Genomic DNA, 61,867 nt, shown 5'->3' on the forward strand with positions numbered 1-61,867 from the left:
CGTGTATTACCTCATCTCATCTAGCTCTCACAGCGGTGCTTGGAGATAGAAACTATTATCTCAATTCTTTCCCATTATCATCTCCATTTGATTTCAGCCAAAAGACGGAGAACTGATTGTTATCTCCATTCCTCAGGTGAGAAATCTGAGAGCCGAGGAGGTTAGGGACACTGCACAGGATTCCAGAACTAGTAAGCTCTAGAGCCAGAATGTAACCCGTGACTATCTGATCCTACAGCCCCTGCTCCTGACCACTCTGCTGCTCAGCTGCTGGCTCCCACGTGATTGTGAGACATGAGGGAAGGTGAGTGAGGTAAGGACCCATTGCTTCATCAGCAGATGAATGGACAGACAGAATGTGGCATGTCCCCCAGTGGAGGATTACTCAACCATAATGAGAATTGCAGTCCTGGGCCTTGCTACAAAGTTGGCACAGATAAACGCTTTGCTGAATGAAATAAGTCAGGGACAAAAGGGCAAATATTGGATGAACCCCTTCATGTGAAATAGCTAGAATAGGCAAATGCATAGAGACCAAAGTCGATGAGTTACCAGGGCGGAGGGACAGGGAAAGGAGGAGTCATTTGCTTCAGGGCCCTGAGTGTCTGCTGAGGGTGATGAAACATTTGGAAACAGACAGTAGTGATGGTTGCACAACACTGTGAATGTCATTAATGTCACTGAATAGTGTAGGTGAAAAAGATTGAAATGGCAAATGTTTTGAGATATGTATATGTTACATATATATTTTTATATATATGTATATATACGTATTTTTAAGGAGTCCTGGTGGTGCAATGGTTAAGCACTTGGCTGCTAACCAAAGGGTCGGTGGTTCAAATCCACCAGACCCTCTGCAGGAGAAAAGACCTGGTGATCTGCACCTGTAAAGATTAAAGCCTAGGAAACTCTACAGGGCAGTTCTTCTCTGTCCTATAGGGTCGCCACCACAATTAAAAAAAAAAAGGGAAGCACGTTGCCCTTGTCCCTGGGTTAGAAACCCCACAGCAGGGGCTTCTCAGGCAGAGGATGCCAACGAGGGGGAAAGGAGAGGTGAGAGTACTGCTCCTGAGCCCAGAGGATTCACCCAGGGGGCTCCGAGCTGTCGGTGGGGCTGTGGGTCAGTGAGGGGGACTCGCTTGAACAGTGGGTGAGGCAGGAGTCAGTGAACAGAGGTCATGTGGTTAAAGCAGCCCGGCTGTGGCCATGGGCTGGTGGGGCTGAGGGAAACCTGAACTCGAGGACAAATATATACCGAGCTGCTGACAGCACTTTCCTCTGGGGAGGGGAGACATTGAGAGACAGCATTTTTACCCTCGATGCTCCTACATTGTTTGCATATATATTTGCACTTTTTACAATGACTGTGCGTTGTTTGACTATCTTTTAAAAGGAAGAATAGAGACTGGAAGGACATGTATCAAATGCTAGTAGTGAGGACTACCCGTGAGGTGAGTTTCCTTGTTGTTTTCTGCAATAACCAAAACCAAAACCAAACCCGTTGGCATCAAGTCGGTTCTGACTCATAATGACACTGTAGGACAGAGCAGAGCTTCCCCATAGGGTTTCTGAAGAGCAGCTGGCGGGTTCCAACTGCTGACCTTTTGGTTAGCAGTGGAACTCTTCAGCACTGCGCCACCAGGGCTCCTTCCTACAATAAACATGTATTAATGATACTCAGAAAAATATGTTTAAAATGAGATTACATCTGTAAAGTATGGAGAAAAGGGCTGTCCAATCGCGCATTCTGTGACAAGGGAAATGCTCTCTCCCTGTGCTGTCCCGTACGGCAGACACTAGCCACACATGGCCATTGAGTACCTGATGGTGTAACTGAGGAAGGAAATTTTCTATTTTACTTAATTTAAATGGCCCTGCCCGTGAGAGTCCAGTAAGACAGACAGTGAGTGACGATGCTGGGTCTCAGGAGTGAGTTTCCTGCCTTGTCACCCTGAGTCGCTCCTGTTGGGTGCTTTCTCCCATACCCTTTCCTCCTCCCTGGCTTCAGAGTTTCTCCATTCATGGCCCCCTCTCCCTCCCTACATATCACCTTACATCCAACCACACACAGAGCATAGGGATGCGTGGATCAAACCCCTCCAGATGTGTGTGTGTTGTGAAGGGAGTGTATCCTGTAGGTTAAGGCCCCAGAAGCCAGGGGCTGGGCACTACCTTGCTGTGTGATCTTGAACAAGTCACCTCCAGGGTCCCTGGGTGGTGCAAATATTTTGCGCTTGGCTGGTAACCGAAGAGTTGGTGGTTTGAACCCACCTAGCAGTTCCATGGAAGAAAAGACCTTGCAATCTGCTTCTGTGAAGATTACAGCCAAGAAAACCCTACGGAGCAGTTCTACTCTGTAACACATGGGGTGTCCTAAAGTCACAAATCAACAACAAAAACAAAATCCACAACAAGTCACCTTCTCTTTCTGGCCTCAGGTGACTCATCTGTACCGTGGGGGTATAGGCCAGAGAGTCCAGAAGGGCCCTGCAGCCCTCTACCTGGTTGTTGAGGTCACAAGGTAGGGTCAGTGGACACGGCCACGTTGTACTGGACACTGTTGGACAAGAGGGAACTCAGTGAGGTCACAAAAAGGACTTTCTGCTGGAAGGCTCATGAGACGCTGGGATGAGTAGAAAGTATGTGACAAAGAATGTATCATCTAGGGAAGAGAATGTTGCCAATGCAGCCCCCCTCGGGCACAGTTGCTCTGAGCTCTTCCTTAGACTCTAACTCCATTTTAGCAGTTACCAAGCGATATCGTCATTTGTCTATTTTTATTGCTGTCTTTAGGGCTTGATTTCAAGAGAGTCAAAGACAAAGAGTTTGTCTAGTTCGCTCTGTGTTCTCCATCTCTTAATGAAGTAGGTGTTTGGATGGGTTTGATGAACACCTTCCCCCTCTGGGGAGCCGTGGTGGCACAGTGGTAAAGAGCTACAGTCGCTAACCAAAAGGTCAGCAGTTCAAATCCACCAGCTGCTCCTTGGAAACCTATGGAGCAGTTCTACTCTGTCCTATAGGGTCGCTATGAGTTGGAATCGACTTGACGGCGCTGTGTTTGGTTTTTTTGGTTTTCCCTTCCGGGGTTGCAGTTAAGCATTGTGGCTAAAGGACCCAGCCAGGAGAAAACACAGAAAGTCAACGGAATTTGTAGAAGCTTTGTCTTCTCTTTCTGACTCTCCTGAAGTGTTTGTTCCTCAACTTTCCATGCCCCTCCTCTCTCTCTCCAGCAGGGCAGGGAAAAGATTCAGTGTGAGAAATTTATCTGCGCTAAGATGCCCCCTATTAGGAGCATCTGCAAGGAGCCCTGGTGGCACAATGGTTAAACACTTGGCTGCTAACTGAAAGGTTGGCGGTTCGAACCCACCAGCCAATCCATGAGAGAAAGATGCGACAATCTGCTTCCGTAAAGATTACAGCCTTGAAATCCCTATGGGGCAGTTCTACTCCATCCTATAGGGTCACTATGAGTTGGAATCAACTCAACAGCAATGGGTGGGGCACCTGCTGGAGTCTCTGAGTTGTGCAAACAGTTAGTGTGCTTGGCTGTTAACTAAAAGGTTGGCGGTTTGAGTCCACCAGGAGGTGCCTCGGAAGAAAGGCCTGGCAATCTACTTCTGAAAAATCAGCCATTGAAAGCCCTATGGTGCACATCTCTACTCTGACACACATGGAGTCACCACGAGTTGGAATTGACTCTTTTTTGGGGGGGCACCTGCATTTGTACTTAAAGAAGTAATGCCTAACCTAACTGTGGGCTGTCAGGCTTCAGTTATGACTCGTGGCATTGTTAGCAAACCTGAGTTTGTCCTGAGTCTGCCGTCCCCCAGCTGTGTGTCTATAAGTTCCCCTAAGCTTTCTGAGACTCAGCTTGCTCATCGGTAAAATGGAGTCGAAGGGCTCCTCTCTAGCCACCCTTCAGGGTTGTTGTGAGGATAAAATGAGTTGGTGCACACAGAAAGCATCTGTAAGCTGTGAGGTCCTGGACAGAGAAAAGGATTCCTACTGCCATGACTTCGGGCAGGGTGGGGCCAGAGTAGACCGGTGGCAATGCGTGGAAGCCATCTCCTTTTTAATCTCACAACTGCCAAGCAGAGAAGGGAGCCCGGGTAGCTCCTTCATCTTCAGCCCCACCTTCAGGGGGAGGGTGAGAGGGAGACCAGGAGAGGCCAGTGGAGCCCGAGTCTCTCTCCTCTCACTCACTCCCAGAGGGTCTGGACATGCAGTTAGTGTGCTCTGGTGGTGAGGACATGGGTTCCAGATGCCTTGTTGCCCTCCACCCCTGACTCTACAGACTTTGGTCAAATCTCCACCTCCATAATGCTGACAGCCTCTCTTGAGTTAGCTCCATTCAGGGACTCCTTCTTGGATGTTAGCCACATCAATCTCTCTACCTGAATTTTCCCATTTATCTGGACATGGGGACACTGGGGCCCAGAGGGATCACATGCCCTGCTCAGTTTCACACTGAGCATCGGCCCCCCGCCCAAGTCCCTAGAATTCCAGATTGTCCCAGCTCTGCCGGAGAGGAATGCCTTTCCTTTCTCAGCTCCCCCAAAGCTCCCTTCGCCTTCCCTCTTGCTTTCAAGCAACCTCTCAGAAGCCCTCAAGCCTCAGAGGTTCTAGGTGGGGGGGTCTCCTTATCTCTCCGAAAGGTGTCCTAATTCCTGCTCCTTCTCATTGTAATGGACTCAGAAGCCCCTTCCCCACATATGCTGCCCTCTGAAGTGTGGGCTGGGCAGTTCTGGTTTTGAAACAACTGCATACCCTCTCACGCCATGGAATGATCCTCTATCCCACCTCCAACCCCAGGACCTGGCCAAAACCACTCTGCTATAGGACCTCTTACCCAACCTCCAAAGCCCCAAGAAGCCTGCCCAGAGCTCCCCATCAGAATGAAGCCCTCCCCCCATGGACCGCCTTCCTCGGCCTCTAGTGCAACATTTATCCCTGCCCGCCTCTACATCAGAGTCCCTGGGTGGTGCAAATGGTTAACACATTTGACTTGCTAACTGAAAGGTTGGAGGTTGAAGTCCACCCAGAGGCACCTTGGAAGAAAGGACTGGTGATCCACTTCCAAAAAATCAACCATTGAAAACTCTATGGAGCATAGCTCTACTCTGACACACATGGGGTCACCATGAGTTGGAGTCACTCCACATCAACTGGTTTGATTTTGGTTTTGGCCTCTGCATCAGAGGCGTGTGTGTGTGTGTGTGTGTGTGTGTGTGTGTGTGTCCCTAACCATCCATGAGCTTGGTGAGGACAGAGACCATGGCGTGCTCTTCTCTATGTCTCCAGCACCTATCCCAGCGCCTGGCACAGAGTAGGTGCTCAAAACTGTGTTTCTTGAATTTAATTGAACCTAAAGCTGAGCGGTTTGGGGGTCCCACACCTGGACTCCAGGCTGCCAAACAACGAGAGGATCTCTAAGGCCCGCAGTGGAAGCCATGGAGAGAAGGAATGGGACCAGGCTCCCTTCCTTGACCTCCTCCTCCTTCCTCAGCAGACCATCTGCCTCTCAGGTCTTCCCATCCTTGGCCGGGCCTGGCCCACCTGGCTGAGAAGGCGAGGAGGGGACGAAGCAGAGACATAGCAGGTCTGTGTGGTGACTTGCCAGTTGTGTGAGTTCATTTAATGCCCCAATTATGGGGCATCCTCCCCACCCCACCCTACCCTGACTCTGAGCATTTGGGACTGACTTCAACTAGAAAAGGAACAAGGAGGTCAACTCCAGTCACAGCCCAGAGACAGCTCCAGCGAAAAGTCGGTGGTTTCTTACTAGAGCTGGGGACCCAGGAAGGTGTTTCTGAGAGGACTCAGCCTTCTGGAAGGAAACCAGAGAACAGAGCCTCCACACCAGAAAGACCCATAGCTTTCTCAAGCTTTTACTTTAGGCTTATCCCCAAGTGAAAAAAAAAAACCCACCAAAAACCCATAGCTGAGGAGTCCAAATTATGGCGACTCCATCCCAGTGAACCAAAATGGCAGCAACAGGAACCAAAGCAACGCAGAAAAGGAGCCTTTTGGCTGGGAGGTTGGCCAGGCAGGAGAGCCAGGTGTCTACGAGCTTGTAAGATCTCCTTCTCTGGGTGCTTTTGGAAGCAGAGGCGACTTGGGTAAGTGGCTGCCTGAAGGCTGGGGCATGGCTGAGGTGGCCTGTCCCACACTGCTGGGCCTAGGAGACCTCATTTGGACAGTCAGCCTTGGGGTGTGACCAGGGCAGGGACGGGCTGTCCAAGGAGGGCGAGCTCTCCTGGGAGGCCCTGTGTGGGAGGAGGTACTGCTGCCCCCACCCTGGCCTACTCCCTGGCTGGCTGACTCAGGCCCTGCCATCAGGTCAGGATGTGCTGCGGCAAGTCCCAGCCTCCCCTCTCCACACGCCGTCCCAGCAGGCCTGGTGTGGCCTGAGCTTCTTCCTCCCATCTCCATTCGGAGGTTGGCGGCAAGCCTTTTGCCTGAGGGGTCACTGCTGGCCACTTTCCCAAGTCCTGCCCCAGACAGGTCAGAACCCTCCCTGGGGACCCAAGATGGGGAGCAGCATAATGACAGGTGGTTCCCATCGGGGAAACCTTGGGGTGATGTGGGGGCAGACACCTACGCCTGACATCTGTGAGCCTCATGATGGCCCTGCTGGTTGGGTAGCACAGGTATCTTTACCCCCATGTTTCAGATAGGGAAACTGAGGCCTATGACCTTACAGCCCACAGGCGGCTGAGTGTCAACTCAAACCGGAACCCTTGATGCTAATTCCAGTTCTTTCCTAGACCCAATGCACAGGACCATGTTCTAGAGGACGGCCCACACCCTGACACACTGGCAAGGCCTCTATCCAGTGCTCTCTCAAGCTGGGGCTTGACAGAGTGCCACTAGACCAGCTTCACTTACAAGACTTAGGGAAGAGGCTTCTGGGAATAAAGCAGACTCTCAGCTCTTGGGAAGAGGAGTTGCGAGGGCCTCTACTGGGCTAACAGCTTCTCCTTCAGCACATCCGGGGCTGGAGGCCAGACTTACTCAAGTGGCCTCAGCCTTGCTGGTTCCCATGGGGTCTGCCTCGGACTTCTCTGAGCAGTTTTGTCTGCACCTGAACATCCCTGGGGGCTCAGGTCTGAGGTGTAATAACTGTCTTGGGTTAATCCCTCATTATATACTAGGCACCGTGCTAAGGTCCTGACAAGCAGTCTTTCAGGTCTCCTGTGGGCGCAGACGCCATTTCTATTCCTATTGGCTGGTGAGTAGTCCTGTCTGAGAACCCTGGCACCTGGTCTAAGGTGAGCGGCTGTGCTGGGATCCAAGCCCACGTCTCCAAAGCGTGTACTTTTAATATTAGGATTTGACTTCACTGAAGGGGCTGACACTGAAGGGGAAACTGAGGCTGCCAGGAAAACCCTTCTTCCCTCCCCACCTCAGAATCACCCTGGAGTAACCTAGGGTTGTTGTCGATGTTAGCTGCTGACAAGTCAGCTCCTGACTCGTGGGGATCCCATGCACAGTAGAACAAAATGCTGCCTGGCCTTGCATCATCCCCATGATCAGTTGAGGCTTAGACCGTTGTGATCCACGGGGTTTTCACTGGCTGATTTTCAGAAGCAGATCACCACACCTTTCTTCCTGGTCCATCTTAGTCTGGAAGCTCCGCTGATACCTATTCAGCATCACAGCAACACGCAAGTCTCCACTGACAGACTGGTTGGTAGTGGCTGTGCATGAGGTGCATTGGCCAGGAATCAAACACAGGCCTCCCACTGTGGAAGGCGAGAATTCTACCCCTGAACCACCTGGGGTGGAGGGGGTTAAATCGCCTCTTAAGGCTGCACCTGCCACAGCACCACCGTTTCCACAAGGCCAGCAGGGAGTGCCAGCTCTGCACGAGCACAGGAGACCTGCCCGCTCCAGGCCAGCCCTGCCTGCCAAGTGCTGCTGGAGCAGTGAAGCGCCAACTCCGCCCACTCCGGCAGAGAGAGTCTCAGCTGCCCCACTCTGGGCGGGCAAAGGCTGGGGAGTGGGCCTGCCTGGCTGAGCCTCTGGCCCCCAAGGTGTGGGGCTGGGGTCTGCAGGGCAGGTGCTCCGGAGGCACCTGCTCATTGGTCCTACTGTCTGAGGGAGGATGGCTCAAGGCAGAGTAGGCAACCCTGGCTGACTTGTCACCTATGAACCTGGGGGGAGAATTCATCCCTTTTTACAGAGGGAGCAGAGACAAACAAGGAAGTGTTAGTGGCTAGCAGAGGAACAAAACCCAGTTCCCAGACAGAGCACGCGGCTCCGGAGACGAGAGGGCACTGTCGTCACAGTGATGAGACAAACACAGCCGCATTGCTTCTGCACCTTTGCAGAAGATGAGCCTCCTCCCTCAGGATCAGCTGAGGAGAATGACCTCCACCCTCCCTTATCCCTCCTCCCTTTCACTGTGGACTCTGGCTGGCAGTGACATTTAAGAGCCCATGTGGAGAAGGCACCTGACCTTGGGGAGGAATGTCTGCAGCCCAGAGCAGCCACCCCCCGCCTGGTGCCCAGGAATGTGGCTCCTGCTGCCTGGCCCCCCAGGGGCGCTGAGTGTGCTGGGCGTCCAGCAGAGCTGGGGTGCCAGCACAGGCACGGCCCTGTGGGAGGGCGCCGTGGGGGTGACCTGATGAAACTCCTGCATCCACCGTAAGAAGGTGAAGACAAAACTGCCCATGCCTCGCTCCCCACAGTGCCCTCTCTCCCCTTGGGGCCCCTGTCTCCTGGAATCCCCTCAAGCCAGAGGCCATGGATACAGTTGTAACTTTTGATTTCTTGGGTCCACAGAACCTCAGAACGTCAGAGCCCTTTGAAATTAGGAGCTCCAGTATCTGTCCCATACTACAGATGTGGAAACTGAGGCCCAGAAAGGGGATGTGAGTTGGTCACAGGTGCACTATTGTGGGCTAGGACCCAGGTCTCCAGACTCTGGGGTAGGTGCTTTTCCCACAACCCCTCTTGCTCCCATGATGCTGGAGGCCAGCATCTCCCTCTCCTCCCAGTACAGAGACTCAGCTGGCCTCTCCCAAGCTCCCACAGGGTTCCTGCTGGGAAGCTGGGGCTTTCTATGGGTGCCCATAGGGAACTGCCAGGGATGGGCGCTATAGCCACAGAGAGCAGACCCTGAGAGTCTGGCTTGTGGACCTCTGTGCTCAAGGCCATGCTCCAGCTCCTGGTGAGCAGGGATCTGAGTTCTGGCTGGCCTGCCTTGATGAGGCCAAACTAACTCCAGTTAAGGCCCTTCTTTAGGGCTGAGCCCGAGAGAGAGGGTTTAAAAGCAGGGATTCTGCTGCCCTCTTGAGGCCATACCTGGGCATGACTGCTGTCATCTAGGCCTCCCGGTGCTTATCTTCCCCAAACTATGGAAATCTCTCTCCCATATTCCCTCCCCTTGGAGGGCGCTCCAGGAGGGCTGGATGGGGTGAGTGTCACCCCATTTCCCTACCACTTAGGCCAGAGTTTTGGCTGCACAAAGAAAGGTGGGAAAGGTAGAAGAGACGATGACTTGCTCACTGTCTGATCCTGCAGGGAGGAGGCCTCAGGCCAGTAGGTGAGGCCCAGCGTGTTATCCAGGACCCTTGGGTGTGGGGAGAGACATGGTGGTTTCCATGGAAACAATGTAACCAATCAACACGAGACAGGATGGCTTGAAAATTGAGAGGATATTTATTTCTCGGGAAGGTCCGCAACAGCTGGCAGGCACTGCCCTCCCCTGCTCTGTCAGCTTCCACTCTCCTTGTCCAAGAAATCCCCTCTCTTCTTGGAAGTGGCCACAGGAAGGCTGGGATGTGAAGAGAAACCATACACAACACTCCAGAGCCTTAAAAAAATGAAATGACAAACAGCCTTCTCCACACAAACACACATGTACAAAATAAATAGATGTAGAAAAGAGGCGCGCTCCTCCCATCCTGGCTGAGGTGCCGCTTCCGGAGGGTGGGCGGGGCAGCTTTGCCCACCTCTCCCAGCTGGCATTATCCAGAGGCCACACGGTAAGGACCGCCCTGGTGAGCCCAGAATAAGCCCTGGCTGCAGGGAGGGGGATGGTACAAAGGAACAAATAAATAAATAGAACCCAATGTACTCCCAGGGGCCAAAGGGCATAGGCTGAGGCTCGGGGCCCCTGGGGCCTGTTTCCCTGAAATGGCAGATCCAGTGACAGGCAAAGAAAAGCAGGGGAAACACAAGTGCAAAGCCACACCCCCGCGGCCTCCAGAGCCTGCATCCTTCACATCGCTGGAGCAGGTCCAACTCCAGAACCCGGCCTCTGACTGGCTGGCAAGGGAAAGGGCAGCTGGGCCTCCCAGGTGCTGCTCTGAGCCTCCTTTCTGGCCTCCCTGCTCTCTCTGGGCCAATCGCGCCTCCTCCCTCGCTCTCTTGCCTTCATCCTGGCCTTCTCCGAGGGGAGGGAATAGTAGCTGCCTCCAAGGTGGGCTCCTCCCCAGGGAAGGGGAGGCAGAGCCCTCCTTCCGCTCCTCTCTGTGGCCTTCCTGACCAAGGCACCCCGAGGTCAACTGGAAGAAGTCCTGGTGTGACTGTAAATAATCAAAACAACCCCCCCCACCGTGTCCTCCTCTGCTCCCGGACACACGTGTCACCTCCGTCTCCACCAGGGCTGCACCCTAGGCTCCCCTCAGGCCCACGCGGAGGTGTCAGACAGAAGCAGGGCAGAGAAGGGGCGGGAGCTGCTGGAATGGACAGTTTGGACACACAAAGAAGTCCAAGGGACTCGGCTGTCCAGGTCCCTCCTGGAGAAGCATGGCCAGCGGGGCCGGGAGAACACGGGGCAGGGGCGGGCTGGCCCCTCAGCTGGGCAGCAGCACGTGCTCCAGGAGGTAGGTGATGGAGTCCCAGTGCTTCCAAAGGAGGAAGAGGACGAGGACCAGGAGGGCGGTGCTGGTGATGCGCAGGCGTGTCTTCATGAGGGGTGTGATGAAGTTGGCAATGGTGGACACGAACACCAGCAGCACGGCCATGAGGGCCAGGATCACGTTGATGAACTTGCCCAGCAGCGCCCTGGCGTTGGCATTCTCCACACCCTCCAGCTGCACCACTTGCTGCTGTTGCTGCTGCAGCTCCAGCTTGGTGACCCGGGTCAGGCAGGACTCCACGGCCTCCTGCAGCGGGGCAGAGGGGTCAGCACGCGGGAGCTCGGGGCAGGCGGGGCCGACCCGCGGGCTGAGCCCTACCTGCCTGCCCCACCAACAAGGTGACAACGCAGGGGGTCCTCTCCAAAGGGGTGTAGGCTACAGTTGGGGGGCTGGGTCCTTTATGACTGTTTGGGGAGGACGGCCCAATCCCAGCTGCCTCTTGAAGCAGGCTAACCAACCAGATGCCATCAAGTTGATTCCGACTCATGGCGACCCCATGTGTGCAGAGTAGAACTGTGCTCCATAGGGTATTCATGGCTGTGATCTTTCAGAAGCAGATTGCTGGGCCTGTCTTCCAAGGCACCTCTGGGTGAGCTTGAACTGCTAACCTTTGGTTAGTAGCCCAGTGCTTAACCATTTGCGCCACCCAGCATCTCCTAAACCAGTTGTCATTGAGTTGGGAATTTCCAAATATTCATTTCCAAGGCTGCTGTGGAAGAGGTAGGGGTGTAGGTGGCCTCAGCAGTCAGCTTTCCTTTGTACTCTGCTCTCTTGCCCTGCCTCTCATCTCTACCCACCCTCTGTATCCACGTGCCTATCTGCCGTAACCAGTGGAAGAGCCTAGGTGCCCAGCCCCCACTTGGTAACCACCCGTGCCCCCTGGCTGCCACCAGGGGCCTCCCCAGGGACAGTCCCTGGCCGCACCTGGATGTCCCGAGCCCTTTCGTAGGACTGGTAGGCCACCTTCTCCTCCATGCTGGCCAGCTCCTGCTTCAGGTTGGTCATCTCGTTCTGGTGCAGCTCAGTCAGGTCATTGAGCTGCTCCTCCAGCCGCTCGTACCTGGCAGAGGGAGAAGATGTGACACCAGGCCTGGCTCCCCGTACCTCCCTTCATCCCCAGGATTGATTTCATCCATTCTATCAACAAACAATGACTCAACCCACCCCACTGTTCGACCTTGTTCTAATTTTAGCAGCCACAACAATAATAGCTACTATTGACCCAGCACTTACTACATGCAGGCACTGTGCTAAGCACTTAACCCACGTATCTCCTGCGATCCTCACCACATAGTAGGCACTAGGGTCATCCCATTTTACAGATGGGAAGACTGAAGCTCAGAGAGGTTAAGAACTTGCCTAGGATCGCAAGGCTTGTGAATGGGGGAGTTGGGATTGAATGACTTCAACCCGGGCTCTTACACCCTGGGCTAGGATGCTTTCCTGGGTAACAGGGACACCCAGGTGTAGAGGACACGGTCCCTTCTCTAAAGGTATGAGAGATCACAAGATGACTCTCATGTAGTGTGGTGGATTTTGGTGAGCCCTCCCCTCAACTTTCCAAACTTTCTTCGTATGTGTAGAGATAAAACAGAAAAAGCCCTGACAACTGAAAAGACCCCCAAGAGTTCCAGGGAGCAAGCGTCAAGCGCCATGTGAGAGGTACAGGGCGAAAGAGGAGAGGCCAGCAGAGGAGAAGAGGGACCAGAGACTCTGGCTTGTCCAGGCTGACCTCAGGCGTTTCAACTGCAAGTTTGAGCTCACCATGTATATATCTATACACTCTGACTTTATGTGTTTGGATTTGCTCCATCTTCACAACAACCCTGTGGGGTAGGTATCCATATTTCCCCATTTCACAGATACGAAAACCAGGTCCAGAGAGGTTAAGTACTTTCCTCAAGGTAAATGGTAAGTAGCAGGGCTGAGATTTGAACCCAGGCAGTTCTACTCTGTCCTACAGGGTCACTATGAGTCGGAATCGACCTGACAACAAGGGGTTGAAATCTGGTTCGGGAGCTGATGCTCTTCACCAGTATCTCCGGATGAGAGGCTTCGGAGCTGGTCCCTGCCTCAGCTAGTCCCGTTCTATCCATCGACCACATAATGCTCTAGGTAGGATGCTCAAAGCATCCTGAGATAGGCAGGGCCTTTCTTCCACAGGTCCCAGGATCCATGTCTCCTGTCTTCTAGCTGCCCTGACAAGTCTGGAGAAAGGCTTTTCAGGGCCTCCTCCTGGCCCTTCCCAGCAGCCCAGGGCTTGTCTCAAGCCTCCTTCATTGGTGTCTAGATCCCCAAGTCTGCAGCTGGTGGCCATCTCCTATGCACAGGGGTCTTTGGGTTCCTGGGTCCCCGAGCAGGCACCTACCTATAACGCTCCTCCTGCAGGCACTGGGTCATGTAGGTGTAGTCCCTCTGCAGCTGGGCCTTCAGGTCCTCCATGGAGTCTTCCAGGTGCGACTGCCCCTCCTTGATCTCCCGCAGCTCCTCCAGCAGCGTGTCCAGGTTCCCAGGGGCACCGTACAGCGTGTTCGACTTGGGGCTCCCCAGCGCACCAGCGGGCCCCGCCCCGGAGTTGCTGCCCGCCCCAGCCGAGCTGGCACTGGCGCTGGAGCACTCGTCATCGCTGCCGTACTTGGGGCTGGACACCAGCGTGGCACTGCCACTCAGGGCCCGGGCTGCCTCCTCGGGGGGCCCGTCCTCCAGAGGGTCCTTCAGGTGGGCGATGTTGTCGGCACTGCCGAATTTGTTACGGATGAGGCTGGCGAACTCCCGGGGCTTGGACACTACGGCAGTGTGGGTGGCCTGCGAGAGGCCTGAGAGGCTGCCCTTGACACCCTCCACCACGCCACCCCCGAAGCCGCTGATGCCGGCACGCATGTTGGCGCCCACGTCCTTCAGGCCCTGCTGCATGTCCCGCAGCACGTCCTTGGGCTGCCGCGAGGGCCCGTTCTGTTCGATCTCCTTCAGGCGCCGGCGGTAGTGCTCCAGCTTCTTGTGCAGCTGGGCGATGGTCTGGGCCGACTTCTGGTTCTTCTTCTCGAACACCTGCTTGATGCGCGACACCTGCTGTCTGTCCGCGTTGTTGGCCAGTTTCAGGTACTCAGCCACGTTGTCGTCCCGCGCCTCCTGCTCGATCTTGATCTGCTCCGTGATCTTCAGGATCTTCTGGTGCAGGTGGTCGATGGCAGCCTTGGTCCGCTGGGGGTCTGGTGCCCCGTCTGGCACGTCCAGGCTGATGGGGCCATCGGTGTCACCATGGCCGGGGCCGCCAGGGAGGCTCAGGGCCACGGGGTCCCCCTTGTCGACCTGGGGAGGAAGGCAAGCAGCGGAAACATGGATAAATCAGAAAAACATGGGCAGGGAGATGGGCAGAATTCTCTCATGTACTCCTGGACACCTCTGGCCCAGGTTTCTCCAGATGTGGTTTCTCTACCTGTAAAACGGATGCAGGATGAAGAGCAATCTTCAGGGAAAGAGTCCAGGAGAATAACAACAGTATTCCCTCACAGGGAATACTGCCATTTATAAAGGGCTCTCACCTCTGCTACCTACCTAATCCCACAACATGCCAAAAATGCAGTCTGGGCAGATCTGTTCCTCTTTGTCTTACAGATCAGGAAATTGGCCCAGATATGTCAAGCAAGTTGCTCGCGGATACACAGCTACAAAAAGACAGACCTTCAGCCCAGAACTCCTGTTGCTCCATCATGCAGGCTAAGCAGGTCCAAGGCTTCACAGGAGAGTCCCAGGGTTGACTCTCAGCGGAGACAAAACTGTCCCTCTGGCCTCACAGGCCCCTTAAGACTCATGTCTTGAGCAGGCCTTTCCCTCAGAGCTGACCACAGCCTACATTTTGGTCCCATGCAGGCACAGGATGCCTCCCTGCTCTCCCCACTCCGTCCTCACTAATGCACCCAGCAGCTCTCCTGCCTCTGCTGACACCTCTCCTGGCCCCCCATTACCTTCCAGTTCTCTGCGGTTGTCAGCAACCTCTTCCGCTTCATGGTGGTGGGAGCACTCAGCCCTGCCTGGTCCTCCAGACCTGGGCAAGGTGCACACACCTACCTGCCCTGCTAGCCAGGTTGCCAGGGCTTGAAGTCTGAGAGGTAACTCACAGGCTGAGGGAATCGGGGACCAGCTTTGGGGGTCTGAGGGGGCCAGATGCCCAGCTCAGGGGGTAAACACACAGGAAGGGAATGACAGGCTCCTTTTCCACACCAGCCCGAAAGCTTCCCGAGCACATCAGGGCAACATGAGCAACGCAAAATTCCAAGAGCCAAAGGCAGAGGAGGGACAGAGAGAGGGAAAGGGGGAGAGGAAGGAAAGGTCACAGAAGATAGGTAACGGAAAACGCAAGGTCGGGTGAGAGAGGGCAGGCTGGGGGCCTCTACCTCAGGGGCCTGGCGTCCCTTGGCCCACGGGGAAGCTCTCTCTGCCCACAGCCGAGTCCATGGTGTCTTATCACCATGCAACAACGGAAGCAGCAGGAAATGGCTCAACCCCATATATTTTTACACACAGCACACCCCAAGAACAGCCGGGTCAGCTCATTCGTTCTTTGTATGTATGGGGGTGGCAGGGCAGGGGTGCAGGGAGGTGCACGTGGGGGAAGGGGTTAAATACAAAGAAAGTGGCCCAGTCACAGGCACTGGAACTGTAAACAGCCCGGGCCAATTAAAGGCAGAAGTCATCAGCTCCACTTCTGTGAGGGGCAAAGTTACTGGAAAACAATAACCCTGCCAGCCTTGGGAGCTGGGGGGGCTACTCCTCTCTGGGCTGCCCCCGGGCCTTTCCAGGTGTTGGTTCTGCTGGGGATGCCCTTCCCCATTCCCTTGAATTGCTCTTCTGAATGCCCTGGAGGAAGGATAAAGCTATAACAGCAATTCCTGTTACTAACACTTACTGACACGGGCCAGGCATGCACGAAGTGCTGTATTATATGGATTCATTTACAACAGAGCAACAGCCCCACGAGGTCAGTATCATCATTACTCCCATTTTACAGAAGAGGAGACCAAGGCCCCCAGATGGTAAGTCACTTGCCCAGGACTACAAACCAGTAAGTGAAAGACCTAGAATTCGAACCTGTTTGGTTCCAACACTCAGGCCCTGACCCCACCTTGGAGACTGGGGAGCTCCTGAAGGTCCTCAGATCCACAGGATTGCTGAAGCATCTCTGCCTCCAAGGGAGGCTGGTCCTCCCAGCGTTTCCCTCGCCTCTGCCCCGTCTTTGGGAAGCACAAGTCTACACCAGTGGTTCTCAACTCCAGAGCAGCTAAATCAGGGTTTCCTATAACTGGGACCCCATGGGGCAAGGACAAAGAAACGTGCTCTCCTCAGCCCTATCCTGCTGTCTTCACACCCAGGTGCAAATCCTTGGAAGTGTCCACATAGTGGCCGCAACAAATAAAATCACCTCTGCAGACTTATCACTGTGCCATTTCCAGCTTTCCTCACTAGAGCTAACCCCTGTCCTAGAGTCCTAGAGATCTCCATGAAGACTTCACTCACCCACCCCTAGAACCTACCCTTCCTGCATTGACCTGGGCGAGGTGGGCTCTGCTGCTCCTACAGGCCTGCAGCCCACTTGTGTGGGGGTGTAGGGGTGTGAGAGAGAGAGAAAGAAAGAAAGGATGAGAGTGAGAGAGAAAAAAGAGGAGTGGGGGGTGGGGGTGACCTGGGGAAACACTGTGCGAAAGATACCAAGATCCTGTTTGTGGTTTTTACCCTCAAGACTGAAATACCTCAGCAGCCACTGATGTCTGAATAACTCCTCTGCCAACTCACCACAGAGAGAGAGAGAGAGACAGAGACTGAGTGTCCCATGAAGAGAGATTCTAAATCAAAGACTGGGCTCACCCCTGCTTCTAGCCCAGAGCCCATTCTCCGGGAACTATATCAGGGACCGTCCCTCACCTGCCTTTTCCTTAGACCCTGCAGTCCTCCCCCTTGGCCCTCAGCTGTTCTCACAATGATGGGAGCTGGGAAGGGAAGAAGGGCTTGCCTCCTCAGCCCCAGCCCAGACTGAGGCACTCTTAACATCAGGGATGGGGTGACCTCACTCTGGTGCAGCCCCCACATTTATCTCACTCAGCTCTGCCCTCCCTCCACACAGGCTGACGGAACCTGGGAAAGGTTGTTTCAGGGTTCTGGAGAACAAGGAACACCCTGCATGCTGACAGGAAATACCAGATGTCCCCTCCTCTCAACACCCCCTTCTCTAGTTTTCTAGGCCCCACCTCCATCTCTGGAGGAAACTCTAGATCTCCCAGGACCCAGGTCCCATGTCTGAGGAAGGTGGTAGACGGCAGCTCTCCCTGCCACATGCCCATGGCAGCAGTTCCCTTTGAGGGAGACAGGATGACGAGGGAAAGAGAGACAAGGAGGTGGCAGGCAGGCAGGCAGAGACACAAAGAAGGAGTTATGCTTTAACAAAGGAAGGAAAATAAGAGAAGAGAAAGGGAGGGGGAGAGGAAGGGAGGGAGGGGAAAAAGATGAGAACGCTATTAAGATTAAGAGTGGTGGAACAAGACACAAGTATGAGAAGACAAAGAAATTCGCCAAAAAAGAATAGCAATAAGACAGGAGACGGGGCCTGCAGGGCAATGGAGAGGGCAATGAATTTGGACTCAGACACTGATTTAGAATCCTGGCTCTGTCAATACCACATGTGTGACCTTGGATATACCATTCAGTTTTCTCATCTATGAAAGGGGGTTAATTCTACCTACCTCAAAGGGTTAGCAGGAGGATAAAATGAGACTGTGGGTGAAGGCAACCACCACAGTCCAATCACAAGCACACAGCTGGGGCCCGAAAACAGATTCAGAGAGCGAGCAAGGCAAGAACTCTGTGACAGGAGGAGAGCTGGTGTAGACGGCCAGGGTCCCCCAATCTGCTGCCTGGGCTGCAGCTCCAATTCATGTAGTGTGCAGGAGGCCACGTGGGCCTTCGCCTCAATGTCTCATTTTCAACAGAGCAGAAGCTCTTCCTCACTCACTCCCATTTCCCCGGTCCGAGGGCTAGGCGACCAAAAAGGAGCAACACAGCTCACTCAGCTCCTGGTCACTAGCAGGAGAAACCCCCAGGTCCCCCAGCTCAGAGCACCACATTGGGCTGCCCAGGCACCGCCACAGCCCTCTGGAAACTGCCTCAGAGCCTCACGCGGCCCACACGGCCCAGCTCTCTGCCCAGGCCCAGCTGCCAGCACCACATGTGGAGGTGACCCTCAGCCTGATGGCCTCCTCACCCCACTCTCCTGGGGTGGCCCCAGAATTAACCCTGGTGCACAGGCTGGGCAAGCTCTAAGAATCAGAGAACTGTGGCAGGAGGCTTGTGCTCCTTCCTCAGTGCCCACTGTTCATGCTAGGCAATCAGGCTGTCCACCAGCCAGGACCTGGGCCACTGACCTTGTTCTACACCAAGACCAAGTCCAAGAGGTGCTCAGTGAATGTTCTGGATGGGGACTGAGCCACAGCTGGGGTGCTCTCTTAAGCATCAGGGCCTGGTGTTCCCCTCTACCTGATCCAGTGAAGCCTGCCTGTGCCCACACACACCTGGAGGGCACCCCTCACACGGCCCGCTTCTAGCAATACTACGCGAGCCGGATTAGGCAGTCTGCCAAATTACAGGCACTGCCAGATCAGACTTCCCAGGCCTGGCTTCCGTGGGCCCTCCCAGGACTCCCAGCTCTCCCGGGCTGAGCTCAGTGACCTTGTGTTAACCAACTCTGGGCCTTAGAAGCCCGCTGGTCCTCTCACACACCAGCCCAGGGAGGTGCCAGGTAGACACTGTCCAGGTAGAAAGCATTAGGCTTCAGTGAAGCTGTTTTGGGAGGAGATGCCCTGTCCCCCAGGTGATAAGACTGTCAAATGGACTTGAAAGTACAGTGGAGTTGAAAGCAATGCAAACTGTGTAACGTGACTCATGGTCCTATTCATTCATCAACTGTATAAAAACACCAACATTCGTTAGGGTGGACCATACAGTGAGCACTTGCAAGTGGTGTGTGTAAGTGGTCGTTGTTTGTATGGTCTGCAGGGGGTCAGAACCTGTGACTCCCCTCACCCCCGGGTCAAGCAGCCCCTTCCTAGCTTTACAAAGTGGGTTCCCGTTCGGCTCACCAGAACAGGCTGTCCCAGCCATCTGCTTAGGGGGCTGGAAAGCCAGCATCACAGTGAATCTCAGATTAAAAAGAGGAAGGAAAGGAGAGAGGGAGGGAAGAAAGAATGAGAGGGAAAAAAGACAAGAGATTTCTGGGCTTCTATGCTTCCCTCCAGGAGAACAGGGCAGCAGGGACAGGTGGCCCTCAGGCCCCATCCAGGACAGGTGGCCCTCAGGTCCCATCCAGGGCCAACCCTGACTTGTCTGTGGGCCTGGCCAAGCAGCTCAAGGGCCAGTGCGGGATGCTGCTCCTGGGAGCAGGGTCCGGGCTCCTGCGGGCTGTCAGGCCCGGGTGACTGACTCAGCAGAGATGCTTCCATCTGCTGATTCTGGCCCCGTGATTCTGTGCTCAGTGCCCATCCTGGCATGGAGAACATTCAGATTCTCTTTTTCTACTAGTTCTCAGAGAAAAAGGGGGGCAAGCCAGGGCCAGGAAGGACAGGAAAATCCAGCTAAAATCCTTCAGGCCGAAGAGGTAGTTTGACAGTCTTCGACCTTATTGTGAAGCTGGGTGGGAAGGAGCTTGACATGCCCACACCAACCCGACATTCCAGCCAGAGTGGGTTGGAAAAATTATTGGGCAGTCAGGGGCGGGTCCCCAGACCCCAATCAGCTGACATAGCCCTAGTGGGCTGTTAGCGCTTTCTCTTCCTGGTAGAGACACGTGGGCTTGAAGTTGCTCAACCCCAGCTCTGGACGCACCATCACAGCTGACCCAAGCCCTCCCAGGTGGGCAAAGAGGTAGAGGGGGCAGGGAGGGTAGAGGGGGAAGCACCGGCCCACCCAGGGTTCTACTGGTGCCTGGGAGCCTAAGCCGCTTTTCTCCAGAGGGCTGAGAGGCAAATGCTTAGATGCTTAATGGGGTAAATGCGGGGCAGGGTAGGGTGAAACCACCCCCCACAGCAAGGCCCCAGCTACCACACAGGGGATTACAGGGGCAGTGCCCCTTCCCTCGTGGTATAGCATGGCCTTGGTGGCTTTACAAGGGATTTCACTCTGCTACAAGGGGGTTGAGTCTCTGGTGGTGCAAACTGTTAATGCTCAGCTGCTAGCTGAAAAGTTGGAGGTTCGAGTCCATCCAGAAGTACCTCAGAAGAAAGGCCTGGGGTTCTACTTCCTAAAAATCAGCCACTGAAATCCCCGTGGAAGCACAGTTCTAGTCTGACACACATGGGGTCGCCATGAGTTGAAGTCAACTTGATGGCAACTGGTTGGTTGTTGACAAGGGGATTTCCAGTGTAGACTACATATAGATGAGGAAACTCACTCACTCACTCACCTACCCACTCTTTCATGCAGCACTTACAGATCTCAAGGCACAGTGCAGCTAGCACCCACTATCAAGGCAGCCCAGGGCCCTGGATGGAAGCTTCAATCTGTCTCCTGCAGCCAGCAATTCTTACTCCCTGACCCTGAGGGCTGCCCTCTCTTCCTGGTGGACACACTCCTCTCATCTAACGGTTGGCTTCTGGGCCTTTCTGTTAGGTCCACCCCTTGGGTTCCGGTCCAAACCACCCTTCTCTGCTGAGAACAATGCCTTTGTCCACATAAATATCTCATGCTCTCCTCTCTTTACACCCACAGACCCCTGCTTGAGCCCCCACACCTGCCCTCCCACCTTGGGGTCTCCTCAGTTCTCCACCCTCTGAATGCTCCAAAAACTTCAAGCGCCCAAACACTGCTCCTTCTGGACCCTCCCACTGTCTCCCTGGGCCACCTCTCACTGCCCCCGTGCACAGGGACCTGGCCCTCCAGGCACCCAGGGACCTGGACCTCCAGGCACCCTCTCCCCATCGTGTCTCCGTAGACAGAAGTGACCAGAACCTTAGGAAAGCCGCTTCCACTTAACTTCACGTCAGCTTCTCTGGCCCCAGTTGGAGTGACACATGGCCACCGGTTTCTGGAGGTGTCTTTACCCTCAGTCACTCATCCTCCTGCATGAGGCCCCCAGGAGCCAGGCCCCAGGGGCCCTCTCTTCACTTGCCTTGATAGCCTAAGGCTGGGAACACCTGGTGTAGGCCCCCTCCTCCCTTCTCCCAGCCATGCAGAGCTCTGTCATGGGAGACGAGAGAGGGGGCTGCACCCTTGAGAGACCAGAGGGTGCACACGGCCCACCTGACAAGCTGCAGAAATGGCTTTCTGCCACTCCACGACCCCACCCTACCCCCACCAGGGCAGGGCACTGCCCGCCCCCACCCTCCCAGTAAACTCTCCTTTCACCCACCAGGGGCCTCACCTGTGTGGGTGCCATTTCCAGAAGCCGGGCTGGTGATGGGGTCCCAGGGGCTCTGAGGCCCCAGCTCTCTGCAGACTGTGTCAGGGTCCCGGGGCCACAGTCTCTGGGCAGCACTGGGCTTGCTGTGGGAAGCCGGGGTCTGCGAACAGGTGTGCCCGAGCTCCTGATCTCCACAGCCGCCATGCCCAGTCTGAGGCCCAGCCCAGGGATTAAGGGTGATTGCTCTGGGAGATTTCCTCCCTCCCCCTCGGGGTGCCTGGGCTGTTCCTTCCCATCTGGCAGGAGACCATGGGGATCACCGAGTGGTGGACCAATCTCTCTGAAGAGATGCCCTCAACTCCCCCTCCCCTCAAGTCCAGCTGTTGCCCTTGTGAGTTCAGTGTGCATGAGGGTACCCAGATGTGACAGGCAGCCCCGCCAGCCCAGAGGGGGTGCAAACTGGCAGCATCAGGGGCAAGTGTGCCTGCGCCGTTCACCCACCCAGATGGGAGCTCTCTCCGCCCCTCCCACTGAACCATGCAGGCCAAAAGTGCCTCCACCCTCAGAAGTCCCCCTCACAGGGCATACCCAGGCACAGTCCCACCGACTCCCTGCTGTAGCCTCAGAATGGAATGGGCCTCCTAGCCAGGCTTTCAGGAGTGCAGGAGATCTCCAAAGCCAGAGAGACTGAAGCCTGGAGGGGTGCTTCACGGATCCCAGCACAGCCCGGAGGCCCGGAGGCCCGGAGGCCTCTCCCTCTCCCTCCTGCCCTGCCCACTGACTCCTCAAGCCACCACCACCCACCAGGCCTCCTCTCTACTCCATAAACGCCTGTAGAAAGCATCTAGCAGCCAGCCTCCCCAGGCTCCTCCGGGGGCATTCCTCTCCCCGAAAGGCACTCTGCTCTGGTCACCACTGGGGCTGCTTCTCCTCTAGCTTCTGCTTCCCACTCCCGCCTCTCCCTGCCCCCCAGCACTGCCCAGGCAAAACACCGAAGACAAAACATGATGGCAGACTCACAGCAGGGCCTTCCTCCTTGGACTTCATTCAGGCAGTCCCAGCAGGAAATTCTGTGAGTGGCCAGCAGAGGGGGTCAGATGTCCACAGTTGAGGACAGCAAACTGCAAGGAGCGGGTGGCCGGCAGAGATCGGGGCCTGCTGGGGCTCTCTAACGGCAGCTTCCCAGGGCAGAATCACTGGCCAAAGGGGGACTCTGATTCTGCACCAACTTGAGCCTGGAGAGGGACTCGGGGCTTAAATACGAGGGTCAACATGGGTCCCGCAGATGGGGCGGGCCCAAGCTCAAGAAGGTGTAAAGAGATAAGAAGGGCCTAGTGCTATCTCTGGGGTTCTGATGCCAGGGCCTACAGCCAAAATCACCAAGAGCAGAGTCCCACACCCTGGGCTCATGGAAACCTCACAAACATTTGTGGTGGCCAATGACTCAGGGTCTGTGAGGACAGGAACCCAGCAAAGCACACTGCACAGGTCTCAGGCTCTGGGGCCAGCTCAGACCTGTGGGGTGGGGAGACACTTCCAGCAGTTCCCCACACCTATAAATGATCTCCTTCCTGTGGTACCCGATTTTTGCTTTATACTTTGGCATTTGCAGCACAGGAGAAAAGGCCTGGTAACTTGCTTCCATAAAGATTACAGCCAAGAAAACCTATGGAGCAGACCTATCCTGTAACACATGGAGTCGTCATGAGTAGGGAAGGACAACATGGTGAAGACAACAACTGTTTATGCTGTATAATGGTTGTTCGTAAACAAGTCTTACTACACCTGTTAAACCACCAGGAGGAAGGGCTCATCAGATCTTAAATATACTTGGGCCTTTCACTGTGCCTGGCAGAAGACTGACCCTCAGTATTCATGTTTGTAGAATGACTGACTGATCTATCTCACTTAGCCACAAAAGAAGACAGTCCACTATGGCAGTTCTGTCCCACGAAGCAAGGGAGACAGCTTGGTCTCCTCACACTTCTCTGATGCCCCTTTCCTGCCCCCCTCCTTTCTAACCCCACCAAGCTAACATTTTTTAACTTTTCTTTACAAGTAAAAGAGAAGAAGAAAGAAAAGGAGAAGGAGAGGTAGTGGCAGCAGGAGAGGTCGGGAAGGGACTGAGTAAGCTGAGCCCTGGGGTTCTCTCTGCACCAAAAGTCTCGCTTCCCTGGCTGCTCAGAATCCTACAGGCCCAGAAGCAGCAGAAAGAGCTTCTGGTGAGGCCACACTATACCACCAAGATGACATCAGTGAGCATACCCCCAGGAAAGGCATGTGCCATCTCCCTAGTGAGACGTGTCAGCTCCACTCCAGGGACAACTTACTCATCACCACAATAAGTAAGCAACAGGAAAAGGGGATGGGGGCTCAGCGACAAACCAACAGCCTGCTAAGAGAAGAGGAACAAATAGGAACCAGGAGATAACTGCCAGGCAAGCTGGCAGGAGATAGATCCATCTTCCTCTATGATTCTGTTCTTGTCTTTGGACCGAAGAGATGTTCCCAAATCTGCCAAAGATGCAGAACTCCCTGCTCTGGGGATGGGGAGCAGGAAGCCCGAGGCATTGTGGCATGGTGGGAAAACCAGTTCTCTGGGTCTGAGTCCCAGTTCCACCACTTATTTGCTATGGGACCTTGGTCAGTCACCACAGGCTCAGAGACTCAGTTTCTATGTCTGCAAAATGGGCAGGCTGCCCTACCATAGAGCAAATGGGAGGAGCGTGTGAAGTGTAGGGGAGCTTGGAGAGCCTTGGCTGAAGCCGAATATATTTGGCAGGAAGATATGCCAAAGCTGGGCTCCCTGGGTGCTGGCTAAGGCCTTGAGTGGCAAAGCAGAGTGCCAGGCAGTCAGAAGACCTGCTATAAATCCTCACCCCATCTCTGCTAGCTTACAGCCTGGACAGGCCCTGCAAATCTGAGGTTGACAAGCTTCTTCGCCATTGCAAGAGGAGGCAGTGGCTACTATGCAGCAGCCTTGACAGAGAGGCCTGAGTGAATGAGACCCGTGTCATCAGGAGGTTGAGGAGAGGGTGAATGAGCTGAGCCTCTGCAGCCAAGTCTCAGTTTTCCTAGCTGCAAAATGGTACTAATGATAATTCTCTCCCGGGGCCTTAAAAAAAAAAAACAAAAAACAAACCAGTTGCCGTCAAGTTGATTCTGACTAATAGCAAATCCATGTATGCATAGTAGAACTGTTTTCAAGGCTGTGACCTTTCAGAAGCAGATCACCAGGCGTTTCTCCCGAGGTGCCTCTGGGTGGGTTCGAACCACCAACCTCCTCGTTAGTAATCAAGTGCTTAACTGCTTGCACCACTCAGGGACTCCCCCAAGGCCTTGGCAAGGATAAAACGGGAACGTGTGTGAAAATGCCTGGCACACAGTAGGTTTAAATTTAGTAGAGGACTGTTCCCAAGGCTCCCTCACCACATGTGTATGCGTGCACACACACACATGCACACGATCCACATGAAACTACAGGTTTGTGCACAAATCAGACTGACCCTGGAAGACCTGCCCAGGACAGGGAAAGTCGGAAATGCAGCTGCCAGATGACTCAAAGTGGAGACAGCAGCAGGCAGACACGGGACCGCTGCAGCGAGAGAGCTAAACCAACAGGCTCTGAAAGGACGTGAGCCGCAAAGTAACGATCATTCTGCAAAGAAAAGGTGCTGCTGGGTAAACACCAGTCCTGCATATGTCCTAGTAAGTCCCGTCCACCCCCACTCCCTGCTGCCTCCTCTCTGGCCTGGCTGAGAGAGGCCACATGTCAGCCGAAGCAGGGTGGTCGCAGTCCATTCACAGGACCAGCAGCTTCGCTCTGTCCACTCTTCCACACTGAGCCTGAGTTTGGGGGTGGCAAATGGGCTCGGCCACCCTGCAAGGGGAGGCTGGGAGGCTGGCCAGGTCCACACCCAGAGCTCTTCTGGGCACCCCTGGCAGGTTTCAGCCCTCTCTCTCACTGGGTTCCCGAGGTTAGCTTTTCCTCCATATCCTTCCTGTTTCTTCCTCTTCCTTAACTGTTATGCCACATCCCTTCTTTCTTTAATACTCTTTGCTATGGATTGAGTTGTGTCCCCCAAATAGGTGTTGTAAATCCTACCCACTATGCCTGTGAATGTAATCCCATTTGGGACTAGAGTTTTCAGTGTTACATTAAGGAGGCCTATCACTGTAGGGTCACCTTGGAGATATAAAAAGAGTAGATTAGGCACAGAGATGGAAGTACAAACAGGGGGAAGACAGATGTCACGTGAAGATCACCAAGGAACCGAGGAACAGAAGCTGAAAAGAGACAAGGACATTCCCCCAGAGCCAACAGAGAGAGAGAGCCTTCCCCTAGAGCCAGCACCCTGAATTTGGACTTCTAGCCTCCTAAACTGTGAGAAAATAAATTGCTGTTTGTTAAAGCCACCCACTTGTGGTATTTCTGTTATAGCAGCCCAGATAACAAAGATACTCTTTGAACACTACATTTTTCCTTTCCTCTTCTTTTGCCCTCTTTATTATTCTTCAGTCCCCCTCCCTTTTTTAAATCTTCCTACTTGCAGTTCTTTCTCATTAAAAAAAACAAAACGCATAAACCACACATTCTGCAGGTGGGAAACCCGAGAAGTCACAGGCTTTCAGAGCAAACAACACCGCTGAAGGGCAGCTAAGTTTAGTAGCTTAGAGCACAAGGTGAGGCCTCAAAAAAAGCTCAGGCTCCAAATGGGTTGCGGGAATCTCCCAGGTAGCATTCCTCCTTGAAAGGCCAGGCAGCTTCCTGAATGCTCTCAAGCCCCCCTGGGAATGGGAGTGGTCGGTATTCAGAAATCCCTCCCCCAGCACTCACTTTCAGACCCAGTTAGAAACTTAAGCTACCAAAGAGGCCTGCTCCCCTGGGAAACGCGGGAGGAAGGTTAATATTCCTCAGCGTGAACCAGAGCCACCACAGAGGGCACGTTTCCTAGGAGCAGGTGGAGAGACACAGCCCTATGAGCTGGAAAAGAAAACAGAAAGGGCCAGGGTGGTGGATGGTGGGAAAACTGTGGGGCCACCCCCAGGTGAACACACCATGTCCCCACCACCACCATAGCTGCTACCAGGGGGACAACACATCTCTCCGCCCCCTGGTCCTTTGCCCACCTAATGCCACAGACACACCTCTTTAGGGAAGTGCAAACAGTTAACATGCTCAGCTGTTAATCAGAAGGTTAGAGTCCACCCAGAGGCTCCTCAGAAGAAAGGCCTGGCAATCTATTTCTGAAAAAATCATCCACTGAAAACTCTATGGAGCACAGTTCTACTCTGACACACATGGGGTCACCATAAGTCGGGGTCAACTCTATGCCAACAAGTTTTGAACACGGAGAACCACTCACCTAGGTCACCTTTGTCACTATTGTTAGTTGTCTTCAAGTCAATTCTGACTCATGGTGACCCCACGTGTACAGAGTAGAACTGCTCCATAGGGTTTTCAACGCTGTGACCTTTTGGAAGCAGATCGCCAGGAGTGTCTGGGTAGGTTCGAACTGCCAATCTTTTGGCTACTAGTCGGGAGCTTAACTGTTTGCACCACCCAAGGACTCTAGGTCACCTTTGGGCAAATCAAAATTTGTGCTGGACAGGTAGAAAAGACCAATAGTTTCATGCCTCTCATAGTCACTCCTAGGAACAGGCCCAGGAAAAAGTGACCCAGAGAGGAAGTAGCATCTCCTTTGGGGGCAATTTTCAAGAAGCAGAGTGTCCCGCTGTTGTTGTTAGGTGCCATCGGACTCCCAGTAATTTCATACGATAGAGTAGAACTGCCCCATAGGGTTTTCTAGGCTGTACTCTCTATAGGAGCAGATCACCAGGTCTTTCTCCCATGGAGCGGCTGGGTGGGTTAAAACCACCAACCTCTCGGTTAGCAGCCGAGCACTTAACCATTGTGCCACTAGGGTTCCTTAGTACCCTCTACCTCACTCTGTTTGCCCAGAATAGTTTAGAATGAAAGAGTCCTGGTGGCACAATGGTTAAATGCTCAAGTGCTAACCACTAGGTCGGGGGTTCAAACCCACCAGCCACTCCACAGAAGAAAGATGTGGCAGTTTGGTTCTATAGAGATTTACAGCCCTAAAAACCCTGTGGGGCAGTTCTACTGTGTCCTGTAGGGTGCTATGAGTCGGAATCCACTCGACAGCAAGAGGTTCTAATTTAGAATGATTCCTTTCTAAAAGCAGAGGATGGAAACACAGAATCCTTGTGGGGTCCCGCTTACTCAGGGCTCAGAGCTTACCGGGAGCTGATGTGGTTAAATGAGAAATAGACGTAAGAGCACTCTGCAGACTGTAGCATGCTGTTCAACTGACTGTCAGATGCCAGCCAGGAAGCTTTCAAAGGGACATGACAGGTATAGCCTGGGAAGCATGCCCACAATGCCACGGAGCCCCTGAAGACTTAGTAGACAGGCATGGGGCCCAGATAATATTTGGGTCTGAGGCAGCCTTCTCCGGCAGGGAAGAAACCTTACATAATGAAGTTAGTATTACAGAGCACTTGTCTTTCCAGGGCAGGGCTCACCTTTCCAGCTGCCCAAAGAAGGCCTCCTGGCCACAGTATCACCTAGGATCTGATTTAGCTTTTGCAGAACATGCTGAATTATTTACTAGCTATGAATACTGGCCCAGCTCTGGGGTCCCTGGGTTGGGTATCTGGAGATACTTTTAAAAGAGAAAGGCATGCAGGGAGAACTCCCCTATATCCAGACCTGAGGGAGGTCAAAGGGGACAAAAGAAGCTGGAGGCATCTGAGTCAGCCTCAGGAGGATGTGGGAAATGGGCTGGGGAGCCAAGAGCAGCCAGACAACCTATTTGCAACATCCCTAGTGCCTGTCACTGGGGAGAGAAGGGAGATGGGAGAGGTCTACTGCCCCTGAAGCTGCACTCATTATCCCCAGCCCCCCACTTCAGCTCGGGGTGCCCTGGGCTCCCTGGGAGCCTAGAAGGAATGCAGTGGGGCATGTGCATTCACCTCTGCCTCTATTTCAGAGCCCTCTGCCCCTTGGGGTATAACTAGAGAAAGCCCAAACTGCCTGTGAAAAGAAAGAAGAGGCAGAAGCAGGCATCAGGTTCATGATACTATATTTCCATTGCCTCACCTGGCACCAGAGGGGACCAGGGTCATGTTTCGCATCTCAGGGATGTGGCGGATCCAGGGAGGAATTTGCACAGTAGCTGAGGAGACCTGGGCCAACTCCCGTGACCCGTGCCCACACCACCAGCCCCGGCTCCTCACCGTCTGGAACCTGATGACAGAGAGCTCCCCCGGCTGTTGACTGTTATCGGCTCTGGCCTGGGGAGCTGACACCTGAGCCTTGAGCACATCTTCCTCTCCGGCAGCACTGGAGCATGTCCGTGTCTGAGCGGACTGGGGCAGAGGTGGAAAATGCGAGGGAGACAGCTGGAGACCTGACCTGAGGACCCTCACTTGTGCTCAGGACGGCATCCTCTTGGTCCCCAGGGCCACAGAGAGCCAGAGGCATCTCTCCCAAGCTTCTGGCCTGAGCTTAGACACAAGGGCGGCAAGAAGGCGTGGGCTCTGACCTTGTAACTTGGAAGTTATCAAACTTCACCCCCTGTGCCCCAGGGACTTCTATGCTCTCAGGAGCCAGGGCTAATTTGGAGAGCACTGATCTCTATTCTAACTAGAAAGGAAGTCATGGGAAAGAGGGATAAAGGCAAATTCCGGAGACCAGCTGTCTGCTGGGACAATTACTGAGCCCACAAGTCTAACAGTCGAGAGGATGCTGCTGCTGCTTGTATCTCTGGTGTCACAGCTTTAAGAAAAGGCAGAGGTTTCATTTTTTGACTCCTCTTCTGACTGGACCAGTAAAAATCAGTTACTATCTAGTTGATTCCGACTCATGGTAACCCCATGTGTATCAGAGGAGAACTGTACTGCATAGGGTTTTCAGTGGCTGATTTTTTGGAAGTAGATCGCAAGGACTTTCTCCCGAGGCACCTCTGGGTAGACTTGAACCTCCAACCTTTCAGTTAGCAGCCGAGCATGTTGAATGTTTGCACCACCCAAGGACACCTCCTGATTGGACAGGACCTCTGAAAGGCAAGGGGCTTCACCTGAATGTGAGGAATTCAAATCAGACTAAAGGAAGAACTTTTTGACTTGCCAGGTACAATGAGGTAGTCTGCCATGGTGAGGCCTGAAGGCCCCTAGGTAATTGGGCCTTTTAATCACTAAGATGGGGCCCTGGTGGTGTAGTGGTTAACAGTTTGGCTGCTAACCAAAAGGTTAGCAGTTCAAATCCACCAGCCGCTCCTTGGAAACCCTATAGGGTAGGTCTACTCTGTCCTATAGGGTTGTTATGAGTTGGGAACGGACTCAATGGCACCTAATAACAACAATCACTAAGATAGGGAGCACCAGTTCCCGGCAACTCCCAGAGCCACCCTGCCTGGCCTGGAAAGTAGGCTGGCAGGACAGGCACCGCCTCAGGGGGCTCTTTGAGGCCTGCTGGGCTGGCTGGCTGCACCTGTGGCCCAGGAATCTTTCCATGACAGAGAGGAAGAGAGGGTGAGACGGGGCAGGGGAGGGGACAGAGAAGGCATCTGTCCTCCCAGCTCCTGACAGGAAGCCTGGGTGCGAGTCCAGGCTGGCATAGGCCCGAGTGCGGAAGTGGCCCTGGAGGTGGATGCATGCGTGTCAACAGGCTGAGGGACCCAGGAGAAACCTAGAGCTGGGCCCCTTCGGCTTCCTATGTGCCCTGGCCTATGAGCTCAGACATAGGAGGCTCCATGGTGGAACAGCCTGGCCTGTCCCAGGTGCTGAGGGGATGTGTTTAGCAGCCTCTTCAGCAGAGCCGGCCCCGCCCTGCAGGCTCGCAGACATAAACAAACCAGGGGCCCTCAGCATCTGCCAGCATCTCAGTCTTCTTAGCAAGGGCCTATGGCTAAGGGAGGCCCCTCGCTCACCATCCCTCAGCATAAACAGGTGTGCTTACTTATGCCAGGGCAGAGAAGAAATCTTGTTGCTGGGTAAATCTGGCAGGGGAGTGTCCGAGAGGACAGGGTGTCAGGGTTGGTTCTGGTTTAGGTGATGAGCTGAACTTCCCCGCTCTCCTGTCTGGGGCCTGGAGATAACAGCTCCATGAGCCACAGGAAAGCGGCCAGGGGTGACATCATCTCCCTGCCCTCCCCACCTCACCCCACACCTCTTGTAGTGGAGATCTTGGCCCTCTCTCCCACCCTACCCTGTAAGCCAGGGGGGCAGCAGGCTAGTCCAGCAATAGAAGGCCTCTCACAACTGAGCCCTTCCATGCTAGTCTCCAAGGCTGCCCTGATGCCTCTGTGTGCTCCCGGCTCTCACCCCATGCCCCTCCTCGCCCTCAGGGGGGATCAGCCACATTGCCTAGAAGGGGAAGAGCAACCAGGGCAGGGGCTAGCCTGGCAAAGCTGGCTGCAAACCCGCACTGCTGGCTCTTCCCCTCCACCCATCACCTCCTGAGGCCCTTCACCTGGATGCACCTTGCTGAGGCCCTCCACCCGGATGCGCCTTGCTGAGGCCCTCCACCTGGATGTGTCTTGCTAGGCCCTCCACCAGGATGCACCTTGCAGGCCCCAAGGGGCGAGCTGGGTGGGGAACGTGGTCACAGCTGGGATAGGTCTTGAGCATGGCAGAGAGGGAAGCAACGGCAGAGCCGGACATGGAAGAGATGAGAGCAACAGAGTACAAACTGCTGACCCCCGAAGGGACTAATACTGTCCCTGAAAGTGTGGGAGTTGGTGATGAAGGCAGAGGGGAAGAGTTGCTAGATTCTTCTAAGAGCGTACACATTTTCCAGGAAATGCTGTTCAGCAAAAAACGAAAAGTTGGAGTCAACTCCATTTCCACTCCACATACAACCAGCAGCTCCCGCAGCAGCTGGTTTCCCAGAGGCTGAGACAACGCACCCACGGGGAGCCCACATGTCACCTACCCTCTCTAGTCACAGGCCAATGACTCGAAAGGCAGCAAGTGATGACACATTTTTTATCCACTTTACAGATATACATCATACAAAAAACATACAAAAGGCAGAATGGCAGGATAGAGATGACAGTTTGTTTTTGTAGCGAAATTATTTAAGGCACAACTTTGAAGACAGCTGAATCTGGAGGGAACAAATGACAGCCAAACCACCACAAACTTCATCACCAAGGGGAGCCTCCCTGAACCGGGAGCCCCTCTCTGCTCCTCTGTTGCACCCCTGCTCTCCTTGGGTTCAAAGTCCCCTGCTTTCTTAGGTGGTGGTGGGGTGAGCCTTTCCAAGACAGCTTGGGAATTTAAGCTGCCCCCATGGTGTTTCGGTAACTCAACTCTGGCCTGGGCTGCTCTGGTCCGAAAGCCAGCTGGTAAGCTCCGAACAATGGCAAGGGTGTGGGCCGTCAGGGAGGCTTATGAATTAAAAATAGATGCTAGTAATCGCAGGGCACTTGCCGAGCCATGTGGGGCTGTTTACTAGAGAGAAGAATACCTTCTATTCATGCCCAGAGACCAGGGCGGAACCACCACAGGGATCACACACCCAAAGGCCTCCGGGTCTAGGGGTCAGGGGACAGAGCAGGGCCTCCCCATGGCTGGAAGACCCCTTTCCTCCCAGCACATGGAAGCACTCGCTCTCCTCGGGACCCCAAGGGCCACGGCCATCCCTGGAAGGTCAGCTCACGTCAGGAAAGCTATATAACTGAAGCGGAAATGCCAACCAAGAGATAGCGTCCCCGAAAGAAGAGAACAGGATACAAGGAAAAGACTAGTCCAAAGAACTAATTGTCCACAGCTACCAAGGCCTCCACCGGACTGAGTCCAGTACAGCTAGATGGTGCCCGGCTACCACCACTGACTGCTCTGACCAGGATCACAACAGAGGGTTCTGGACAGAGCTGGAGAAGGATGTAGAGCATAATTCTAACTCACAAAAAAAGAAAGACCAGATTTCCTAAAGGAGACTGGAGAAACCTCGAGAGTATGGCCCCCAGACACTCTTTTAGCTCAGTGGTGAAGTTACCTCCGAGGTTCACTGTTCAGCCTGGGAGTGGACAGCCCCGTAAAACCAAATGAGACTAACGAGGTACAGGAGTTCAGTGACAAGGGCCAGAAGACAGAAGGGGACAAGGAAGCTGGTGATAGAGAACCCAGGGTTGAGTAAGGATATTGTTGATGTGTTGTGAGATTGTTAACCATTGTCATAGGGCAACATTTGCAGTAACTGTTAAATGAGAAACTATTTTGTTCTGTAAGCCTTCATCTTAAGTGAGAATAACAGCACAACTGGAAGAGCATAGTCAATGTCACTGAATTATGTATGTAGAAATTTTTGAAACGGTGTATCTTTGGCTATGTGTATTTTCACCAAAAAAAAAAAGGTTGAGAAGTTAGAGGGTTGATATGTTGTGGGGTTGTTAACCAATGTCATAAAACAACATGTGTACTACCGTTTCATGAGAAACTATTTGTTCTGTAAGCCTTCACCTGAAGTGCAATAAAATTAAAAATTAAAAAAAAAAAGAGATAGCATCCCCTCCCTGGGCTGAGGCAAGCCTGCTTCCTGTGGATGTGTGTAAAACGGGCCCTAGCAGTTTGAGTGACTTCAGAGCTCAGCTTGGTCTTGTGAAGATTCTGGAAACATGGATCTAGTCTTCTGCTTTTAACTGGCTTGTGGCCTCAAGCAAGTAGCCTCTTGATTCCTCTGGGCCTCAATCTACTAGTTGCTATTGAGCTGATTCCAACTCATGGCGACCGCATGTGTGTCAGAGTAGAATTGTGCTCCATAGGGTTTTCAATGGTTGATTTTTCAGAAGTAAATCACCAAGCCTTTCTTCCGAGGTGCCTCTCGGTGGACTCGAACCTCCAACCTTTTGGTTAGCAGCCGAGCACGTTAACCATTTGCACCACCCTGGGACTCCTAGGCCTCAGTCTGTTGTCTATAAAATGGAGATGATAATACCTGCTTTGCCTGTTTCACAGATATGTTGTTAAGGTTAATCAGACAGTACATGTGACAAAACTCTAGAAAGCGGAAAGCTCTGAACAAGACATAAAACTGTCACAGTAACAGTTTCCCTATTACTACCCTGAACCCAGGGAACTGTCCTCCAGTCAGTTCACCCAAGAGTCTCTGGATCTGGTAGTCCACGTGCGGGCGGCAAGAGAATCCTCCCTGCCCTCGGATACCTCAGGACAGAGTGAAAACCAAACAGAAGCCATGTGGAAAAGCAGCTCACCAGCTGATGTGCCTGCCCCCGCAGCCCCTGGCCCACTGCGTCCCCAGTCAGCAGGTATCACAGCCCACCACCCCGTTGGTCCGTGCCCACTGCCCACCACCCATCCCTCCATCTGCTCAGGCAGCTAGAGATCTTCATGGGAGCCCTGGGCACCCAGAGGCCACAAGGTTCACATGTTCTCCCCTCGCAAAATAGCTGTAACACCAGGGCCCCTCACTGGACAGGATTTTTAATTTGATGTTTAAATGTATTCACTGACTCACCTTTGAGAGCAGGGGCCTGGCTGCTGCCCCATGCAGGGCCCTGGCACACTAAGGGTTGAACAACCCAGTTCACTCTGCTGGGTGCCACTAGCTCTCTGTTTCACAGGGCCCCATTACCCTCCGAGCCAACTCATCCCATCTCATGCTTTGAACAGACTTCTCCCCCAGTTAAAGCTCTGCCTGCAGATGGTCCGGTCTCCTGATTTTAAATCCTATCTATATTCTGGCAACTCCCAAATTTATGCCTCAGCCTGGCTCTCTCCAGGGACTCCAGACTCACACATCTGACTGCTTCTTTGGCAGTTCCACACGGATGCTTAAAAGCCATCACAAACTTAACGTGGCCAAAACCGAGCTCTGATTTCCACCACCACCCCCACCCACTCTTGTCAAATATCTGTCCCACTTGCCATCTTCCCCAGCTCAGTCAGTAGCTACTTCTTCTTTCTAGTTGCCCAGGCCAAAGTCCTGGGAGCCATCTTTGGCTGCTCCCTTTCTGTCAGCCCCACATCCAATTCATCAGGAAACTTCGTGGCTCCATCTTTGAAGCAAATCCAGAATCCAGCCATGTCACAGCCTCCACCACTCCCACCCTGCTCCAAGCCACCATCACCTCACCCCTGGGTCATTCCAACAGCTTCCTAACTAGACCCCTGCACATAGCCTTGCTCACAGCCTATTCTCCACACAGCAGCCAGAGTGATCTTTTTAAAAGGTGTCACTCATCCACACAAAACCTTCTAATGACTTCTCATCTCACTGAAAAAAAGTCAAAAGTCCTTTTCCTGGCCCACTAGGCCCTATTGAATCTGCAACCCTCCTCACTCCCTCTCCTGTCCCCAGCCCACCTCTCTGGTTTTGACTCTTCCATACTCTCCAACTTGTTCACTCCACTCCAGACACACTGCACTCTTGTGGTTCCTTGGACACCCCAGGTGCATGCCTACCTCAGGGCCTTTGCACCTACCTGTCCCTCTTCCTAAAATGCTCTGCCCCAAATGTCCCCATGGTTCATTCTCTCAGTTATCACAGAGCCCTTTTCTGACTACCCCACCACTCTCTGCCCCCTCACTCTGCTTTTATTGTTTTTCAGCACTCATTACAATGTGATATGCTGTGTACTCATTTCTCTAATGTTTGTCTCCTCCTACAAGCTAGGATGCAAGCTCCATGAGAGTACCAGTTTTGTTGCCATCAAATCATGGTGACCCCATGTGTGTCAGAGTAGAACTGTGCCCCATAGGGTGTTCAGTGGCTGATTTTTTGGAAGTAGATCGCTGGGACTTTCTCCCGAGGTGCCTCTGGATGAACTCGAACCTACAACCTTTCAGTTAGTAGCTGAACACGTTAACCATCTGCCTATCCTAGGACTCTTCCATGAGAGTAGGGGCTTTATTTTCATTCCCTGCTGTTTCCTCAGTGCCTACAACAGTGCCTGGTACATAGCAGATGCTCAATAAATATCTGTTGAATGAAGACGAGACTGGGGGTGGGGTGGGGGGAGTGGTGAAGATGTCCAGAGGACTAATGAGGAAGGCAAAAGGGTAGTTGCTGACTTGAAGACTGACTAGGTGAGGCTCTGCTATAGACAAATGGACCATAGTTACCTGTGGGATAGCCCTTTCTTCTTAAAGAAATCTAGAACCATGGTCATTTGTGGAATATATGAAATGATTCAACATTTCATGGGAATGATGATGCTGAAGCATAGAGTTGGGGGCTGTGTCTGCCCATCACTGCCTAGGCTTACTGCTGGTGCACACAGAGGCAGCACAGCATGGCAGGAAGGGCATTGGATTTGGGGTCAAGAGACCCAGGTTCTAGCACCAGCTCTCTTAGTAGTGATGTGACGTTGGACAATCACATCCACTCTTTAGGTCTATTTCTAAAAGTTAGATGTCATCATCTACCTGGCTTATCTACATCACAGGACTATTTTAATGAATTCACATAACAATGTCTACAAAAGCACTTCATAAGTTGGAGATGTGCAAAACAAATGCGAGCTGCTGGACGGTGCCTGGCATATTGCATGCACACAAATGTTTGCTGAATGAATGAACTTCAATCTCAAGATGCACAAGAACTCAAGAACTGACGTGAGGACAACCCTAGATCTTGTGTGTGGACACTTACTTGTTTTGGCGACAACCTATGGTTTACTATTTGATACCAGAGTCTCTCTTGGAACTTTGATGCTAGGTGACCCACTGTTGTGGGTGTAGCATGTCTCTCAAAAACGTGTTGAAGTCCTAATCCTGGGTATCTGTGAATGTGTCTTATTTGGAAATAGTCTTTGGAGATATAATTAGTTGGGTTGATATGAGGTCCTAGTGGAACAGGGTGTGCCCTAATCCAATATGACTGGTGTCCTTATAAAAAGAGAAGAGACACACAGAGGGAAGATGGCTATGTGAAGACAGAGGCAGAGATTGGCATGATGCAGCTACAAATCAAGGAAGGCATGGGGCCACCACAAGCTGGGACAGACAAGGAAGGATCTTCACCTAGAGCCTTTGGAGACAGCATGGCCCTGCTGACACCCTGAATTCAGACTTCTCACCTCCAGAGCTGTGACACAATATAGTTGTGCTGTTTTAAGCCCCCCAGTTTGTGGTCCTTTATTACGGCAGCCGCAGGAAACTAATACACCACCAAGCCTCACAGCCCTCAAATGTAAGGCTCTGTCTGGTCATCCATTAGTTCTCCCACTCTCATTTCCGTATCACTCAGGTTCTCTTCTGTTTCACCCCTTCTTCCCCTTCATTCCACGGCAAACAGGCTACCTCCCTGTCCACAATACATGCCCCTTAGAGGACTACATCCACATCCATGATTTCAACCTCAAAGCTGACTTCCAAAGCTCTACCCCAGCCCAGTCCTTTCTCCCATAAATCCCACTGCCAGCTGGTCCTCTCTGGTTGGATGCTTCCCAAAGCTGACTGGAACTTAGTCTGAGGGCACTTGGTCCACCCCAGGCTTTCACTGTGGCTCTCCTTCCTCTGCAGTCCTCACATCCACGCTCCTCTCTCCCCTTCCTCCCACATTTCATCACTCTGGAGGCAGGACTGGCATTCTAGTGTTCTCAGTGTTGCTTCGGCAGCATCACACCTACACCCTCATGGACAAGCCCAACCTCCTCTGAGGTTCCTGCCATCGCGTTCTACCACCCTCTGCCCGCCACTCATCACAGCACCGCTGCCCTCCCTCCTGGCCACTCCTCTGTCTCTAATGCCTTGTTCACTCCAGCCCAGGCCTCCTCTCATCAAGTCCTGCCAACAGTCGGGAGACGACAATGGTACGTGGACAACCCACCCAACAACCCAACTGCTCAGCACTTGCCTTCTCAAATATCTTTCAATTCATTCAATGTCAGCCACCCTCCTATGAGACCACTCAGACCCTCCTCTCCCCTACTCAGCCCCCAAAATCTTAAACTCCAGTGGCCTCTCTGTCTCCCCTTTACTGTCAACGCGCCTGCATTCTCGTCGCCTTTTCTCCACACCTATCAGCCTTCTCCCATCTCCACCTCCTTCTCTGCCAGCCAAGATTCCAAGGTCAAAACTTTTAAATGCTCTCTGGTCCAAACCCCCAACTGCTTTGTCACCCTTGACCTTTTAACAGCTACCTAACAAACCCCCAACCCCAGATCAGTCTGATAGCCCTTCAGCTCCACTCCTACCCTCTGGCGACTGGAAGAGAAGATCGCTAGAGGGAAAATAAATTGCAACCACTGGAGGTGCCACCAGTACAAATTCAGAGCCTCCCACCTCAGCCGGTGCCTCTGCTACACCAGGCAAGTCACCCATGTCTTCCTGCCCAGAGCCTCACTCTGCCCCAGCCAAACCTTTACTGTCCTCCTCAAGCCAGCCCTTTCCCCCTCCCCCAATACCCTCAATAAACAGCCTCACCTTCTTGTCCCCACAGAAAATGGGCATCAGGTGAGAACTCATGTCTGCCTCCCATCACCACCTAACCTGTACCTTTTCCATCTACACTGTTCACTCTTGTCTCGGTAGAAAAGGTGACCCTCTTCCTGACCAAGAGCAATGTTAACCTCTGGACCTCATCCCCTCTCACCTGCTCACTGACCTCACTACAATGAGAATTCCCTTTCCTCATCAGAGTCTTCAATCTCTCCCTCCACACGACCCTCTCCTGTCAACACCGATTGCTCAGGTCTCTCTCATCTTTAAAAAAACAACAAAAACCAGACTATTTCAACTGTACATCCTACAGTCCTCTCTCCTTCCCAGCCCAGCTACACATATTTTCCCAACTCCCACCCTCTCCTCATTTCACTGAAACTGGTTCCTTGCCACGAATACAAATGACCCCCACAGCTTGGTATTGACTGTGATCATTTCCAAATCCAGATCTTACCCGTCATTTCTCTGCATTTCACACTGTTGACTACTTCCCATTCTTTTTTTTTTACAGAGCCAATTAGTTTCTCGTTAAACAATTAATACACAAATTGTTTTGTGACATTGGTTGCCAATCCCGCGATGTGTCAATACTCTCCCCTTCTCGACCTCAGGTTCCCCATTTCCATTCTTCCAGTTTTCCTGTCCCCTCCTGCCTTCTCATCGTTGCTTTTGTGCTGGTGTGCCCATTTAGTCTCATATACATGGTTGAACTACTTGTGTTATTGTTTGCTTTATGGGCCTTTCTAATCTTTGGCTGGAGGGTGAACTTCAGGAGTGACTTCAGTACTGAGTTAAAAGGGTGTCTGGGGGCCATACTCTCAGGGTTTCTCCAGTCTCTGTCAGACCAGTAAGTCTAGTCTTCTTTTGTGAGTTTGAATTTTTTTCTACATTTTTCTCCTGCTCTATTTAGGACCCTCTATTATGAACCCTGTCAGAGCAATCAGTGGTGGTAGCCGGGCACGATCTAGTTGTGCTAGATACTTCCCCTCTTGAGATTCCTTTCTCTTTTTGCTTTGGGGTCCTCTCTCTCCGGGTTTACTCCTACATATCTGGCTACTCCCTCTCAGGCCCCTTGTGCTTGCCTGTCCCTTGCATGTCAGATCTGTCCTCAGCCTCCTTCTCATTCAACACATGCCCCTTAGAGGACCACATCCACACCCATGATTTCAACCTCAATGTTGACTGTCAACACATTAGCCCCAGCCTAGTCCTATCTCCCATAAATCCACCTGCCAGTTGGTCCTCTCTAGTTGGAACCTCCCAAAGGCACCTAGAACTCAATGTGTCCAAAACTAAACTCATCGTTATCTCCCCGCAAAACTTGCTCCTTCTCCTGCGTTTCCTCAGTCAGAGAATATTCATACTCCTAAAGCTGCTAAACCAGAAGTCCTAGAAACATCCTCTACCCCCTCCCTTCCTTTGTCTTCCACTTCTAATTTATCACCTAGTCCTATTGATTCTAACTTCTAAATGTCTTTTGAATTTGTCCTCTTCTTTCCATCCCCACTGCTGCAGCCTAGACTTCTACATAGCTCCAAAAATGGTTTCCTTGACTCCTGTCCCACCTCTCAATCTACTGTCTACACTGAGACCTAGAGAGACCCCCTCCCACCGATTTCTGCCTACTACCCTTCAATAGCTTCATGCTGCCCCCAGACACAACATGGCAAGGCCTCTGGTGATCTGGCCTCTGTCTACCTGCCAGTCCCCAGAAACACTGTACGTTCCAACTACAATGAACCCCCCACCCCACCACCCCACTCTTTCTTGGCTAAATTATACTCCTTCACGATTCATCTCAATGGTTTCCTCTAGGTCTTCCCCAACTCCCTCTCCCAACTCCCTGTGGGCTACACGCTCTCCTCAGAGCTCCCATAGCATCTGTCATAGCCGTTACCACCCTGCTCTGTCATTAACTGTCCATTCACCCATCTGTCTCCCCCTCTAGACAGCCACCCCAGCTCATGAAGTCTTGTAATAATAAATACTCGATAAATATTCGCTATATGAACAAAAGAATGAATACACACATTCATAAAGTGTCAAACTGGCTTTTCTCCTTACCAAACAACCCTTCATGTGTTCCTCCCCTATCTTCTTTGGTTGGTAGTTATAATAAAAACAATACCGTGCCAGGCTCTGGGAGTTCTGGTGGTACAGTGGTTAAGTATTTGGCTGCTAACCAAAAGGTCAGCAGTTCAAATCCACCAGTGCTCCTTGGAAACCCTATGGGGAAGTTCTACTCTGTCCTATAGGGTCACTATGAGTTGGAATCGACTCGATGGCAACGGTTTTGTTTTGTTTTTTTTTCCGGTCAGGACCTGTTCCAAATATCTTACATATATTAACACATTTAATCCTTCAACAACCCTGCTATTATTACCCCCATTTTCAACTAGGGAAACTGAAGTACAAAGAGGTAAAGTAACTTGTCCAGCTAGTAAGTGGCAGAACCAGGGTTGAATTCTAGTCTGTGCTTTCAAACCACTATACTTACCACCTCTTCATGGCGTATTTAAGGAAAACAGACCACCAAAGTTAATATTGGCCTGAGCAAAATATAATTTTGAAAAACAGACCTGTACCCCCATACAAACACAAATTTGCCATTTTTGGAATTAGTTCTTGCTTTTGGCTTAGTCATACCTCCGACTCCTGCAACCAGCGCTGATAACTGCAGGCAGCAGGATGTCAGCACACACCTGAGCCCCAGTAGTCACCTACCCAGACAGCCCTCCTTGTGCCCACCTCACCTTGTCTGCGATGCCCTCAGCCTCCTCGGCCAGGAGGTACACGTTGCTGCTGTCAGCCAGCAGCAGGGCCGTGTCCGTGGTGGAGGAGGAGCGGGGACGGCCCTGGTGCTGGTGCAGGATGGCGGCCAGGCTGCTGTCCTGGGGGGCCTTGCGCAGCAGGTGGGGACTGCCACGCTGGGGCTCCAGGGAGCTGCTCTTGGTGCGCCGGCTGCTGCCCCCGATGCTGCCGCCCCCGCTGCCGCTGTGCAGGCTGGCACCCCGCTTGATGGAGGGCCGGGAGCGGATCTGCTGCAGCACACGGTTGAAAGCGGTGGGCCGGGCGGGCAGGTCATGCAGGGACACCGCGTAGGAGACGCGGTGCATCTCCGGGGAGCGCTCCTTCTCATCAGGGGAGTCATGGTCGGACATGCCCTGGGGACGCTGCTGCTGGCTATCCTGAGACGCCTGGTGCTCCCTCTCGCGCGACCGGCGGCGGCTGTGGAACAGGTGCTTCAGGCCCTGGCCAAACATGGAGCCCTCCGAGAGCTGCTGGGTTTTCTGAAGGGGAGGAGATGAAGAACCCCAGTGAGAGGAACACTCCTGATGGCCTGGCAGCTGGGGGTGAAAGTGGGGGGTCTGCTCTTGGGAGACCAGCATAGCTGCTACAGCCATCTGAAGCCCAACGATCCCTGTGAGTGGCCTGTCATGCCCAAAAGGTACCTTGCAGAAAGGTGGCAACTCACCCCTTTCTTTCTCAAAGAAATGTACCCCCATGGCTCCCAACAGGACATTCCAAATCCACACGTGGATTCAGGGTTACTGGGAATGATGCTCTTGGGACTACAGTCTGGGGCTCAGTGGCACACACAGGTAGCACTTGGTTCACTGGGTTATATTCCTCAGGATGGATTCTTAGTACCTCCCTCTTTCTAAGTCAGGCCCTCTTTCAGGCCACACCGGCTCTTTTAGACCAAGGCATCCGTTTCCAAAGACGCCTCATTATGACACTCCCTGGGAAAAATGGGGTCATACAATTTACATTGTTGTAACAGATGCTAATTGCCTACCCGGTATCTAGCTATTCCCTTTCTTTCCTATCAACCAAACTGCAAGACCTTAAAGTACCTTGCTAAAAATTCCTGCCTCATCAGGCTTCCTTGCAGTTAGGAGCAGCCGCATGACATAGTTTTGGTCAATGAAAAGCAAGGTGAGGGTTTCTGGGAACACTTGCTTTCCTGACAAAGTCAATGGCCCTTCCTACTTCTTCGTATCTGGAATGTGGAGGTAATGCCTGGAGATGCAGCAGCCATTTTGCAGCCACAGGGTGACTGGCCTGTCTTGCTCCACAGATGGTGGAGAACTTGATAGCCTTGAGGAGCACCCTAGCTGTGAGCCACCTGTCCTGAGATTCTTGTTGCATGAAATAAATCAACCTATCTCCATCTAGGGGGGCAGAAGTAGTTCGGTGGTATAATTCTCACCTTCCATGCAAGAGACCCAGGGTTTGATTCCTGGCCAAGTTACCTGAACAAGTTTCAGTGGAATTTCCAGACTAAGAAGGACTAAAAGACAGGCCTAGAAATCTACTTCCAAAAACCAGCCAATGAAAATACCATGGATTACAATGGTGCAATAGTAAGTGATTATGGGGATAGCACAGGACCAGGCCACATTCTGTTGTGCATGGGGTCACTACAAATCGGCGGCCAGCCTGACGGCAGCCTACAACAACTCATAGCAACCCTACAGGACAGAGTAGAACTGCCCCACATAAGGTTTCCTAGGCAGAAGTCCTTATGGGAGCAAATAACCAGGTCTTTGCTCCCATAGTGCCAGTGGGTGGGTTCGAACTACCAATCTTTTGGTTAGCAGCTGAGTGCTTAACTGTTGCATCACCATCACTGTGAGTTAGAATCAACTCAACGGCACATAACTTCTTTGTCTATATAACTCTAGTAGGATTTTCTGTTATTTGTAGCCACTCTCATTCCTGATATAGTTGGCAATGAAATAAGATTTACTTGTATGAGCATACCTTGTAGTGTAGTTGCTAATGTAACCAATTCTTTAGCATACATGTCAGAACCAGCCATCCAAATAAGTGTCTTTCTGCTCAGATTGGAACAAAACAAAGAGGCCTTAGAGCCCAGTGTTGGCCTGGCCCAGCTCCCTGTTAGTGCTGTCGCTGAGATCCTCCACCTGCTCCTCAGGCGGGCCTGCTCAGGGAGAGGTAGCCAGAAGTCAAACCAAGGCAACACGTGGTCTAACTCCAGACAGCCGCTGTCAGGAGGATGGTTTATCTGGCCAGGCCGAGCCCTCTGCAGAGCCTCTGAGCAGTTGGGAGGATGGTATGGGACCCCACCCTCTGTAACTCCTAAGAGGGAAACTCAGAACCTAGCAGTTGGGGGTTCAATGAGCCATAGCAGGTCTTCCTCTGTGTGGAGCAGCCCACAACTCATGAGGTGGCCTCAGTCATTTTTTAAAACATTCTAAAAACTTAATACATATTACATTTTCTTTTTTCCTAGAAACAGTTTCAGAGCAGGAAACTTAGACCACTCAGAAATCAGAGAAAACAATCCTTAGGTCTTCTAAACTGCCTTAGCCTGGTCTCACTGTTACTTCACACCTCAGCATGGATAGTTTGTATAGACAGTTATACTTACATCTAGTTGTAAATAAACTGTAAACCAGTTGCCATCCAGTCAACTATGACTCACGGCAACCCCTTGTGTGTCAGAGTAGAACTGTGCTCCATGGGGTTTTCAGTGGCTGATTTTTTAGAAGTAGATCCCACCATGTATTTGTATACAAATTTAGGATTTTCATTCTTCACCTCATTTGAGACTCCCCACAACCCTCAGAAGTAGGCAGGGCCCTTACATTATCTATTTTACAGACTAGATACTTTCCATCATCACAGGAACCATGAACTAATCATTTACAAATTTTCAAGGTGATTTTCTCCTATATTATCTCAACTGATTTTCCCAGATGCAATAGCAACAACAGCAATATTTCCATTTGTAGATGAGGAAATCAAGGCTACCACCATTCTTCCCTGAGAAGAATTTAACTTTGGGGCAGCCCTGGAGACGTCAAGCTACACAGTCCCAGCAGACCCAGGTCCTCTCCTGGGAGGTCCCATCCTCTCAGGGTCGACCTGAGGTAGGACCATGAGACCTGTCTGAGCTGCTCTGGGTAGAACCAAGACATCCAGGTAGCCTCAACTTGGGAGCACACTCCACCGTAAATTTGAACCTGGCCAGATCCTGTAGACCTCTAGACCAGGGACCAGCCAGGACACCACCCTTCTCCCCAGTTCCAAGCTGATAGAAGACTTCCTTCCAAGCATCATGGATGGGGCCAGCTGGCTCTGGCATTCACCCAGCTGCTTCTGTCAAAGGGTCACATTACATATTACAAATTGTCTTTCTAGCATTCTATTCCAGGTCTCCACCCCCTACTCCTAAACTGGCTTCTCTAACATTGCGGCTCCCCTTCTATATCCACTCAGGTAAAAGAATTATTCTTCAGAAAAAATTCACCAGAGGGGGAGCTACAAGGCATTTTTTCTTCCTCACCCCTGGAAAAGGTGGAGGTGCTGGGAGAGGAATAGCAGGCAACTCTGTCTGCCATCTTGCCTTGGATCCCAAAATCTTTGGTCAGTTTACATTAAAATTACACAAGAGCATTTTTCAAAGTGCTGTCTAGTTTATGCTGCATTCTAGCATGAGTCTAGCCTAACCTTAGGAGGTAGGATATGACAGAACATAGTATCAGTATCTCCACTTTGCACATGAAGAAACTGAGGCACAGCACAGCTGAGTGGATCATCTAAGCCACACAGACTAACCCCAACTTCTAGTCTAATTTACCTCTACTGGCCCATGCACTGACTCCAAGACTAATCTACCAGTTGCCATTGAGTCAGCTCAGACTCATGGCAACCCCATGTGTGTCAGAGTTTTCAATGGCTCCATAGGGTTTTCAATGGCTGATGTTTTGGAAGTAGATCACCAGGCCTTTCTTCCGAGGTGCCTCTGGGTGGAACTGAACCTCTAACATTTTGGTTAGCAGTCAAGCACATTAATTGTTTTCACACCCAGGGACTCCAAGACTAAACTAGATATGGTATTTACATTTGCCTCAGAACAGTATCGAAAGCAGGATCAAACCAAAACAAAAATATCTGGGCCTGGGGGAGGTAGGTCCCCTCAACTATAGTCATGGATCTGCCCATACCCCGTTACAGGACTCGGGCAAGACCCTTAACCACTGTGGGTCTTCATTTCCCCTCTCCAAGTCTGTTCTGCAGGTAAAGGGAAGTCAGGGATCGTGACTGTGCAAGCTCAGGACCTTCTTCCAAGTAGCACCGAGGAGTCTGCTGAAGTCCATGGAGGTATGACGACAAAGAACAAAAAGAAGTCAGAGATAGATAGGAAGAGGAAATGGAATGCGTGACTAATAATCTCCGTGAACCACTGCCTCCTTTGTCACGAGACCAGAACTGGATGGTGCCTGGCTATCAGTACTGAATGTTTTGATCAAATAATCTATAGAAAAATTCTGACTAAAAGGGGAGAAATGCAGAACAGAATTTCAAATTCTCATGGAATCCAAACTTTCTGGAGCCATTGAGACTGGATGAACCACCAAAACTATTGCCCTGAGATAATCTTTAAACCTTTAACCAAAAATATCCCCTGAAGTCTTCTAAAAACCCTACAATAGTGTAGCTTATTTAGTAAAGAATGTCTGCCTTGAGCATTTTGCTCTGTTAAAGAACTATCTATATGGGATCAAACTGACAACAGCGACTGGGAAGATTAGATAGGAAACTTAGGGGACAGTGAGTTGATGTTAATGGAGGAGGGACAATTCAGAAAAGCAGGGTGAGAATGATGGCACAATGTTACTGAATTGTACGTGTAGAAATCGTTCAGTTGGTATATTTTCTGCTCTGTATGTTTTCAACAACAACAATAAAATAAAATATTAACAAAAGGAAGTCAAAGAATAATGTGGGGCAGGGTGCTCCAAATGCAGGTGTGAGGCAGGAATAGTGGGGTGATACACTGGGGCTGGGCTGTTCTGCATGTGGGTGTCAGGGAGGAGATGGTTCTGGAGTTTTGACATAACACAGTAAGTTTAAAAAAAAGGAAAAGAAGAAGAAAAGAAAACTCAGCACATACACAAAACCAGCTACAAGTTTTGAAAGTGAGGAAAACCATGGTGACTAGCTTGAGGGAACTTAGCCGCCAACGCAGCAGAAAGCACCACCTGCTCTGACTAACAGGTTCCAGCTACTAAATGTCACTTGCTTTTCCATATTGACTTTTCCCTAACTGCCAGAAATCATTTTGGTGGCCAAACTAAGCCATGCATTAGGAAAAGAGAGACGAGCTGTTTCAGAGTTAAAGGCAGGCACAAACAGAGCTGCCCCCAGAGCTACCCAGAGGCTAGAAGTTACCGGAAGGGAGAGCTTCCTGGGTTAGGTGCCTATACCTGCTGACATAAATGAAGAAGGTTTGCTGTCCTCCCCGGAACTGTTCTTAAGGGCAGGAGGGACCCCTGTCTCCTTTGGGTGCCGTTGCCCTTTCATGAAGAAAGCGTGGACTAGATGGTTTCCAAAAGATCCTTCCTGAGAAGGCTGTGGTCCCTGAGCAGTTAGGCTTTATTCGTTTTCTTCTCTGGGTGTGGGTCCCCCAAAGGGGAAGTTTGCTTCAAATTCTGCAAACACAGCTGCATGAGGTCAAAACTAAAACACTTCAGGGTACAGCGTCTTTGGCATCATCTGGTTGGAAAATGGTGGAACGCAGTTTCTAATTCCTACAGGTCTCTGTGTCTGTAACAACTCCCAGAGAAAGCTGAAAGGATCCTAAAGAGTCATACTAACCTATAGCTAACTACCTGGCAGCTGACTACATATCCCTTCCTCTCACTCTGGCTTGAGGTTCAGCTGTGAGGGTTCGGTGGGGGTGACTGGGTCATCCTGAGCCTCGGCAAGCCTAGGTCGCCAACGTTCCTCTATTTATAGGGTCTCTATGGAAACAGGGCCAGCATTAGAGAACTAATCGCTGTAAAAACCCACAGAGTTTTACTCTCGGGATACAAAGTCGACTGAGGAAGTCTCCAGTTGCCCTTAAGAAGCTTTGCGTGAGGGCTCGGGGGAGGAGCAGAGCCATCACCCCAGGCTTGGCACTGAGGACCACAGTGATAGAGACGAGCGAACAGCTGCACCTGTCCAGGCCACTTTGGGGTTTCTACTGGAAACGCAGTGATGAAAGATTTTGGAATCATTTTAACTTCCAAAGCATCACAGCTGACATTCAAAGACAGATCTCAAGTCAGGGACAAATGATTTCCCCTTCCAAATTTTATTTTAATCCTTTATTCCTTTATTGCAGGGCTTGAACCCTGGTTCGAACCTCTGCTGAGAATTAGCATTTCTAACAAGGTCCCAGGAAGTTATACATAAGAATCACTGGGGGACTTTGTTAAACTGTAGATTCTGATTCAGTATATGCAAATTATCAGCAGGGGTTCGAACCAGAATGAATCGGTTTAAAGCCCTGCTTTATGGCTTAGAGAACGTTGCCGGGAACCAATGAAAGTTGGGAAAGGTCACCTCATCTATCGGGTATTTCCGCAGAACCGAGTCAATGTACACCAGCATACACTGCCTCTTCACGTCCTACTCATCCTTCACAGCCTCAATCCAGAAAGCCCTCTATCTGATCACACCAGTCTGCAGTGCTCTCGCTCGCTCTGAACCCAAGAGAGCTCATTATCTGCACCACTCCTTTTGCAATTAATCGTGCACTGCCTTGTGACATCACTTCGAGTGCTCTCTCAAACTGTTAGCCAACTTTTCACCTGCTTACAGACTGAATCCTCAGTGAGAATAGAAGCAGTTGGAGGGCAGGAGCCATATAGTCTACATTACCCAGGGGGTCCCTGGGTGGCGCAAATGGTTAAGCACTCGACTACTAGCTGAAAGGCTGGCGGTTCAAACCCACCCAGAGGCACCTCAGAATAGGCCTGCTGATCTTCCAAAAGGTCGCAGCCTCAAAACCCCTAAGGCACAGTTCTAATCTGCACACATGGGGTCACCATGAGTCAGAATCAATTTGATATCAACTGGCTACTAACAACCACAAAAGCATTACCCAGTCGAGACCTCAATGCAAACACAGTGATTTGTATTTATAATTATGTGTTTATTTTCTGAGCAGAAACTATCCAAGTCTATAAGACCATTAAATAGGTGACTTAATCCTGAGACAACTGTCTTTTCCAAAGACTGAAAATGCTCAGTCAGGCAGCTTTTGCGTGTGTCTAACCCAGATCCCTCCTGCTGCAGCTTAAACCCTCACCTCAGTCTACCATCTTAGTAACGGCCAAGATTGAGCTGGCTTGGAATGAGATGAACACAGACCAAGGAGCGCAAATATGTTGACTGTCTTCACAAGTGGCCGAGGAAGAGCGGTGGGGGCTCCTGTCCTTACATCTAGCTTTGTTTTCCAGGGTGGCCATCACTCAGCTGGAATAAGGAAGCCTCTAGTTATTGGGTTTGAAAAGACAAATCGTTGTTTTCCTAACAACGATCACAAAACATACGTGTTATCCTTCAACAGCTTTGCTTCTTCTTCTAACATGGGGAGAGACTTAAGTGATTGGCTGATAAAAGCGGACTCTCCCTGGTCATAGCTTCATCCCAAAAATGCACCATCCTAGTCTATGGGGATTTCAAAAGGAAATTCCATTTCTTACGAGAGAGGAAAATAAGAGATGAGTTTTGACCTGCCTCTAAGATCACTACTGAGAAACCGCCGGAGCCTTTTCCCCAGCCCCTGATGCGCGCACTTTTTTCAAAATTCCAACCAAAAATGTAGGTCTTATTGGATGTTTCAATTTCTTGTTGAGGGAGAGATTCTTGTTAATGGGATTGGCAGTTAAGACACAATTAGACACACAGAAAGAGAAGCACATTCTGTAAATACTGAGCCTGCAAGACAGTTCCCACTAGAACAACTAAGGCATCTGGGAGTTAATCTAGAACCCAGTGTGTAGCAATAGAACAGAGAGCTTCGTTTGCCACTTGCTTTCTCAGCAGTGGTCAAGCCCATACACATGGCTGCTGTGAACCTTACTGGAGGGCGCGGAGCAATCCTGGGCCTTGGGACCCTCTGCCTTCCTCACATAGGTGCAGATGGAGAAAATAAACGACCTCTGAATTCTTCGCCACTCTCTGCCTTCCTGACTACTCACAGGCTGCGACAACAAACTCCATTCCAGGCAAACATGCGTGGCACAAGACTTGTACTTACTACCTTACTTCCCGCATTGAGAATGCTCTTCTCCTCTGCTTTACTGATAAAAGTTGCAGTTTGAACCTATCCAGTGGCTCAGCAGAAGGAAGGCTTGGTGAACCGCTTCAGTAAATACTGCAGCCAAGAAAACCCTGTGGAGCTCAGTTCTACTCTGTCACACGTGGGGTCATCACCAGTCAGAACCGACTCAACAGCAGCCGGTTTGGTTTTTGTTTTCTTCTTCTTTAATATCTTGTTCTAAACTCACCTTCACCAGAATACCTTTTTTGATTAACCCCATACGTTTCCCATTCCACCGCATGCTTGAAGCACCTGTCATGGATTGAACTGTGTCCCCCAAAAATATCTGTCAACTTGGCTAGGCCATGATTCCTAGTATCGTGTGACTGTCCATCAATTTTGTCATCTGATGTGATTTTCCTATGTGTTGTAAATCCTACCTCTATGATGGTAATGAGGCAGGATTAGAGGCAGTTACGTTAATGACGCAGGACTCAATTCACAAGATCAGGTTGTGTTTTAAGGCAATCTCTTTTGAGATATACAAGAGAGAAGTGAGCAGAGAGACAGGGAGACCTCATACCACCAAGAAAGCAGTGCTGGGAGCAGAGCGTGTCCTTTGGACCCAGGGTTCCTGTGCTGAGAGGCTTCTAGATCTGGGGAAGATTGATGACAAGTACCTTCCCCCAGAGCAGAGACAGAAAGAGCCTTCTCCCTAGAGCTGGCACCCTGAATATGGACTTCTAGCCTCCTAGACTGTGAGAGACTAAATTTCTCTTTGTTAAAGCCGTTCTCTTGTGGTATTTCTGTTATAGCAGCACTAGATAACCAAGATAGCACTCTCAGTACTCTTATATGTCCTTTTTGCAAGTGATTTTCTTGCAAGTATTTCCAGTTATTTGGCTGGGAACTCCCTTGGAGGTGAAGGCAGTGCCTGTTGTCAAAGAACTAATTTCCCATTTCTTTATTCTTAGGCTTATCTCAACCTACCCCATCTGATGAAATCTAGCCTAGGGGTCGAGCTCCCACCTGAGATCACAGGAATCTTCCATCCTGAACCTATCCCTTGAGTACAGCTGGGAGCCTCACCATGTGGCAAGGCCACAGGTAGCCAGACTTTTCTACTAGAATCCTCCCCTCGAGCCCCAGAGCGCACACACTCCTTCAGCCCACTCACAGCACTATGTAGTAGCTTGTCTTCTACCTCATTTAAAAAATGGAGAAACTGAGACCCAGAAAACAAACAAACGAAAAAGAGAAGGAAAAAAACCAAGCAAACAGGGGCTTCTTGGGAATGTCAATGTTCTATTTCTTAACCTGGGCAGTGGGTAGGTGGGTGTCTGTTTTGCTACTGCTATTTAAACCGTGCATATATATTACCAGATACTTATATATATTACCAGATACTTTTCTATGGGAGCTGTAGTTTACAATTTGGAGCACTGCCTTCCCCACTGAAGGCCCTTCTCAGTGGGCTCCCCACAGGTGTGCTGACAGGACTCGGGCCATTCATGAGGGCTGATGGCCTGCGATCATCAGTAAAGGATTCAGTTTTTAATTTCTCTCAGGTTTTGGCTTCTAATTGCTTTTCCTGTTCTTCACTCTGAGCAGGCAAGAAGACCAGTGTGTACTGTGAAGAGAACACGAACTGGAATCAAGTGAATCTTGAGTCAAAAGTACTTACAACCAGGAATGGAATAATGGAATTCGGAGCTCCTCATCTGTATTCAGCGAGAAAAATGTTAAGAAGTCCCTGGGAAATGATTCACGGTGTTTTTGTGAGGGGAAAGAGAACCTCAGGAGGAGCCCAGGGGAAGGCCTCTGGATTGCGCCCAGACTCTATCTTTCAGGAAAGGCCAAATTCCTCAAGTGGGCGGAAGGGTGGCACAGTGGTTAAGAGCTTGGCTGCTACCAAAAGGTCAGCAGTTCAAATCCACCAGCCACTCTTTGGAAACCCTATGGGGCAGTTCTACTTTGTACTATAGGGTGGCTATGAGTCAGAATCAACTCAACAGCAATGGTTTTTTTTGTTTTTGTTTTGGCCTTCTGGCTTCTAACACACATCAGGACAAAACCAGCTGATGTCTATGCTTAGACACTCATCCTAGATTTCAGAATTTCAATCACGTGCTGTATTTTTAACAGGAATACATGCTCTACCTCTCTCCCTGTACTTTTCCCTAAGCTTCTCCCCTCTCCCATTCTCACTGGAGCTGAGTTTTCTGGCTGGAGATTTCTGGTGTATGTTGGCCAGTCAAAACTCTCTGTAGCATCTCCTCCAAACTAGTATGAAACCTGGTAGCAGCAAAGGACTGGATGTTGTTGTTGTTAGGTGCCATTGAGTCAGTTCCAACCAGGGCTTCGAACCAGTTCTTCCCAGTTCAGTCGTGGCCGAGGAAGTGAAACTGGAACAGACTCAAATTTTTAAAATTTGGTTGAACCAGAACGATAACTGGAACGGGAAAAATTACAGGTCAAAGCCCTGCTGGAAACCTAATCTCTCTCTTAGAGAACAAGGCTATACCATAGCAACCAAATCTCTTGCCCCTCAGATTTTGAGCACAGTTGGAAACAGCAGTGCCCTGCTCCATGACGGCGGCTGATGGTGCCACTTTGAATGTGTTGTTGCTCCCCACAGTCCTGCCAATAATCTAACCTCAAGTATCAGGCTCCTGAAAGGGCTCACTATGCCTCTTCTGAGTCTCGCATTCCAGGGCTTCAGCTTGTAATTTTTCCCCTCTGGTTATCATTCTGGATCACCCAAATTGTAAAAATTTGGGTCTCTTTTGGTTTCACTTCTTTGGCCATGACTGCACCAGTTCAAACCAGTTCAGGGTTGTGATTCCAACTCATATGAACCCCATGTGACAGAGTAGAACTGTCCCATGGAATTTTCTAGGCTCTACTCTTTACAGGAGCAGATTGCCAGGTGTGTCTCCCACGGAGCCTCTGGGTAGGTTCAAACAGCCAACCTTTTGGTTAGCAGCTGAGCACTTAACCGTTGTGCCACCAGGGCTCCTTAAGGACTGCATAATGACCACAAATGAACCAAGAAATGAACATGCATGGTTAAACAGGAATCCAAGCCACGAGTGGCTGCGGGTGTGACTCTGAACTGCTGGGTTCCTGTAGCAGGAGCGTCTGCTGAGATCTGCCCCGAAGGTCGCATCAGGTGTGTGGAGGAGCTGAGAAGGCCCCCACAGTATCTGCATGAGCCTCCTGGGGGGCAAGTCCCATTTTCATGTTATTTTTTAGTTACGGTTTTAGAACTGCTCCTTTAAGAGCGCTGTTTAACTGTTTTTTCTTTTCACTGCCCCTCCTCACCCATAATTACAGATCGCAGGCCACCAGAGCAGAAATTTACAGTGCAGAGCACAATGAAGGGCTGTGGAGGGTAGACCAGAGGAGTCCCTGGAACCACTGGCTGCCAATAGTTAGGGCATCGTCCAGACCTCTTTGGCAAAGACCAAAATTCTCTCCTCCATGGAGGTGCTTCAGATAGAACCTCTTATTTTTTCCCCCTTTCTCAAAGATGATTTCCTCCAGTGCACTTAATCCATCACAATGCCTGAAGCTGTCACAAAAAAATAGAAGCCGGGACTAAGAAACCAAAAGTTACCTAACCCCAAAGTTTAAAATGAAAACAAAAGCAAGCTAGAACTGCTGAGCTGCCTCGGCCAAACACAGGCACGGGGTGGGGTGGGGGTGGGGGTATGAAAAATCAAACTTGCCCCTTGCTGGTAACACTATCAAATAAAAAACCAACCAGTTTCTACCCAGTTCCAGAGCCAACGACGGAATTTTTCCATCACTGGATAACTATGCCTGGGAAACAAGTTGGGACACATTCCAATATTCCTAGCCCCTTTCCCAGAAAAGAAGCTCAGAAAAGTGGAGTGATTTGTCTGAAACCACACAGCAAATCAGACTTTGATGGCCTCAAGTTCACGCTTGTTTCTCAAGTCCCTGCCCTGTAAACATGTTGTGATGAAGCAGACAGAGATAAACAGGAAAAGGCCCTTCTTGCTTCCCGTGCTCCCACTGAGCAGGCAGTAGCTGTTTTCTTCTCCTTGCTGTCAGTCTGCGTCCAAATTGCTGGGATCGACCTCATGGTATTTTTTCTCTAGGGGGCGGGGGATTCCTTTTCTCACACCAGATATCAATTCTGGCTGAGGGAAGTTCAGCAGCTAATATCAAGTGCACAGTTGCTGTTCCATCTGCCCCTGATCAGAATGAGGTGTCACCATAAAGAGAGACAGAGGTCCTAGAGGACTGTGGACATGAGCGAGCTTCTTAAGGCAGCCTTATCCACAGAGACAAGAATGGTGCAGCCCCCACCCCATGACCAGCTCAGGAGGGAAAGGAATGAAGCAGACGTCTCCACTGCTGGCCTGGAATCTCCGAGCTGGACAGTGTGGAGGGTAGTTTCCAAGGCTGCCTTTCCAGGACTCAGGGAGAGGATCCCATCTGGTCAAGGAGTCATCTGGACCGGCCCAGAATGAGACTGAAGTCTGCCACAGAAGACTCGACCCCTGCCCACAACAGTGTCAAGGGGACTCCATTCCCTTCTCCCTCTCACTTAAAACAGGAACCACACCTCCTGACCACACAGAGTGGGCTCCTTGGGCCTGACTAAAGGGCAAGTTTCTATGCAGAGCTCACCCAATGGAGCTTATCTTTTAGACATAAGGTGAGCCCCAAACCTCTGTAAAGGACAGCAGCAGAATCAGAGGTCAGATTCGAGTAACTGCCACAATTTTTTAAAAGTGCATAAAACAAAGAGCTAGCTGTCCCCTTTCTCACCCCTCCCCAAGCACACAGACAGGTAACATTCACAGGTAAGAGCATACTCACCTGCGCCCCAGTGGCTTCCTGACTCTGAGCCGCTCAAACCAAAGGAGGAATGTCATTGGCTTATTCTGGTGAGCTCCTAAGCGGCTGCTACCATAGGATACAGCTTTATTTAATGTAACCTAGTCCCTTCTGCTCCACTAGCCCAGACCCCGCACCCCCTCCAGAGAAAATCTCCCTGAGGCATCGCATCAATCTCCAAGGCATCGTAGTTCCTTCCTGGGGCTGACATCTCTCTAAGCCCGGCGATGAGCCGGCTTGAGAAGCCTGAGCCTGCACTCCCTGCGGCTGCTCCAGCAAAGGTGCATTATTTATCTTGGCTGCTATTTTAACCGATATAAGTGTATATTCCCAGCTGGCCAATGGTCTCAGCAACCTCAGGAGAGAAAATAAACGACTCCCAGCTGCATGTGACGGTACATCCAGACCCTGGTTCTAGCTGCTGGCTTAGCCTGTGTGCTATTTGAACCGAGGCCCCAAACTAGCCCCGAGCTCCACTGGTGCCACCTGTCAGTTCTCCACCCTGGGGGTTGGTTCTCAGGCTGTCAGCGATCTCCAAGCACTGGCTGGACCTCTGGCTCCACCTAATGGCAAGAAATCCACATTCCCCCCCACCCCCCTCACAGATGGACAAACTGAGGGCCAGGAAGGCCCTCAAAGACCCCAAAGGGAGGAAACCAATTCAGCAAAGGAAACTAACGGTGGCCTGCTCTGCCTCCCAGGCTCTAATTTTCTTCCCCTGCCTTCCTACAAGAAAGGAAAACGATGTCAACTTTTTAGTTAGCATCTTGGATTTCTCCAGCCCTTTGTCTATGACTAGCACTTCTCACACATTATTCAAACAATTTCCTCGAATGGGTGAGTCACTAGAACGTCTTCTGAATAATAGGGAACAAACACCCAGGCCTGAAATGGAGCTGAAAGACAGAGGCAAGAAGAATGGTACCTGACGTACAGCCCCGGGTTCTAGCCGAACATCCACTCATCCGCTCATCCTCTCTGACCTCTGCCTCGCTCCCCCTTCACTTTCATCCTGTTAAAGCACTTCTGCGTGGGGTGGGGAAAGCTAAGTCGTTGGCTAGGCTTGCCAGAGGAGGGTCTGCGCTCACCTTTAAATCAGGAGGCTTGCTTCGGGGTCCCGGGTTGGGCGCCGCAGCAGCAACTACATCTGAAGTTGGCCCGCCAGCAGAGTTAGCACCGGTGCCCTCCCCCGGGCGGAGGTCCGCGCCCGGCTGGTGGCAAGCAGCATCTTCCAGCCCAGCTCCATCCTCCTCGCTTTGCTGTTGCTGCAGCTCGTCCGATTTGCAGCTCTTCATGGTGTACGTGGGTCGGGAAGGGGAATGTGTCCTTCCAGCGCACCGTCCTGGGGGAGACCGCACCCCCCTTACACTCCGGAATGAAGCTAGGGGTTTAAATTATTAAGAAGGAGGGGAGTTGGCGGATCATAATTTCTTAAATTAAAAAACATAAAAATAAAGGAGGGTGAGGGAGGGACGAGGAAGGGGGGCCTTGGTTACAGCTTGGAATAGTTCACTACGACCTGGGGAGCCCAAGGCAGGTCACAGTCGAGGCTGGGCAGCAGAAGTCCTTGGGCAGTCATTGGAGGGGGAGGAGGAAGACAGCCCCCGGCCCTCAAACTTTCTGCTTCAGGGCATGGGTAGGGCGGAGGGGAGCTGGGCGGCCCAGCGCATCCCTCTCGGCTGGCCCGGCCGCTGGGCAAGGCAAGGCATGGGGCAGCCAGCGGGGCAGCGCTTCGTCGGCCGCCCTCTGTGCCGACTGCAGCCCGCAGCCCTGCCGGGCGGCCGCCGCCCCTCATGGACCGGCCAAGGAGCCGGCAGCTCGCCCGGCCCCTCCCCGCCCGCCCGTCGCGCTGGCTGCAGCGAAGCTGCCGCCGCGGCCACAGCCCAGCTGCGAGCGCGCAACCTACCCCGCCCGCCCGTCTGCCTCCGCCCGGGATGGGGAAGGCGAGGCAAGGGGGGAGTGACAATGTCAACTAGCCAATGGGAGGCGCGGAGGGCTGAGGGGGCGTCGCACCGCGACGTTTTTAGGGTTGGTTGCACTGTGCGATCCCCCAGGAGAGGTCTGGAGGGCGATGCTGCTGCGTTTGGGCGTTGCGGAGAGCCGGCTGCGGAGTAGGGGCTGACGTGGAGGGCGGTGGGAGATGCGGCTTTAGCAGATGCGTGAGGGACCCTCCCAGTGAAAGCTCTCCCGGGATTTCCCCCACTCATTTTATTTAGCTGGGTGGAGGCACGATGGGGATGTTTATCATCACTGCTTTTTTGCTGTAACTTTGCACATTATATACATCCCTTCAGTGAGAGAGACACCGATCCCCTCCAGGATGCTTAGTCTGAGTCAAACCTATGCCTATGTTCAGAGCTGCAAATGCAAAGGGGAGGGGATGTTCTTCTGCCCCACTGCCCCTCCCGCCGCTTTAAGTACCTATCTCATGTGAATCCTTACTTAGCTCTATGCTTAGAAATTGGAAGGTATTTCATTTTTATAAGCAATAATGTATGTGAGAATACCTTGCAAACTGTGAAGCAGCATTTAAATAAGAAGGGGTTGTTAATGGCGGAGATTGATGCATAATGGGAGAGTAGGAAAGAAATGCTATCTCTTTTCCCATAAACCTCAGCCAAACTGCTCTGAGTAATCTGGAGGCAGAAGAGAGCAAAATGCTGGTGTTTCCAAGATATGACGCCTAGGAATAATAGCAACCCTATCTGAGTGCCTACTGTATGCCTGCTCTGGATAAGGTGGGTTTGCCCATCCAGCAGTCCTAGATCAGTGGTTTTCAAAGTGTGGTCCCAGGGCCAGCAACATGCCCATTACCCGGAAACTTGATAGAAATACGTATTCTTGGCCTCCACTCGGACCTACTGAATCAAAAGTAGTGGGCCCAGAAATCTGTGTCTTAACAAGTCCTTCTGGTAATTCTGATGCACGCCAAAATTTGCAAACAATAGGTCTAGACCGTGGTGAAGGGGCCACTCCGTGTATGAGTCTCAGAGATGATCTCTAAAGGACTTTGCACTTCACCAGTCTCTGTCACAGTCATCATGCCATTCTAGCCTCACTTCAGTCCTGCTAGTCTGTGAGTTTGCTGGCTCTCTGTTCTGTCTTCTTCCCATTCCAACGACTCACTTTCTTGTGATCCTAAAAGAGACTAAGTTGTTAAGAATTTACTTCAGTAAAGAAAGCAGCCACTTTCTAAACTAGGCAGCTCCAGTGTTAGAAGATAGGAATTTAGGATGGGCTGGGAATGGAGAACCGTCCCCCCCCCCCCCCCGCACATTCTCTACACAGTATTGGGCACGATGTGGAAACACAATGCCACAAGCCCACTTATGATGGTGAGGGAAAGGCGGAATGCCAGTGTAGACGGTGGCAGGTCTAGACAGAATCCGTGGGTGCAGGTTCCTGTGGCGCCAGGTGTCAGACAGAGGAGTATACTGCCCCCTGTTGGACTTGCCCCAGAAACATGTAAAAGTGCAGAGGCCCCACAGACACTGGGCAAGTCTTGGGCAGCAGAAGGTGAACACACATTGACACAAGTTCACAACCAGACTGAAAACTGAGGAAAAGTGGTGGGATTAAGTGTGAATCTTTAAGGAAATGGAGACCATTATGATTTGGAATTATTCCTCGTTTCTAGACTAAGCTGAAGTTGGCCTTGAGTTTGATTTTTATGTCTTTTTATACAAATAGCATGATGGCCAAATTTCCAGCTTGTGGCCATATTTATCAAGGTGTGATGAGGCCTATGAAAAAGTCTGTATTATTTTTCATGAATCAGCAAATACTTTATATTCCATTTGGAGAGGCAATGTAACATAGTGGCTAAGAGTTCAGGCTCTGTGGTCAGACTGATTGGGGACAAATCCTGGCTCTGCTCTCCACTGACCATGTGATCAGGGGCAAGTTATCAAACCTCTTCATGCCCGAGTTTTCTCATTTGGAAAGTGGGGATGATAACAGCACCTGCCTCACAGAGTGTTGGATAATATACGTAAGGTGCTTAGAACATTGCCTGGCGCAGAATAAGAGCCACAGCTACAGCTATTATCAAAGATGTCCTCTATTTTCAAAAGGGTTGCACATTCGACTCCATTGGTTATATCTTTGGGAGCTCAAATGTGTCCCACACATTTCTGATTTTCACTGAGTATCATATTATAGAAGGAGCCCTGGTAGCACAGTAGTTAAGTGCTTGGCTGCCAATTGAAAGGTTGATGGTCCAAACCCACCAGTAGCTCTGCAGGAGAAAGATGTAACGGTCTGCTTCCATAAACACTACAGCTTTGGAAACCCCACGGGGAAGTTCTACTCTGTCCTGTTGGGTCGCTACAAGTCGAAATTGACTCAACAGCAATGGGCATCATATTATAGAACAAAGAGCCTGCTGCCAAAGAAGCTTGGGTGGGAAGTCTGGGTAGAGACCTGTGTGACTTACAACCACCTGTTTGAAGCAAATTTTCATTAGCCATAGTAAATTCTTAAGTACCTAAGATAAGTAGACCTGAAAGTACTTTGGCTAATAGAAATTTTGTTTAAAGGGGTAGATTGTTCTAAGCTTCTCTGGGAAAATACAGGCACATACTATATTTTGATGTTCAAGATAAGACAAAAATTTGAAGATTTGCAATGCAGGAGCTGATAGTCAGCATGTAGGAGTAGCATTTTTTTTTGTTGCTTTGGCACAACTAGGTAATCACAGATAAATAACACGGTAACACAGTGTAGTGGGTTTAACACTGCTCCTGGCATCAGAAAATCCATGTAAGAATTCCAGTTCTGTTACTTCCTGTGTGTTCTTGGGCAACCAAATCACTTACTTTCACTCATCATTGGTTTTCTCATCTATAAATAGAGGCTAATAATATCTATCCTTACATAAATAATTCATGTGAAAATGCTTGACACAAAGTCTGTGCTCGGTAAACCTGAGTGAAACATAATTAACAGACTTGTCCAGGCACCGTGTCTGTCACATGAGAAAAGTAGAATAGTCCCACTAACCTTAATACTTTCTGACAATAGAAAATCCCAGTTAGGTTAATGGAAGGTGGGCACTCCCGGCAGCATCAAATTTGCTAAACCAGTAGGTATATAAACAAGGGGGTAAAGAGCAGGTTTATGGAATCCTGCTTTCTTGTCAACAGCCAGTTCATTTAGTTTGATAAACTGATGAAGGTTTAATTATAGAGGATAAGGTGCCAAGATCAACAGGTAGAGTAGATTTTTTTTTCTTTTTGTAAAAACAATTAAGTCTGAGAAATAAAAGTCTTCTTTTTCTTTTAGCCTATAGCAACAGGCTTGCAGATTATTCAAGAAAATTAGATTTCCTACACTGCAGAAATTCTTTTAAAAAAATCTTAAACATTAAATGGATAGGTAAGTGCCAGAGAGCTATTTTAAGATTTAACATACTGACTGCTTGAAAGCTAAAAGTTCTATTTAGAGGGACTAGATATAATGAATTTGATCATTCTATTTTGATACCAACATCATTACAAATATTCCTTTGTTAATGTAATTTTCTTCCCATTCTGTTGGATATTTCCACTTCCACTCAATGCTCTCCTTAAAAGAAATTGGGTTCCATTGGATTAGGAGGAGTAAACTATTCAAATAACCATCAGGGAGATTGGCTAGATTTGTTGATGATGTCACAATCCCACCACCTAAATACAGGCTTTTTATTGGCTATTGTAAAAGGCACGGAAGGACCAGTAAGGCTCTGCATCACTTATGAGTTGGAAAAAGCTCTGAACCTCCTAGTGACCTATCGGTTCCTTATGTGGTGATGGATATTCAGTGGTTCCACAGCCAGTATTTAACATGTAACTTTCTGGCCCTCAACATGATTTCATTTATTATCTGGAAGCACAAGGTTGTATCTCCCAGCCAAAAATATATTGGTTATTTTATCAGGAGAGAATGGAGGTGGCAATGTCAGGTAAGGAATGTGTGAGTTTTTCCATGCCATCTGGTGGATTTTTCAGCTGCTTCCACATCTGAATGAAAACTGGTTTTCCTTCTCTGAGCAACCACAGACTTCGTCGGGCTCCTTAGAAAGGTTACTATTGTTTTTGTAGTAATCCATATCCTGCAAAGAAAATCTGGAAAACTCAGAAAAGTTAAAAGAAGAAAATAGCACCATCCAAACACAAACAATGCTACTGTTCTTGAGAGGCCTTTCCATTCTTCTCGTCTTTAAACAGATGGAGTTTTTAAAAACAGAATTGTAATCAATCGAATTTTATCCTTTTTTTTTAATTTAAAATTTACTGAGAAACACTTCGATATGTTATTACTTAGACAGATTTCCATATCTCTAAGTAAACATTTTAAATGGCTGCTTAACACTCTATCAAGTGAATATATCATGGTTTATTTTGCCACTAGTCACCTTATTCTTACACACTTAGTTGTCTCAATATGTTTTTACTTTATTAAAGCTGAAATTACTATATTTATGCATAAATTTTATATATTTTCCCTTCATAGCATAGAATCTCTAATATATAACTGGCAATGCTTTGAAAGAACAAGAAAACCCAGATTTCCACCCTTGCATTCATTTCTCCAACAATATCCCTAAGACCTGCTCAGGAGATCCCAGTGTCTGTCTCACTCCTAGGAACACTGAATCTCTTCTCTGCAGTAGGAAAAGCTGAAAGTTCCTGCTCCTCAGTTCAGGTAGGCTGCAGGCATATTCCTCATTCTGGGTGCTTGTTGCCCTCAGTAATGGAACAACAGTTGCAGTAATAATCCTGGCCATGAACAGAGAGGGTTTGTGAAGCATAAACTTAAACCCTGATTGTACTGTTCTGTGTGAAAGCCTGGGACTTGTAAAATGGCTGCTTTGTGTCCTTTCCCATCTCTATAGGGAATCCGTAAAAACCTCCGGACAATCTGAAAATGCTAGACCTTAAAAAAAATAGAAAGTCTCAGCTTTGTTCAGAGAGAATCATCGTTTATTATTTTACATCTGAAGATGGATATCTGTGGCCGTTCCATCTATTATTCCATGTGGTACTCAGATATAAAAGTAGGCAGCTACCATTTAAAGAGAATCACAAGGTGTTAGGCACTTTGCTAGGAAACTCGTGAACACTTTTTACTTAATCCCCACAACAACCTGGCAAGGTAAATGCTATTCTTGCTGTACAAATGGGAAAACAAGTTCAGAGAGGTTAGAAAAGTTACATAGGCCTGATACCTGAGCTCAGCTCTGACCCCAAAGCCTGGAAGACTAACAGCTCATCCTTTCATCACTGATTCTGAAACACTCTTATGGTGAAGAATTTGTCAATGAGTATTAGTCTACAGCTAAATATATGTACATTCATTCAAATATATTTATGAAGCACATACCATGTACACAGGTTTCACAAGCTGCTTGTGGAGGGTAGACAAAGAAAAGACATTGGTCCCTGCCTGTGGACTTGAAGTCCAGTTGGGGAGATGAAACACAAAATGTAAAATGACAGCATAATATTTAAATGTTCATGTCTGCCAACAATTTGAGGAGAGAGAATTATGTGCCACATGTCCAGAGGAGAGAGATCTCTTGAGAGTGAAGGATCAGGACGACTCCAAGGAAGAAATGTTTATACATACTCATCAACATCATGAGTGTTAAAAGGCTAAAATGTTGCTTTAGGATGATTCTGGTACCTTTACATAAATACCAAAAACCAAACCAAACCTGCTGCCATCGAGTAAAACTCGACTGGAAGGATACAAGGAAAAGATTAGTCCAAAGGACTAATGGATCACAGCTACCACGGCCTCCATCAGACCGAGTCCAGTACGGCTAGATGGTGCCCGGCTACCACCACTAACTACTCTGACCGGGATCACAGTAGAGGGTTCTGGTCAGAGCTGGAGAAGGATGTAGAACAAAATTCTAACTCACAAAAAAAAGACCAGATTTACTGGCCTGACAGACTGGAGAAACCCCGAGATTATGTCCCCCGGACACCCTTTTAGCTCTGTGGTGAAGTCACTTCCGAGGTTCACTGTTCAGCCGGGGATTGGACAGCCTTAGAAAACAAAACGGGACTAATGAGGCACAGCAGTCCAGGGATGAGGACTAGTAATCAGGAGGGGACAAGAAAGCTAGTGATAAGGAACCCAAAGTTGAGAAGGGACAGTGTTGACGTGTCATGGGGTTGTTAACCATTGTCATAGGGCAATATGTGTACTAACTGTTTAATGAGAAACTATTTGTTCTGCAAACCTTCATCTAAC

General features: G+C 50.7%; 1 protein-coding gene across 2 annotated transcripts; it reads right to left on the reverse strand.

Moving 5' to 3' along the window:
- Positions 1-9,581: 9,581 nt before the first annotated feature.
- TMCC2 (transmembrane and coiled-coil domain family 2) lies at positions 9,582-55,047 on the reverse strand. 2 transcript variants are annotated; one of them, XM_004375231.2, is made up of 5 exons: positions 54,715-55,047; positions 40,440-40,976; positions 13,240-14,180; positions 11,796-11,931; positions 9,582-11,117 (listed from the first exon to the last, which is right to left on the reverse strand). In XM_004375231.2, the coding sequence occupies exons 1-5, from the start codon at positions 54,919-54,921 to the stop codon at positions 10,806-10,808; spliced, it is 2,133 nt and encodes a 710-aa protein (XP_004375288.1). In that variant the 5' UTR covers positions 54,922-55,047; the 3' UTR covers positions 9,582-10,805. The 2 variants fall into 2 exon arrangements, with proteins under 2 accessions (XP_004375288.1, XP_012410696.1); XM_012555242.2 differs by lacking the exons at positions 40,440-40,976; positions 54,715-55,047 and adding an exon at positions 22,273-22,483.
- Between the last annotated feature and the right edge of the window lie 6,820 nt (positions 55,048-61,867).

This window comes from Trichechus manatus, unplaced genomic scaffold (genome assembly GCF_000243295.1).
Source record: "Trichechus manatus latirostris isolate Lorelei unplaced genomic scaffold, TriManLat1.0 scaffold00035, whole genome shotgun sequence".
In the NCBI taxonomy this organism is placed as follows: domain Eukaryota; kingdom Metazoa; phylum Chordata; class Mammalia; order Sirenia; family Trichechidae; genus Trichechus; species Trichechus manatus.

What these genes read in the sequence shown, in the direction of transcription:
- TMCC2 (XM_004375231.2), bottom strand. Translation starts at nt 54,921, where the DNA reads ATGAAGAGCTGCAAATCGGACGAGCTGCAGCAACAGCAAAGCGAGGAG. An exon ending in CTGCAGGAGGAGCGTTATAG is followed by an intron (nt 11,932 to 13,239) that starts GTAGGTGCCTGC and finishes TCCCTCTGCCAG; the next exon opens with GTACGAGCGGCTGGAGGAGC. An exon ending in AAAGGGCTCGGGACATCCAG is followed by an intron (nt 11,118 to 11,795) that starts GTGCGGCCAGGG and finishes GCCCCGCTGCAG; the next exon opens with GAGGCCGTGGAGTCCTGCCT.